Raw genomic sequence first — 72089 nt, 5'->3', positions numbered from 1 at the left:
TAGGTTTCTGGCGTGCCCAAGGGACGCAACTCTGCACAGCGAATCGCGGCGCCTTAGACGACTGGGCCACCCGTGCCCCCCCACCTGCAAAGGAAAGGATTGAGTCCCAGGTATTGTCAGATAGACACCAGAGCATTTACACCTCCTCTAGTGAACGTGATCGACACCAAGGAAAGAGTGCACAGCAATCCAGACAGAGCAACAGACCACCCCATGCATCTGTGAGGAGTGAGTGAGTGAGTTAATATTTAACGTCACATCGGCAATATTTCAGCCATACCGTGACGAGAGGTTATGCATTAAATATACATATATTTAGACTTTATAAAAAAACTGTCATCGAAGGACAGTATGATAACTAGAATATCACAGATAAGATTTAACACTAGTTGAGGAACATCTAAAAGCAACAAATATGAGTAAACAACACAATATAAAAATGGGCTAAAGATCGTCAGTAACTAAAGGGAGATCACCATACCAGGGACCATGGGGACTTACAGTACCTTTGCTTCCTGCATGGACCCTGGCAGGATTTATATCAACCCTTCAGTCACTGGCGATAGTTTACCAGTTAAGCCTTATATTAAAATGACAAAACTACTACGTTTTAAAATTCTGACATGCAGCATCTGGGAGGAGATCGAAGTGCGGCCAGGGCCTGGACGATTTTACGACGCATTACATCAATGGTCCCAAACAACACATGATAATGAGATAGGAAAAAAATAGGTTTTTTTTATTTTGAACAATTCAGGATTAACTTCAAAGATTGAGGACACGGAGACAAGGAACTACTAGAACACGTTTGATATGGTAGGCCTCACTGAAACATTGATTAAAGGCATACCAAAAGAACATGAATCTATGTTACATCATTTCTCTATACCAAATAAGGAGGCAGATAAGATAGCCCAAACTTTGAGATTTTCAGGTGGAATAACTGTTTTGTTAAGAATGGATCTTGCTAAATACATGAAATGGACTAAAAATACTAAGAGGTGCATCGTTGTTTCATTTGACAGGACACAATTTGGTCTTACATCAGTACTGTGTGTGTTATAGTCCACAGTGTATATTCACCCTGAGAATTCAACATGGTATAACTATACTGGAATAGAAAGTAAAAAATGTATTTCCCTTTTTCTAGAAGATATTCTTGATATACTGCTTGATATAGAAGGGGACGTCATACCGTATTCTTGATATACTGCTGGAAATAGAAGGTGACGTCATACCTTATTCTTGATATACTGCTTGATATAGAAGGGGACGTCATACCTTATTCTTGATATACTGCTGGAAATAGAAGGTGACGTCATACCTTATTCTTGATATACTGCTGGATATAGAAGGGGACGTCATACCTTATTTTTGATATACTGCTGGAAATAGAAGGTGACGTCATACCTTATTCTTGATATACTGCTGGAAATAGAAGGTGACGTCATACCTTATTCTTGATATACTGCTGGAAATAGAAGGTGACGTCATACCATTTTTCGGTCGAGATTTTAATGCCGGCACAGGCAATGACCCGGACTATTTTGAAGATGACATTATTGAACACATTCAGGGCTATGAACACAAGTTTATGGACTATTTGCTTGATCATTTTCGTATTCGACGATAATCATGTGACACTATTGTTAATAATTTCGGCAAATGTTTGCTGTATTTGTGCTCAGTACTTAACATTAACATTAACAATGAATGGGAGATGTGGCTCTGATTTGGATATTGGTTATTTTACGTACGTAGGTCATAATGGGACTAGTTTCATTGACTATGTTATATGTTCACCACAACATTTTCATTGCTGTACTGACTTTACTATTACATCAGGCGCTGAATCATCACATCTACCTGTCTCCGTCAGTCTACAATCAGCAGATGTCACATTTCCTAGACATTTAGGACACATAGTAATATAGGTGATTGTTTCAAGTTTGTGTGGGATAATGATGAGAACGATGGTTTGTTTGTTTGTTGTTTTACGTCGCACTCAGCAATATTCCAGCTAAATGACGGCGGTCTGTAAATAATCGAGTCTGGACCAGACAATCCAGTGATCGATATCATGATAAGAACGGGCAATTTCATGATACTGTACAAAAATTATTTCACAAATCAGTGGAAGTGGCATTAACTGATATTAATGAGAGTCTGCAATGTTTGGTTGAAGCATTGAGTAATGCTGGTATGTGTATGAGAAGGACAGTTGGTCGAAGTATTACACATAAGAAATGGTTTGACATTGAGTGTGAATTCCAAAAAAAGGAAAGATATAGGTGCTTAAATATATTTAGATTTGTTTGTTTGTTGTTTAACACCGAACTCAGCAATATTCCAGCTGAATGACGGAGGTCTGTAAATAATCGAGTATGGACAGACAATCCAGTGATTGACAACATGAGCATCGATCCACGCAATTGGGATCGATGACATGCATCAACCAAGTCAGCGAGCCTGACCACCCGATCCCGTTAGTCGCCTTTTACGGCAAGCATGGGTTGCTGAACACCTATTCTACCCCGGATCTTCACAGGCCAAATATATTTAGAAAAAGTGAAGATACAGTATCCTTATCAATTTACAACCAGGCTAGAAATAACTATAATAGTACATGCAGAAGTAAAAAAAAGGGAATACAAGGCTAGACAGCGAGAAGACTAGAAAGTAGCATAAATGATCCAAACAAGTTCTGGTCTTATCTCAAACACTTGGATGGTAAAAGACAGGTTTATAAAAATGACATAAACATAGATACCTGGTATAAACATTTTAGAGACTTATTTTCTTTTGACAATAACAGGAAGACATCGAAATATACTGTAAAGAGACTAGTTTAGTAGCTGATATATTAGATTTTCCTATTTCAAGAGAAGAAATCACTTCAAGTATACAAAGATTGAAAAAAGAAAAGTCTACTGGTATTGACAAAGTTATTCCTGAGTTTCTTTTCAGAATTCATCAGATATGATTGTACCATATTTAGAAGTCTTGTTTAATCTTGTCTATTTTTGAAAACACCAATTTTCTCAATGATTGGTCAGTGGGCATTATCGTTGCTCTTCGCAAACAAGGTAATTTAAATAATACCAATAACTACAAAGGCGTCTCATTATTTAGAAAACTGAGTAAAATATTTTTAGATATCATTCATAGAAGATAAGTATTTTGGGCTGAATGATTTAAGAACATAGATGAAACACAAGCTGGTCTTAGCGTTGTACTCAGCTATAGACAATATCCTTCCGTTACATTCCTAAACTCAACTTTATTTATCAAGTAAAGGAGGGAAACTTTATGCCTTTTTGTAGATTTTTCTGAAGCATTTGACTCAGTTAACCGTGATTAACTTTGGGCCTTGCTTAAATTACGAAGAGCAAGCAGTAAGATGTTGAAACTATGAACAAGTATCTATGAACAAGTAAAGGCTTGTGTAAGAAGTAATGGCAAATACTCAGAAGACTTTGAATGTAATGTAGGTGTTCGACAAGGATCTATATTAAGTCCTTTTCTCTTTACTTTCTTTATTAACTTGCTGGCAGAAGAAATACAAAATAATTACAATGTACAAAATTATTGAGTCACAAGCTGGATTCAGAGAAGGATATAGTACCGTGGACAAAATATTTATATTACATTGTTTAATACAAAGATACCTTAATAATAAGGGTGGAATGTTTTATGTAGTTTTTGTAGATTTTTCTAAAGCATTTGACTCTGTGCGAAGAAATAAACTTTGGAATCTTTTTAAGACTCATGGATTAAGTTCTAAAATGATTAAATTGTTATGTTGCATTTCTAAAAATATAAAAGTCTGTGTTAGAAATAACCAAGTTATTTCACCTACATTTTCAAGTCATTTAGGAGTACGACAGGGTTGTATCTTAAGCCCCTAGCTGTTTTCGTTTTTCATCAATGAATTTGCAATGCAAATATATAATAATTGTTCCTATGGAATTCAACTACACCCAGAAGAAATGCAATTGATTTTACTTTTGTTTGCAGACGATATTTCACTATTTTCAAGTACTATTAAAGGTCTACAGTCACAAATTAATGAGTTAGAAAAGTATTGTGATGAATGGAAATTGAATGTAAATAGAAATAAAACAAACATTGTTGTATTTAAAAACGGCAATAATTTATCAAAATATGAAAAATGGTTCTATAAAGGTAACCAATTGGAGATAACAAGTTTTTATAAATATTTAGGAGTGTTTTTTACTAACCTTCTTTCATGGACATATTATGTAAGCCAAGCATCCTTACAAGCTCAAAAGGTATTCATTGGTATACAACGAAATGCATGTGGTCTAAACTTTGATTAAAATACACTTTTCAACATAGACCTGCCAAAACGCAGAACCGTTAAAACAACACTCGTTATGGCTGGTTGCATCAGTAATTAGTACCCTGTACCCTTGATTAAGTAACATGGTATCACCCATGTAACAAGAAAGTAAGCTGGGTAGATTTCACAATTTTTTATTCAAATGTTATTTCATTGTCATTTATATTTATCAGTCATTTTCACTTGTTTATCATCAGTGGACCAACTGCATCCAGGTACTGAAGGGGTGTCTTTTCACGGCGATGAAGCTGTTCCTTGATTCGGACAAGGCGATGTTCTTTCTCTCTGTAGACAACCTTCCTGGGTGGCGGTGCTGCTCCAAGTTGCATCTGCGCTAGTTTCGCTCTCCGAAATTTCTACCTTTTGGATCAGTTCGATAAATCTGAAGATGTTTGGATGCTTGTGCTGGAGGGACTTGCCGATTCTGGAGTGGAAACCTTCTCGGTTGTTGTTAGTACGGGGCCCCTGTGTCACATGGGGATTCCACAGTCGAGGTGGGAGCCGGGCATCGTCATCCACCCATGTCGTAACGATGTAGTCGTTCATGGCATCAGATTGGCGCACGTCAGGGCACTGGTTCATGGCTTCAAGCCAGGCATCTTGGACCTCGAGAAGGGGCAGCAATGGCAGACCTGCAGCTCGTCGTATCCACTTGCGAACCTCAACATCTTCTTTGAATGCAACTGCAATTCCTAGTTCTTGTGTTTTGCGCCATATTGCCCGACAGAAATGGAATTGACAGCCTTTTACATCAGTCTGAGGAAATACAGTCTCGGCGGCTTGAATGGCAGCAAGTTCGAAGTCTGTTTGGATGACAGATGGAGCTAGGGGTCAGCTGAACCTTGGTCTCGAGGAGGTTGAAGAGTCTGGTGTATGTAGCTCTCTGGCGATCTGGAAGGAGTGTGTAGACCAGAGGGTACATGGTGGAACCTGACATCGCGTGAATAATGTATACTTGGTTCCACAGAGGAGGGCAGGTAGAGAATGTTCCATCCATGAAGATTTTATCTTCCGACTGCAGTGCTTCAAGAGCCTCGTCGGAGCAGAACGCCAGTATCTTGTCGTCCTCTCCGTCAGCAAACAACAGGAATCTTCTTCCATCTTGTGTCGCTGTCCACTGATCTGGAAGGTCCACCTCAGCTCTTGACCTCGACAATGGAGGGATGTTCTGTCGTCTGTGGCAATACATGGCACTACTCACACTTGGGAAGGACGGCAGATGCGGCACCAAGTCGTCCTCCTGTTGGCTGATGAGGTCGTTGTTGCATAGGTGTTGTCTCTTCCCTGGGCCTCTTCCTTATGGCGTTGATAAATCTCACTGCTCGGTCATCACTAGGTGGATGGTTGTGTTCTGACGTGCCGCGAACGTAGTGTCTGACTGTGGTGCACTTGCCACTGCAAGATCTGTTCACACACCTCCAGTACACATTTTCATTCTTCGTCCTGTTCTTAGCATACGTATAGCCGTCTAGGAGAACTTGTGGGGCATTTTTCTGGGACCAGACATACTCAACTTTCATAAGTCCGGCCATAGCTTAATTGGACGAGGTTGAAGCTCGTGTTCAAATATATTTATATGTTATACCATGCACAGGAGAAGGAAGTATTAGTGATTAAGAACTTTTGGTATATTCTTACACAAATCCCACAACTTGTTTAAAGGTAATGTTTGATTAAGATTTATGATGTACCGAGAGCAGATTAAAGAAAGGAGGAGTTTTTTTAAGACAATATTCTTGTTGTCCACTACTGCTCATTGTCTCAACATATTGATAATCCCTCATAGCAGTGGAGTGGACCAGTCCATTCATTAATTAGATGTGAGCAGCATGGCCCAAGTAATTAGTGAGCTAATTTTAACTGCTTTTTGGGAGGTCTACGTAATGGGAGGGACCCTTCAGCAACAAATGCTGCCGTAAAAGGCGATTAACGGGATCGGGTGGTCAGGCTTGCTGACTTGGTTGATGCATGTCATCGATCCCAATTGCGTGGATTGCTCATGATATTAATCACCGGATTTCAAGGGCAATGAAATCTGTCTCATACATGTCTCGGACACTAAAGGTCTCCCCCCCCCCACACACACTATTTGTTCAAAGCGGCATAAACCCAACTCACTCACTCTAATGATATGAATTATTAATCATCTAGATTTCAAACAAGTACGCATTATTGACTGGGTGACACTTGTTACCTCCATAAGAGTATACCCTATCGCATGGCGACACAATTGTTTGTTAGTTTGTTGTTTAACTTCCGTCTCAAAGTCAATCAAATTGTCTTTCCTTCCTTAAAGAGGTACATTACCGAGATCTCTTTAACTGCCAGGCCTTTGGCGGAGAAACATTATGAATACTCGTTCTCAGCGATGCCTGTTTTGTAGAAACTTCTGTTACTGGTTTTGCGACCTGTGAAGATCCACGCAATTGGGATCGCTGACATGCATCAACCAAGTCAGCGAGCCTGACCAACTGATCCCGTTAGTCGCCTCTCACGACAAGAACAGTCGCCTTTTACGGCGAGCATGTGTTGCTGTAGACCCATTCGACCTCGGATCTTCACGGGTCGTGAAAAGGATACATTGAAAATAATTGCACGCGCCTTATCTAATCAGAAGCAAGTTTATATACCAGCTCCATTGTTTTCAATCTTAAATTCAAATGTAAATAATGAATTTGAATGCCTCACACAAATTTGGAATTAATTCAGTGATTAAACAATGTTGTGAATTAAGTATGAAACTAATATTACCTTCACTTATTAATTCGTTTTGATCATTGCAGTTCTTTTCGATCAGCGTCATGTAGCGTAACACATTTAGAAAGTTTCTGCTTATTAACTCCTTTCATAGGGAAACTACATTAGCGCATAGCTGGGATAGTTAGGGCTTGGTTTGCCGCAAGGCTTGTCACATTTACATGGCATATTTTTTTCTTCCCCGCTCTGAAGAATTGTGTAGTATATCAATATACTGTATTGTCACGCCAGTCTGGTTTGGCATACAGAGCACAAAGAAAAGACAGGAAACAAAATATTCTTTTATACCCTTATGCCAATTGCAACGCGAGGGAAACCAGTGAAGATCCGGGATAGAATAGGTCTTCAGCAACCCTTATTTGTCGTAAAAGGCGACTAACAGGATCGGGTGGTCAGGCTCGCTGACTTGGTAGATGCATGTCCTTGTATCCAAGTTGCGTGGATCTATGTTCATGATCGATGTCAATAACTGAATAGTCTTGTCCAGACTCGATTATTTACAGACCGTCGTCATATAGTTGGAATATTGCTGAGTGCGGCGTTAAACAACCAACAAACAAACAACACTAAACTGATTTTTATGTGTACAACTTGTGTGTTTGCCTATACAGTAAACTACGTTTATAACGAACACGCTTATAACGAACTCACGGATATGACGAACTTACTTTTTTTTGTCCCGACCATTTGCTGTAGTTATACTGTATATATGCTTAAAACAAACTACGGTTATAACAAACTAAAATTAGTGGTCCCTTTGAGTTCGTTATAACCGTAGTTTACTGTATATATTTATCTAACAGGTGACCTACCAAATGCCATAGGTCTTCAGCAACCCATGCTTGCCGTAAAAGGCGACTATGCTTGTCGTAAAATGCGACTAACGGGATCGGTTGGTCAGGCTCGCTGACTTGGTTGATTCATATCATTGATCCCAATTGTGTGGACCGATGCTCATGATATCAATTACAGGATTGTCTGGTCCAGACCTGATTACTTACAGACCTCAGTCAGCTTGAATATGTCTGGGTGCGGGGTAAAACAACACCAGATCCCGTTAGTCGCCTCTTACGACTAGCATAGTCGCCTCTTATGACAAGCATAGTCGCCTCTTATGACAAGCATAGTCGCCTCTTATAAGCATAGTCACCTCTTACGACTAGCATAGTCACCTTTACAACAAGCATAGTCGCCTCTTACGACAAGCATAGTCGCCTCTTACAACAAACATAGTCACCTCTTACAACAAGCATAGTCACCTCTTACGACAAGCATAGTCACCTCTTACAACAAGCATAGTCGCCTCTTACAACAAGCATAGTCACCTCTTACAACAAGCATAGTCACCTCTTACAACAAGCATAGTCGCCTCTTACGACAAGCATAGTCGCCTCTTACGACAAGCATAGTCACCTCTTACAACAAGCATAGTCGCCTCTTACGACAAGCATAGTCGCCTCTTACGACAAGTGTAGTCGCCTCTTACGACAAGCATACTCACTTCTTACAACAAGCATAGTCTCCTCTTATGACAAGCAAATCCACCTCTTACGACAAGCATAGTCGCTTCTTACGACCAGCATAGTCACTACTTGCGACAAGCGTAGTCGCCTCTTACGATAAGACAAGCATAGTCACCTCTTACAAGCATAGTCACCTCTTACGACAAGCATAGTCGCATCTTACGACAAGCATAGTCACCTCTTACAACAAGCATAGTCGCCTCTTACGACTAGTATAGTCACCTCTTACGACAAGCAGAGTCACCTCTTACAACAAGCATAGTCGCCTCTTACCACAAGCATAGTCGCCTCTTACCACAAGCATAGTCGCCTCTTACCACAAGCATAGTCGCCTCTTACAAGCATAGTCGCCTCTTACGACAGGCATAGTCGCTTCTTACGACAAGCATAGTTGCCTCTTACGACAAGTATAGTCACCTCTCACAACAAGCATAGTCGCCTCTTACAAGCATAGTTACCTCTTACGACAAGCTAGTCGCTTTTTGCGGACCAACTGTTTGATTTTCTAGTGGTAACGGGGACCAGGGATTGTATGGAAAAACTATTTATTCCAGTAAAAGCTTGAAATAATAATTATGCTTCAGATTTTTGAAAACAGAAATAGTCAGGCACAAAAAATACTTTTTTGCTAGATCCCTGTTATAAAAAAAATATGTAGGCTCATAGTTTTTATTAAAACAACTATCTGGCTATATAGCTGTAGTTGAAACAAATATTTAGCCTCCATTAACAATATAAGCCCTAACTAAACCAACTTATCAAATGGTCTTTCTCTTACAACTATCATAGACTGCTGGGGACCTATTCCAACACGGAATCATCAAAAGGTTGGGGGAGAGGGAGGGTGGAGTGTGTAGAACTCGTATCATTGATGAAACTACAATATTCACGCATCTAACAGTGATTACAGGTTTCGAAAGCCTATCCCCAAACGCACTTGTGTACATATTTCCACCCTGCCGCTCCTGTCAGGGTGTGGGAATAATGCATTTTATTTAAACAGTATCGATCTGTTTAAGCTACATTTGTTCATTTAAGTGAGTGAGTTCAGGCGGTGCAGAATATGTTTAAAATGCAACATATTCATATTTCGACTAATGAATACTCATGTGTATCTGTGACTAATGTTTTATTGATGAATGCTCGTTACTGATGACATGTTCCCTTGTGTTTTAGGGTGCACAATTAACTAACTTTTTCACATGTTTGCGAGACCCGTGAAGATCCAGGGTAGAATAGGTCTTCAGCAACCCATGCTTGCCGTATAAGGCAACTGTGCTTGCCGAAAGAGCCCACTAACGGGATCGGGTGGTCGGGCTCGCTGACTTGATTGATGCATGTCATCGTATACCAGTTGCGTTGATCGATGCTCAGGATGTCAATCACTGGATTGTCTCGACCAGAATCGATTTATTAAAGACCGCCGTCATAAAGCTAGAATATTGCTGACTGCAGCGTTTAACAACAGGGAATAGTAACGCTAGTAAAAAGTAATAGGTGCTTATTGTAGCAACAAGGTGAATGTATTTCGAAATTTGAAAAACTGTTACATATGTCCATGAAACAGGTAAACCGAATCAAAGGATAATGGCAGGCAGTAGTCGATGTGTTCAACACATAAAAAGAAAGGTTTTGTCCATGTCCAATTTATCAATTTGTCACCTGCCATTCAAAGAACCAATTTTGTCCTGTTAACGTGACCCGTGAAGATCCGGGCGAGAATAGGTCTTCAGCAACCCATGCTTGCCGTAAAAGGTGACTATGCTTGTCGTAAAAGGCGACTAACGGGATCGGGTGGTCAGGCTGGCTGACTTGGTTAATTCATGTCATCATTCCCAATTGTGTGGATCGATGCTCATGGTTTCAATTCCTGGATTGTCTGGCCCACACCCGATTATTCACAGACCTCAGTCATATATCAGGAATATTGCCGAGTGCATCGTAAAACAACACACGATCCCGTCAGTCGCCTCTTACGACAAGCATAGTCACCTCTTACGACAGGGATAGTCACCTCTTACGACAGGGATAGTCACCTCCTACGACAAGAAGAGTCACCTCTTACGACAAGCAGAGTCGCCTCTTACGACAAGCATAGTGACCTCTTACGACGAGCATAGTCGCCTCTTACGACAGGGATAGTCACCTCCTACGACAAGAAGAGTCACCTCTTACGACAAGCAGAGTCGCCTCTTACGACAAGCATAGTGACCTCTTACGACAAGCATAGTCGCCTCTTATGACAAGCATAGTCGCCTCTTACGACAAGCATAGTGACCTCTTACGACAAGCATAGTCACCTCTTACGACAAGCATAGTCACCTCTTTGACAAGCATAGTCGCCTCTTACGACAGGGATAGTCACCTCTTACGACAAGAAGAGTCACCTCTTACGACAAGCAGAGTCGCCTCTTACGACAAGCATAGTGACCTCTTACGACAAGCATAGTCGCCTCTTATGACAAGCATAGTCGCCTCTTATGACAAGCATAGTTGCCTCTTACGACAAGCATAGTCGCCTCTTACGACAAGCTAATCGCCTCTTACGACAAGCTAATCGCCTTTTGCCGACCAACTATTTGATATTCTAGTTGGAACGGGGACCAGAGATTGTATGGAAAAACAATTTGTTCCCGTAAAAGTTTGAAATAATAATTATGCTTCAGATTGTTGAAAACAGAAATAGTCAGGCACAAAAAATACATTTTTTGCTAGATCCCTGTCATATATCTAGCCTCCATTCACAATACAAGCCCTAACTAACCCAACTTATCAAATGGTCTTTCTCTTACAACTATCATAGACTGCTGGGGACCTATTCCAACACGGAATCATCAAAAGGTTGGGGGAGAGGGAGGGTGGAGTGTGGAGTGTGTAGAACTCGTATCATTGATGAAACTACAATATTCACGCATCTAACAGTGATTACAGGTTTCGAAAGCCTATACGAAAACGCACTTGTGTACATATTTCCATCCTGCCGCTCCTGTCAGGGTGTGGGAATAATGCATTTCATTTAAACAGTATCGATCTGTTTAAGCTACATTTGTTCACTTAAATCAATCATTTAAATGAGTGAGTTCCGTCGATGCAGAATATGTTTAAAATGTAACATATTCATATTTCGACTAATGAATACTCATGTGTATCTGGGGGCAGTCGGGTGGCCTAGTGGTTAAAGCGTTCGCTCGTCACGCCGAAGACCCGGGTTCGATTCCTGACATGGGTACAATGTGTGAAGCCCATTTCTGGTGTCCCCCGCCGTGATATTGCTGGATTATTGCTAAAAGCGGCGTAAAACCATACTCACTCATTCACTCATGTGTATCCGTGACTAATGTTTTACTGATGACTGCTCGTTACTGATTACATGTTCCCTTGTGTTTTGGGTGCACAATTAACTTACTTTTTCACATGATTGCCAGACCCGTGAAGATCCGGGGTAGAATAGGTCTTCAAAACCCATGCTTGCTGTAAAAGGCGACTATGCTTGTCGTGAAAGGCAACTAACGGGATTGGGTGGTCAGGGTCGCTGACTTGGTTGAGGCATGTCATCGATCCCAATTGCGTTGATCGATGCTCATGATATAAATCACTGGATTGTCTGATCCAGACTCGATTTTATACTCGTGATATGGCTGGAATATTGTTGAGTGTGGCGTTGAACAGCAAAGACAGAAACAAACAAACCCAACTGCAGATGGAATCTACGCTTCAATCCATCGTGGATCGAATGACGATACTCAAAAACCTGAACCCCTCAATTGTTTTTATCAAATGTTTGATTTTCGAAATATAAGTTGACGATATTATTTCCAAAACATGATCTGTATTTGCTCTTAGTCTGCCTTCAGAGAATACTCTACATGGTTTTTTTTATTATTCAAACGTTTAAAGTAATACACAACTGCTGATGGGTATTTTATTTTTGAAAATCAATATAGGCACATATTCCCAACAATTTTCAAGTACATAAAAACTTAAACTCACTTTACTTTCTTTTCCCGATGTGAATAATACAATGATAAAATAAATAGAAAACATCCGTTTCCAAAATCAGAAAAAAACTGACGCTAAAAGCAGCGCCCATTCTCGATGCAAAATATATCACAAACTTGTGTTCATGAATCAATATCAAATACAAAATGAGTTGCACCGGTCGGAAACATGTTGGTTGGTTGGTTGGATATCACGAGGATCGAACGCCGCAATTGAGATTAATGACATGCATCAACCAAGTCAGCGAGCCTGACCACCCGAGCCTGACCACCCGATCCCGTGAGTCGCCTCTTACGACAAGCGTAGTCCCCTTTTACGGCAAGAATGGGTTGCTGAAGACCTATTATACCCCGGATCTTCACGGGTTTCTCTCGTAATGATAGCTTTGCAATTGGGATATGGGTAAAACAGAATATTTTGTTTCTTTTCTTTTTTTTGGGTGTGAATATTGCTCAGTGTGGGGTTAAACAACAAACAAACAAACCTCATTGGAACTAGATACGCACTAAAAACATGAATATTAAGTATCGTCAGATGCTAATGATGAATACTCTAGGCATCCAGACAGTAATGGGGCTTATCCATATTCAGTTTACCGTGACATTCTATATCATCCATATCATTTAGAGGATATCAAGTGGGTAGTCTCTCACAACAACTCAACTGATGTAGTAGACCTGCCTCTCTGTCTGTATTATTATTGAAATATCACGCCTTCAACGTTCTTTGGTCAACTATGGGAAATCTAACTTGGTCATGTCCTTACGTGGAGCATGTTTTGATGCTAGCCTTAATAGGTTTCACTGTAAGTATTCAAGATTAATTCTTATTTTATGTCAAGAGGTTTAAAGTCACCAGACAATGTGAACATGTTAAGTTTGATTGTCCGGTGAAATAGTTCTTCAGCAACCCATGCTTGCCTTAGAGGCGACTATGCTTGTCGTAAGAACCCACTAACGGGATCGGGTGGTCGGGCTCGCTGACTTGGTTGATGCATGTCATCGTATCCCAATTGCGTTGATCGATGCTCAGGATGTCAATCACTGGATTGTCTCGTTCAGATTCTAATGTACCCCATGGGAGGGGATAGTGACACTAGTAAGTAATAGGTGCTTATTGTAGCAACAAGGTTAATGTATTTGGAAATTTGAATTACTGTTACATATGTCCATGAAACAGGTAAACCGAATCTAAGTATAATGGCAGGCAGCATTCGATGTGTTCAACACATAAAAAGAAAGGTTTTGTCCATGTCCAATGTATCAATGTGTCACCTGCCATTCAAAGAACCATTTTTGTCCTGTAAATGTGACCCGTGAAGATCCGGGCAAAAATAGGTCTTCAGCAACCCATGCTTGCCGTAAAAAGCGACTTTGCTTGTCGTAAAAGGCGACTAACGGGATCGGGTGGTCAGGCTCGCTGACTTGGTTAATTCATGTCATCGATCCCAATAGTGTGGATCGATGCTCATGGTATCAATTCCTGGATTGTCTGGTCCAGACCCGATTATTCACAGACCTCCGTCATATAGCTAGAATATTGCTGAGTGCGTTGTAAAACAACACCCGATCCCGTTAGTCGCCCCTTACAACAAGCATAGTCGCCTCTTACAACAAGCATAGTCACCTCTTTCGACAAGCATAGTCGCCTGTTACGACAAGCATAGTCGACTTTTACGACAAGCATAGTCGTCTTATTTGATATTCTAGTGGTAACGGGGACCAGGGATTGTATGGAAAAACTATTTATTCCATTAAAAGCTTGAAATAATAATTATGCTTCAGATTGTTGAAAACAGAAATTGTCAGGCACAAAAAAACACATTTTTGCTAGATCCCTGTTATAAAAAAATATGTAGGCCCATATTTTTTATCAAAACAACTTTCTGGCTATATAGCTGTAGCTGAAACAAATATCTAGCCTCCATTAACAATACAAGCCCTAACTAACCCAACTTATCAAATGGTCTTTCTCTTACAACTATCATAGACTGCTGGGGACCTATTCCAACACGGAATCATCAAAAGGTTGGGGGAGAGGGAGGGTGGAGTGTGTAGAACTCGTATCATTGATGAAACTACAATATTCACGCATCTAACAGTGATTACAGGTTTCGAAAGCCTATCCCAAAACGCACTTGTGTACATATTTCCACCCTGCCGCTCCTGTCAGGGTGTGGGAATAATGCATTTTATCTAAACAGTATCGATCTGTTTAAGCTACATTTGTTCACTTGAATTAATCATTTAAGTGAGTGAGTTCAGAACTTATGGAAACTGTGTGGAAGAGTAATGGTATTTTTCTGTATTTGCAGTCAATCATGAAATGAGATGAAATGAGATGAAATGACATGAACTGACATGAAAAAACAATTGAAACATGAAATACTCATGAAACAGAATAAAATAGACACAAATCCAAAGATGGAATTGTTTTCATTTGAAAAGTATCAAAGTGTGATTTTTTGAAGTGAACAGTACACCTGCTTCCTGCATGATACCCCAGCAGGATTTACGTCATCACTTTAGCTGCTGGTGGAAGTGCACAATGCTAGCCAATATTAGTGAGTGAGTGAGTTATAATTTTAAGTCACATCGGCAATATTTCAGCCATATCGTGACTATCAATAGTTAAGCATAATCAATACAATTGAACTTATATATAAACCTGCCAACGAAGAACAGTAAAATAACTAGACTTATCACAGAAAAAGTTATAAAACTAGTACGAAAGCATTAAAAAGATAAGCACTATATACAACGATACAAGATAAAAGCGGGCTATAGTTCGCCATCAACTGAAGGTAGATCACCATACTAAGGACCATGGGGACTTACAGTACTTTTGCTTCCTGCATGATACCCCAGCAGGATTTACGTCATCACTTTAGCTGCTGGCCATTATTAAAAACATACTCGGAATTGAGTTGGCTTAAAACACTGGTTGATGATAGTGACATCAATTATGATAGGATTACGTGTCACACAGGGGGACTTTACGATACGTTAACCCTCTGGATAGAGTCTTCAATAAAGTCAGTTGATAAAAACATCACACGAAATTTAAAAAAAATTTTTTTAATTATTCACATACAATTATTCACATACCAATTTCTTTCAAATAGCTGATGAAAAGATGCCCGCTGACACGAGAGCATTCAGCTTTACGCTTTGATAATGTGAATCCCTTGCGATGGCAAAGTCCACACAGTCAAGCAATATATGCTTGACGGTGAACCTTTCATCACAAGGGATACACTTAGGAGGTTCGTCCTCATCTGTCCAATGCGGATATTCGTGTGTAAACCGACTGTGGCCAATACGACATCGTCGTAATGTCTTGACTGAAAACTCAAGTTGGTCTGACCGAATGTTCGTTTTAATTCGTGAAGTTTATTGCTTCCTTCTTGGATGTCCCACCTCTTTGGCATGAGAGTATAACATTTAATAGTTGGTTTGAAATCGCTGTACAGAATAAGTAGTGGAGGTAACGGTTTGTCAAGAGCTGCTTTAACTGCAGCATCAGCTTTTGGGTTACCGATAATACCTACATGACTTGGCAACCAGCAAAAGACGATGTCACATTGGCCAGTAGAAAGATCATTGAAAATGTCCAGAATAATAGGGTGATCTGATGATACAAGACAACGAATCAGAGAAGATGATGAAGTTTTTAGATTGGTTTTGATTTTTGATATAGGTCAAAGCTGTTAAGACAGTTTTGGCCTCAGCAGTAAAGATAAAACAAGAATCTTGGATTATTGAGGAGACAGTTCTGGATCCAATGACGATGGCACTAGCAACTTTGCCAACATTCTTAGACCCGTCTGTAAAAATGGACCTGTAAAAAATATATTTTGCTATTGGTTGTACGCTTGTCCACAAGACAGCCTTAGGCCCTGATGGTGTATTAAGTCTAATTTTTCTAAATTGCTTTTGTAGGCTCCACCTTAGATAATGGAACCAAAGTTTAGTTTGGAGCGTATTAACGATATGTACAAGTGAAGGAGGGTGATCTGATCCCCTCCCCACTCGGAATTTGAAATGACTCTGAACAAGTCGAGAGCCTTCAGGCACTTGGCCTTGAGATATTTGATGCCTGGTAAGAATGTGAGATGACGGTCAAATATGAGACCCAGGAAACTGGCCTCCTCTGCTACCTAGATAGGAGTACCATCTAAAAATAAATCTGGATCCTTGTGAGGCTTGTATTTACGAATAAAATGAATAGAGTTTGTTTTTGATTTAGAAAATTTAAAGACGTTTTCGTTCGCTCATTTTTGAAGAATTAAGACAGAGCTGTAGCTGTCTTTCTATTGTATTCATATTCTTACCATGACATGAAATGTTGAAATCATCCACAAAAATTGAACCATCAACGCTATTGTTTAATACTTTAGTGAGACTATTAATTTTGATGCTGAACAGTGTGACTGATAGTATGCAGCCTTGAGGGACGCCCACTCGTACTTGAATTTGTCTGTTGTTAAAACTTGAGTTATGAACTGAGGTCGTCTGCCCCTCAATCCAAATTCATGCAAATCTTTTAAAATACCATGTTTCCACGTTGTATCATATGCCTTCTCTAGATCGAAAAAGATTGATACAGTATATTGTTCGTTGATAATGGAATTTTAAATAAACGATTCTTAACGCCCCTAATGGTCAATGGTACTTCTGTGTTTTCGGAAACCACACTGGATGTCACTCAGGAGGTTATTGGTCTCCAGGTACCAGACTAATCGATTGTTGACTCCGTACTCCATGGATTTACAAACACAGCTTGTCAAATGATATTGGACGATAATTGGATGGATATGTATGATCTGCTTTGGAATAGGAATAATGCTAGCATTGTGACATGAAGGAGGAACATTTCTGGTGGTCCATATTTCATCAAATATATTCAGTAACTTTTCTAAACATGGATCGCGAAAGTGTTTCAGGAGCTGACAGTGGATGTAGTCGGCTCCTTCTGCAGTGTCATGAGTTTGCCCTACGGCAGTATACTATTCATGGAGTGAAAATGTTTCGTTATAGTCCTCACCCTTATCAGAGTTAAAAAATGTCGTTTCCTGCTGTTTTTAAAACCTCTGCAATTGATGATAAATTTTGATGAGGAGGAATGGTTTGCCAAAGTGTCACCAAGTTTGTTGGCAATTTCGGATTTAGCAGTTAAAAGTGTATTCTCCAGATTTGGATCCTTTGCCCTGAATCTCTTGAATCATGTTCCACATCTTGGACATGGGTGTGCGTGATTTCATTTTTGATTCATAGTTCCTCCAGGATTGACATTTATTCTGTTTAAAGGTGCGTCTCGCTTTAGCTCCAGTGATTTTGACGTGTTTCAAGTTGTGGACAGTTGGATGTTGTGGAAATATTCCTGAGCTTTCTTCCTATACTCACACGCAAAAGAAGCGCAAGCGCTTTTAAGCAAATAGGTCACAAACACGGAACCATAAATTGATACGAGTTTTAGCATGTAGTGAAGCCTGTTGGTGTTATCAATATTTTTGGTTGCATTTTGGAAGCCCCGAGTAAAAACGCAACATAAAAAACGAATCGCCAAAACGCACCAGTTCAATAAATATGAGGGTATCATGCACCAATTTCTCGCAAAATCGAAAATGGAGGAACTGTAGTGGGTATAAAGCTGTGGCCGATTCTTGGACCTACCACTCCTTGGTCAACAATGCCTCGTCTAACTCAAATTCAGAGAAACCAGGCTATAGGTTGTTCGGAAGCTGGAGAGTCTGTCCAAGATGTTTCCCGTCATTTCAACGTTAACATAACCACAATTTACCGTCTCCTGCATCGATACAATGCTACACAGACCACAGCATGACCTTCCTCGGAGCGGTCGTCCTAGGGTCACCACACCTCGACAAGATTGGTCAACACCAGCGACATCCGTTCCTAACTGCAAGTGAAAGTGCTCGACAGACCATAGGAACACATAATCAGGACACTGTGATCTGACGTCTCCGTTCCAACAACCTCAGATGTCGCCGACCAGCACGTCGTCCTGTTCTCCAACCACGGCATCGACAAGAACGGCTTCATTGGGCACAGGGTCATCGCAGTTGGCGTTATCGTGAGTGGAGGCGTGTCATCTTCTCTGATGAAAGTCGCTTTTGTGTCTCCCATGCAGACGGAAGAGTCAGAATTTGGCGGCGTTGAGGTGATCGTTTCGCTGACAGAAACGTTGTGGAAAGGGATCCATGGGGTGGGCCTAGCGTCATGGTATGGGCAGGGATTGGACTTAATGCGAGACTTGGACCCATGTGCTTTCTGAATGTTGGTGAAGGTCGGAGACACGGCGTCACTGCTCAGCGGTATATCGACCAAGTGATCAGACCCCACGTTGTTCCATTTTTTGCACAACATCAACAACACATTTTCCAGCAGGACAACATTCGTCCCCATGTTGCCAGAGCTACCATGGCCCTTCTCCAACAACACAACATCCGTGTTCCACCGTGGCCAGCCCTCAGCCCTGATCTGAACCCCATCGAACACTTGTGGGATGAGGTTCAAAGGCGTCTGCACAATGTGCGCCCAGTCCCTACAACTGCCAATGAGCTACGCACAGCTGCCCTGGATGTGTGCAGGAGGGTCCCTATGGCCTTCACAAATCGTCTGATCCACTCAATGTACAGATGTGTTGCAGTGATCAATGCTAATGGTGGTTACACCAGGTATTGACTGACATTTTGGGTATTGACCCGAAACTGTGTAAGCTCTTAACCTTTGAAAAATTCAATTATATCATCTGCCTTTAAATCCATTAAACTGTTTTCGGTCAAATTTTTGTCAATCTTTCCCTATTAGTATTTCTTGTCTTTACTGTTGAAAATACATAACATATATATGTATATTTTTTTTAACTTGTTTACAATTATTATCGAACCATGGTTTACGTATATGAGGTATTTTCAGAGCACTTAGGGATGCTTTCGTCTCCAATAGCATTTAATATATCTGAAAAGAGTCGTATAGGATCAGGAAACATTCCTCAAACGGGTTAATAGTTGTAAGTAGTGTTGGAAAATGGTCACTTCTACAAAGGTCATCATGGACCGACCATTCGAATTCATGTAAAATATTTGAATCTGTCAGTGAAAGATCGAGAGCCGAGTATGTGCCAGTGTGTTATAACCATCATTTCAGATGCTTAAATCATTATTTGAGATCAAATCGTCAAGAACATGTCCCTTATTATTTGTATCAATACTACCCCATAGGGGTTTATGACCATTTAAGTCGCCCATGATGATACAGGGCTTCGGCAGCTGATCGTACAAAGTTCAATGTTCAAAGTAACACGGACAGCAACAGTTTGTAGAGTAGTGTTGAGTGGAACAGGGCTATGGGTTATGCTCTGCTTCACCAGGAAGAGCCTCCTGAAGCTTTATCACCAGGATTGGAAAACGAGTGGTAAGAGCTGTACTGATGGATATCAAATAGATCTGTGTTTTTTAGGTAAAAAAGACAAAGAGACAAAAAGCTGATGATTTAGAACTTGAATTAAAAGTTGGATTTCATTAAGAGTCTTCTTAAGACCTCTGCATTTCCATCGTATAATGTGGTGGTGCTTCCGCAGGAGCAATGTCACACGAACGTGAGGAAGAATTTGTAATACTCTTATCGGTTTCATGTGGAGATGGAGTTACCTCCATGTCCAGAGGACCAAAGGAGTTATGGACCTCTAAAGGAGAGGTGGCCTTTTGTGTTTGCAGCTGTTCTTTCTGCGGCTTCTTTTTCAATAATCTCTTTTCCCTGTTAGAAAGTTTAACTGGTTCTGGTTCTGGTGTTGGTTCAGGAGTCTGAGACTCAACATTTTTTACAGTTTTGGGTTTGGGAGGAGTCACAGACGAAGGTGTCACAGTTGGTTTAACGAGTGAAGCAGTAGGATGTGGCTGGGGAGACTTGACCCATGTACGATCAGTCTGGCAGTCGATAGAGGCAATGGTGATAGAAGGACGAGACAGCATCAGAATAAGAAATGGCAGAGGTGGTTGCAGTAGCACCAGCAAATCTCTGAGATTGTGTTCGACTTTGACCTTCATTATTTGTGATTCGCTTTTCCACACAGGGTAGAATTTAGACGAGGCCATATGGTTCCCACCGCAGTTTGAACACTTCATATCCTTCATGCAGTCAATGGCCTCGTGCTTGTCACACCAGCAGTAACAAACAGCAGAGGCATGACAGGACTTGGATCCATGTCCAAACGCTTGGCAGGTGTAGCACCGGAGTGGATTGGGTATGTACACCTCCGATCCAATGCTACAGTAACTGGCTTTGATTGATTGTGGCATTTTAGAACGGGCGAAAGTGAAGAGATAGGTATTGGTCTCTACAACCACACCAATCTTTTTTACAGGAAATCGTTTGACAGCTTTGACAGATTGTTGGGGAAATTCTTTGACATTCTCAGTCATGCTGGACAGGCAGCAAGCCCTGTCACAATCCCTTGCATGCGTTCAGTGTCCTGTGTTCAGATACAGCAACCTTGATATTTACGAACTCTTTTAATTTCAGAAGATTGATTAATTGCTGTCTCCGTGCACATTCTACAAGGAGAGATCCGGATCGAGGCTTGGTGACATTTGTAACCTCTCTGCAGATACCAGCAATACCTTTGGAGATTGCGAAAGGATTCAGTTTTAGGGGTTCTTTGTCACAAGCTTCGATAATAGAAAAACGTGGCCAAAAGTCAGATCGGTTGGTGGTATTTTCGTCAGGTGAAGTGTCAGACTCAATGTATTTACGTTTTGAACCAGGTTGTTGGGAAGCCATGTCGAAAGGGAAGAAAATCAGCACCCCTTTTCCTCACCCACTATGGAGTGTCGACAAGGTCTGTCTTATGCTGCAGCGGATTTCAAAGCTGCAAAGAATGTAGATAAAGGGGTGTGATACTCCAGCAAATTAGATGCGAAAAGCTGTAACTATCTACCAAATTAAAGATCAGGCTGGTTCGGCCCTTGACAATCGATTGGAGACGTACAGAATTCGGAGGTCGGCCAGTCTTGGCAAAGTGAGGGTCCAAGTGGTGTGTTGGACTAAGGAACACTATTGCCAGCTCCGTCGCCCTCAACACAGGGTCGCAGCCCTCGGGAAACAGGCTGCCCAATTTGGTCGCTTTTTACGACCAGCCATGGGGTGCTGAGGACACATTCTTGATTATCTTCCCCCTGGTCCCCACGGGGAACTTCCGGAATAGCATGGATGGGTGTAAAAGGTTTAAAACACATTTGGAATACTCTGTTATGTTCCAGTGATACTGGTCTGGTACTGTGTAGAAAGTGCTGGAAGCTGGTTAGACTATATATGTGGAGCGGGCGCGTCCTGTCTCATCTCACATATCATCTGACATTACATCAAGACCAGATTGTGTTTGAAAATAACATTTTTACCCTGGATTCCTAGCCTTGGCCTATCTCGGAAGCTTAACCACTGTTGTGGCGAGGTGATTATTATTCTTGCCATTGACATTTCCACTGCTCTCACATTTTATACTGTCATTGGATATTGTACTACCACTATATTGTGTACTGCAATTGTAATTGCTGTGCATTAATTTTTATTGACTTGTAAACCTAGTTGATTTTGTAATACAATTGTTGATTGTACACCATTTATTGGTTGTTTGTTGGTTTCACACTACGTTCTTTTACGTACAGGTTTCTGGGTTAACATGTTGTTTCAATTTGGGAATCGACTCATAACAAGTTAAGTAGCCGTCTTTGTAAGGATTTTCAGCTTCTGATTGCAATGACACTAGTGGAGTGATCTTGTCATATGTCTTTCGAAACTTGAACTGATTCTTCAAACCAGGGTACATTCCCTATGTTAGGGGCTGCATTCTGTACAACCAGAAGAAGTATCATTTAACCGGATGCATAGGTACATGTCTTATTAATGTAACCACAGTATGCTACCTCTTTTTAAATGCCTTACATTAAAGTGACGTCACGAAACGCTGTTGTAACATGTTATTTAACTTTTAGCAGATATTTCTTTTAATTACAGAAAGGGTTTGGTCGATTTTATTTCAAGTACATCTTTTCCAGGGACTCATTGACAGCTGCTTTGGACCAAGTCTACAGGACCTCCAGTGCCTGTACTCCGTGAGTGTTCAGACCATCAGCACCCTGTTTCCTGTGTACGCTGGCTTCAAGGCAGCAGGCAGCGTGCTGTACGTGCCGGTACATGCAGTGTTCAATGTGTATACACTGATGATGGTGTGTGTCCTTGTCAGCAGTTGCCTCGTGTTGGTAATACCCCTCTGTTCCTCTTTCTGGGTGGCTGCAGCTGCAAGTTCCGGCTTAGGACTGACTGCAGGGGTGATAAATACTGGTGAGTAGCAATAGTATTGGAGTAGGACACACCTATATGTTGTAAATTCACGTTCGCATCAACGATTTATTGCGTTAATATTTTGATGTAATACTTTAAACGTCATGAAGACAGGGCTCAAAAGCGTGTATTATTTTCAAAGAGTATACTGTTCAAAGCGGCGTTAAACCCAACTCACTCACTCACTCTACGAGCACAGTACCCTCAGGAATTACACCACTCCTAGGTTTGTTTGTTGTTTAACGTCGCATTCAGCAGTATTCCAGCTACGAGGGACGTTCAATAAGTTTTGCAACTTCAATGTAAGACCAAGTCGCAGAATAGTTTTTGCACTTTTATTTTTCAGTATAATCTCCATTCACAGTAAAAACTTTTATATATTTTCAAAATAGTTTCACATACAAATCTTTGATATGTTAACTGGTAATTTGTTTGTTGTTTAACGCCGCACTCGGCAGTATTACAGCTATATGACGGCGGTCTATAAATAATCGAGTTTTGCCAGACAATCCGGTGATTGACATCATGAGCATCGATCCACGCAAATAGGACCAATGCCATGTATCAACCAAGTCAGCGAGCCTGACTACTCGATCCCGTTAGTCGCCTTTTACGGCAATCATTGGTTGCTGAAGACCTATTCTATCCCGGATTTTTACCGGGTCGGTAATTTTACTGAACTTTGTCTTGTAGTGATGAATGCACATGTTGCAGTTTTTCTTAAAACGTATTTGTATATCAGTATGTCTATAATATACTGTTCTTATCATTTCATATTATTTTTATTGCAGCTGTTGTTGCCACAGTCGGGAAGTTGAGTCAAAGTCCTATGCCAATCCATTTGATGGGACTGTTTTTATTTGCTGGATACACCCTTGGGCCATTGATTATCTCACCTTTTCTCAACAACAAGAACTGCACGACACATGGCTTGAATGAGACGGGAATCCATAGTGAAACGACAGACAGCAGCATCGTTTACGCATACCTCAGTTTTTCATTAACTGGAATAATACTTGCCATGTTTCTGCCTATAGCACGATGCCATCAAAACCACATCGTAGACAAGACTACGAAACCAATGAACAAATGTTCCTATGGGAAATTGGAATGCATTTTTATTGGCCTTCTTATGTCTTTAATGCTTATCGGGGGCGGCACAAATTTCGTATATGGGACCCTCCTGCTGCTCTTTGGAACGAACAGTTGTCTACACATTCCTGAGAATATCATGGCCCTAATGACGTCTTCAATGTACGCGGTCACATTGTTCGGGCGTGCTGGGGGCGTGGTTGTAAGCCTAGTTGTTCCTCAGTTAGGTTTAATCACAGGCTGCTTGGTAGGGGTGTCAGCTGGTTCTGTTCTCCTAGTTATTACTGCAGAAAGGAGTTTGGCGTATTTATGGGTCGGTTCTAATGTACTCGGATTATGCTACTCGCCATTTTTTGCTGCCGTGCTGGCATGGGGTGTTGAAAGTGTTGATGTGAACGAGAACACGTATGCCATGTTCTCTTTCTTTGACATAGCAGGGGCATCAGTGATAACCCTTATTATAGGACAATTGATGTCGCTCATCGATCCTCAGATGCTGCATTATTCTATGGCGGTTATATCTGTTATTCAAATACTGATAATGTTGGGTCTTTTCTACCTTCGGAAACTGTTAAAAAAACGCAAAAAAGAAGAATACACCGTACTGTCTGGAACTTAAAGTGGTCAGTTCCTTTTGGGGCGGTCGTGTAGCCTAGTGGTTAAAGCGTTCGCTCGTCACGCCGAAGACCCGGGTTCGGTTCCTGACATGGGTACAATGTGTGAAGCCCATTTCTGGTGTCCCCAGCTGTGATATTGCTGGAATATTGCTAAAAGCGGCGTAAAACCATACCCACTAACTATAAATCAAATAGTTATGATACCAGGTGATACCAGTGGCACCCATCACAAACACATGCAACGACAAGTCAGTTGTTCAAACCACACTCCTGCGCAGTGATGACTCGTCAATACGCCACTGCAACAAGCTACTTTGCATATCACTTGATCGAGCTGTTGCCTTGTTCGTAAACAAACAATATTTGAGGGTGACAAATAAACGCATGCTAACTATATAGCTTCTGGTAAGGAAGTTAGCGTTATTATTTAATGCTATTCGTCGACTGTCCCGAAATACCTGTAATTTTCCCAGTGTTTTGCAGTTCGGCTTTGGGAAGGAGCACGGTGCTGCCATGTCGCTATTTACCGTCATTGGATGTGTAGAAAGTTATGTTTTGTATCAACACAGCATTTCTAGATAACGAGAAAGTCTTTCATCGAATATGGTATGCGGGTCTCCTGGTAAAACTCTATCATCTTGGTATTAGAGGTAATTTTGGTCTCTGTTGCATCACTGTTATACGTCAATGTATGCGTGTGTTCATTATGAAGGCGGGCAATGTTATGTATTTGCTGTTAGACAAGGTAGAGGGCAGGGTAGTGTTATCTCAGCTTGGCTTTTTCTTGTGTTGGTTTGTTGTTTAACGCCGCACTCAGCAATATTCCAGCTACATGACGGCGGTCTGTAAATAATCGTGTCTGGACCAGACAATCCAGTGATTGACATTATGAACATCGATCAACGCAATTGGGATCGATGACATGCATCAACCAAGTCAGGGAGCCTGACCACCCGATCCCGTAAGTCACCTTTTATTGCAAGCAAGGGTTTCTGAAGACCTATTCTACCCCGGATCTTAACAGGTCACAAACATGACCTCATAACTGAGCTTCGGCAGTTAGATACTGGAATATGTACAGATTATGTTAGTTTGCCATGTGTGATACTTGCTGATGAAACTACATTTATCAGTTACAGTCCTAAACATCTACAAACAGCTTCAGATACAGTTGTTAATTACGGATCCAAATGGCGATTAACCTATAATGCTTCGAAAAGTAAAACTGTGAATATGTTTGTGTATTTGTTTGTTGTTAACGCCGCACTCAGCAATATTCCAGCTATATGACGGCGATCTGTAAATAATCGAGACTGGACCAGACAATCCAGTGATTGACATCGATCCTCGAATTGCATTCTTTTTAGTGCATATAACAATAACATTGATGTAATAACGTATCATTTTACTATTATAGAATTCTCTAAGTATTTATATAAAATAAAAAGTTTTCTTGCACAACGTATGGTAATATTACCAATATGTCTCACTGTTATAGCATGTATATATGCGGAACGAAGTTCCCACCTTCGTGTTTGTTGTTAAACGCCGCAGTCGGCAATATTCCAGCTACAAAACGACGGTTTGGAATTAATCGAGTCTGGGCCAGACACTCCAGTTATTAACATCATGAGATTCAATCTGCGCAATTGGGATACGATGACATGCATCAACCAAGTCAGCGAGCATGACCATCCGATCCCGTAAGTCGACTTTTACGACAAGCATAGTCGCCTTTTGCGGCAAGCATGGATTGCTGAAGACCTATTCTCGCCCGGATCTTCACGGGTCACGTTAACAGGACAAAATTGGTTCTTTGAATGGCAGGTGACAAATTGATAAATTGGACATGGACAAAACCTTTCTTTTTATGTGTTGAACACATCGAATACTGCCTGCCATTATCCTTTGAATCGGTTTACCTGACATGCATCAACCAAGTCAGCGAGCCTGTCTCGGGGTAATTTGGCTGTATTGCTTTAAACGACTTCTTCTCTGGAAGTAAGAGAAAGATATCCAACATATTTAGTTGGAAGCATTCTCAGGTAGTGAGGATTCACAGTTGTACAAATGGTGGGGCTGACCCCCAAGGGTCTGTTGGGCGAGGCCAAATCGGAACATAATTTGGCTATATTGCTTTAAACGACTTCTTCTCTGGAAGTAAGAGATATATATCAACCATATTTGGTTGGAAGCATTCTCAGGTAGTGAGGATTCACAGTTGTACAAATGGTGGGGCTGACCTCCAAAGGGACTGGGGGACGGGGCCAGATAGGGATAATTTGGCTATATTGCTTTAAACGACTTCTTCTCTGAAAGTAAGAGAAAGATATCCACCATATTTAGTTGGAAGCATTCTCCGGTGGTGAGGATTCAAAGTTTTACAAATGGTGGGGCTGACCCACCAAGGGGCTGAGGGGCGGGTCCAAATAGGGGTAATTTGGCTGTTTTGCTTTAAACGACTTCTTCTCTGGAACTCAGACTTGGATATCAACCATATCTGGTTGATCCCCACTGTATAACCATATACACATTTGCTTAGTATACTTAGAGGAAAGCACATACATGTATGCTACAAGGAATGTACCTTCTTTCCGGGACTACCAAAGGAGTTAGAAACTTACTAACATGCAAACCGATATTCTCCCCACCCTATGATAAACAGATACATTGTATACATGTGTTTGTTATGAAGAGAATAATACATTTACGCCAATAGGATTCGCCCTGTTGTCCAGGCTTGCCTCTGGAAACTTAGTTCCTGGATCATAACATGGAAACGGTTCAGATGTTTATGCTACATTTGTATCTAGAGAAGTACACGTTCATGCTGTCAGATTTGCCATCCACCCCTTCTAAATGCTGAAAGAGTCAACATTACGAGTGAGTGAGTGAGAGAGTATGGTTTTACGGCGCTTTTAGCAATATTCCAGCAATATTACGGCGGGGGGACACCACAAATTGGCTTCACACATTGTACCCATGTCGGAAATCGAACCCGGGTCTTCGGCGTGACGAGCGAACGCTTTAACTACTAGGCTACCCGACCGCCCTTCAACATTACGAAATATTTGCAGTATTATGTACATGTATAGTGCAAATGTATACTTTGTCATGATTGCGTAAATAGATAGGTGAGCGATACAGGCCCTCTTGTTTACCGCCGTCATATAGCTTGAATATTGCTGAGTGCGGCGTTAAACAAGAAACCAACCAAACCAACCATTGCATTGGCAACCTGTTTGCCATAGGCTGCGTCCCTGTGTCGGCAGTTGGAGGGAGTTGAAGGTTGTTCATGACGTAGGACCGGGCAATAGTCCAACTCACCGGTTTGACCATTACTTTACCTAGACGGGTGGTAGGATGGACCCGGTCATGCCAAGCAATGTACGTCATTATTGTCTTTCAGAATGTTAAAATAATTTTTTTGTCTTGGTTCATTCTTTTGTTCTGCTGGAATATACCACTCCTATGGTGCTATGGTGCTGGAATATCGTTTACATACGGCATCCCCCCTGTTGGCGCTCCGTGGCACCTAGTAAATACAACCATTGGTGAAAATAAATCCAACAACAACTAAACACAGGAACTATCAGAATCTGACAAGGTGGACACAATTTTATGGATAACAACTCCTTTAATACTGTAAAAAGCGACGTTTCGATATAGATCCTTATACCGTTGTCAAGCAAAACTGAATGAGGGCGGACTAACTGAGGTTGGGGATTTTACATGTGCTTCTCGACTGCATGCGTATGTCGCACAGATGAATGAGGGACTTACTTACTTATATTGGAGATTTTACGTGCGCTTTCCGACTGCAGCGTATTTCGCACACGGGCCCGGCCAAGCCATTTAATGTGTTTCCGAAAAGGGGGAAAAGTTGTTTGGCAATCCAGTAGGGGTGTTTTAGTGGTTGCTTATATAGAATTTTGGAAATTTTGAAATTTTGAAAAAATGCCAAGAGGGTTTGGGGGACGAACTAAGGGACCTGAGTATGGAAGTTTGTTAGTTTGATTTTGTGGTCTGGTTTTGGTAGTTTATTAGGGTTTTAAATGCGATTTATTAGTCCTGTTTTGATTAAGTATACGCCTAAGGCTTTGAATTTTTCTATTTTATTTCGTGGGTTTAGGATTGCTTCTAGAGTAACAGCCTTATTTTGATTTAGGGTGGTTTGTAGTGTAGTTCGGTGTGTTAGGTAGTGGGTGCAGTGTATGAGTGCGTGTTCTGTGGTTTCTTGTTGTTTGCAATGTGGGCAGGTTCCTGTTGCGTGTTTTCTTATTATTTTGAGGTGGTTATTTAGGTTGGTATGTCCTGTTTGGAGTTTAGTAATTACTCTGTCGATTTTTTTGGACGGATGTAGAATTTTTGGTTTGGTTAGGGGGAGAACCTCTTTGATTTGGCTATTTGTGTTTTGATATAGGCTATGCCATTTTTTGGTGATTTTTTGTTTGTTAACACTTTTAATTTCTGATTTGGAGATGGGTAGGTTTAAGCTTATTTCTGGGATTTTAAGGGATAGTTTAGCTGCTTTATCGGCGTTTTCATTGCCGTGAATGAGGGACTGACTGACTGATATAGAAGATTTAACGTGCGCTTTCCGACTACAGCGTATTTCGCACACGGGCCTGGCCGGACCATTTAGTGTATTCCGAGAAGGATGAAAGTGGTGTGTGCAACCCAAGAGGGGGCTTTTAGGGGTTGCTTATATTGATTTTTTAAAATTTTTAAATTTGGAATAAATGCCGAGGTGGGTGGAGGAGGGAACTAAGGGAGCCGGGTGAGGTGGGTGTTTGTATGTTTATTGGATTTTGGATTGGTAGATTAATTATTTTTTAGATGCGCTTAATTAGGTCTGTTTTGATTAGGAATACGTCTAGGGCCTTGAAGTTTTCTAGTTTATTTTGAGGGTTTAGTATTTCATCTAGAGTAGGAACCTTATTTAGATTGAGGGTGGTTTGTAGTGTGGTTCTGTGTGTTTGATAGTGGGTGCAGTGAATGAGTGCGTGTTCTGTGGTTTCGGGTTGTTTGCAGTGGGGGCAGTTGCCTGTGGTGTGTCTTTTAAGTTGTTTTAGGTGGTTATTTAGGTTAGTGTGTCCTGTTTGGAGTTTTGTAATTAATCTGTCAATTTTTTTAGAGGGGTGTAGGATTTTAGGTTTGGCTAGTGGTTTTCTGAGCACTTTTTTGATTTGGCTATTTGAGTTTTGATATTGATTATGCCATTTTTTGGTTATTTTTTGTTTGTTTACACTTTTAATTTCTGATTTTGATATGGGTAGGTTTAGGCTTATTTCTGGTATTTTGAGAGATAATTTAGCTGCTTTATCGGCGCTATTGTTGCCGTAAATTCCTACGTGGGCGGGGATCCACAAGAAGGTTATTTGTTTGCCTGCTTTTGTTAGGTCGTTGGAGCTTTTAAGTATTTGGTTTATTAATTTAGGTCGTTTTTTGGTATTTTTGTTTTGGAGGGCTTGTAGTCCGCTAAGGGAGTCAGTGAGAATTAGGATTTTTTTGTTGTTTTTAGATTGTTGGTTATGCAGGGCTGAGGCCATGCCCATAAGTTCGGCCGTGAATATAGATTGGTTGTTAGGGAGTCGGTAAGATTGTGTGGATATAACTGGTTGTGTGGTATGGACTCCGAAGCCTGTGTGGTTGGAGATCGGGTCTGAAGATCCGTCAGTGGATATGTGACACCAATTTGGCCAATTTTCGTGTATGTATGCAAGTGTGGTGGTTTTAGCTATGTTTGGGTCGGTTTGTTTATTTATTTGGTTAGCTAGCGTTGTGTCTATTTGGGGTATTTTGAGTTTAGGGGTGAAGATATTAGTAGATATTTATTAATAACTAGAGCACCACCTAGGTGGTGCTCTGACGTCATCAAGGTCACATGACTGGCAGTGTCTCATTAATATGCAGAATAACTCATTAATATTCAAATGTATGCATGACGTCACAGGTCAATTAGGTTAATAAAGGGTTAACTGACCAGATGCAATCATGCAATTAATGACTTGACCATTCATTAATCGCAGAAAACGGGATAGTAATGAATGTCCCTATATGGACATGTTACTACGACCGGGGTTGGGTTGGGTCTTGACTCACGCAGAATGGAATGTCATTGTGAGACCATTTTGGCGCGAGAACATGTGGTGAACATTTGAACCTTTTGCATTGAAGACATTTCTCTGTGGGCATTCGGTGGCGGGCTATGTGTGGTAATATTAAAAAGCCCAGGAACAAGTTTACATAGAAAGATCTCCCGATATTCAATTACGTTAATTAAGGGTCAACTGATTGGATGCAGTCATGCACTTGACCATTCGTTAAACGTAGAACAACATGTGTCTAAAAACAAGATGGCCGACGTTGCCATGAACGCTCACGGGTGTCACGTGTCCTCGGTTTGAATCTCGCGCCTGACCTACAAGTTAGTTCTATGGGGCCCCCGTTCCACAAAGCGATATGAGACTAAGTTGATCCGCAAGTGCATTAACTCATTTATAGTCAAATATAATCATGACGTCACAGGTCAGAAAGGGTAATGAGAGGTCTGTTGTTCCAATGCACGAATGCAGTGTGTTAATGAGTCCTTCATTAAGTGAGAACAAAGCATAGTAATGAGTGTCCCTATATGGAAGTGGCTACTACGAGGTTCAAATGTTATTCACGGGGAAAGGAATGTCATTGTTAGACATATTCCATTGATGCATGGATTTCGGTAGTAATGACTGTCACATGTGGCAAAGAGGGGTGTGAATTTCCATAGAAACCACATGTCCAGTTCTGAACTCTTCTCGTGTTACCCATTATAAGTTCCTTTTAACAAACAGTTGCCATGACAACTATAAAAAAAAATAAGGGTTAACAGTCTTGACTCCTAGCTAGAGGTTAGCTCTGAGAAATATAGAGTCGGTATCGCGAAACCCGTGTGTTGAAGACTGTAATGTATGCCAGTCTGGTATATGACGTTTTAATACTGTAAAATTCTATTCTTTTTTCTCAAAGATGTTTGAGTTCAAAATGTCGGTTCAGTTTCCTATTTCAATGGAAAAAATACTCGTTTAACCCATACCCAGAATCATTTTCATGAGAAAAAAATAGAGTGAAATAACGTAGTTTAGTAGATAACTTCTAAGAGATAAGATTACTTGAGCATTCATTAACAAAGAACAATGGATAATAATGAATATCCTTATATGGAAACTTAGGTCACCAATCCCTCATTAATATGCAAGATAACTCATTAATATGTAAATGTATAAGTGATGTATCAGGTGAATTAGATGAATACAGGGTCAACTGACCAGATGCAATTTACTTACATTAACAAAGAACAATGGATAGTAATGAATATCCTCATATGGAAACTTGACATCGCACGCGAAATGGAATGTTATTGCGACTGAATTTTGCCGCCTTTTTGCCCCCTCTCTACATGCTCATTCGGGGGGGCTGCGTCTGCTGAGATTATCAGCCCAGGAATAAGAGTGTGATTTATGTCAATATGTGTTATAAAACTCAACAGTAGTGTTGAGTGACTGACATTTTCACTCTAACCTTGCTGACAGTATTGAAGACGGAATGAATGAGGAGAATGGAGGTCACGTGCTACTGTGTCAGAGTCGTCTTAGGTGAGTAATAATTTTAATCTAAATATTTTTACAAATTATTTACTGATATGTAATTAGTTACATTAAAAAAATTTTTTCTTTCTTTCTCATCTGTCTACCTCTAATGCATATTTGTGTAAAGTATTTTTGTAATGTTATGTATGCATTTGTACACCATGCTTTTGATAAAATAATTCATATTATTTAACAGTTAAACTTAAAACAGATTCTTATTTTACCAATCCATTTGTAGAGTTTAATACCCAACAGAAATTAGATATAATTCTTCTTTTTTGTTGTTGTTGTTGTTGATAAAACATCACTCGTTAAACATTTTACAAAGCAAGAAATAGAACACTCATAGTGATTTTATGAAAATTTACTTTTTATGAAATGTAACAAAGTGATTTCTGATACAGACTATACTTTGGTGTGCGAGCGGCGCACAACTTTTGGGTACATGCTATGGCATTGCGATTCCTGGCTGTAGATGTTATAGTCTGTTTCTGCATGATGTATGATGTGTATGAAAAAAAACCTTGATTGAGTTTATTATGTTATCATGAGTCCAACGAATTCTCATTTAGGAAAAAAAAAGTACATGTTCAAATTCAATGTTCCCTTTGTTCAAGGATGTGTGCACCACAAATGGCGTCCCATTGAAGAACCATCATAATTAACAGACATAGTGATGTAGTTACCTTTACCTATGTGCTCTTTAATATAGTCAGACATGATCGATCAATGTATTCTTATATTGTCTTTTTTTTATCTCTTTTTACAAAACAGTTATGATTAATCTTAAGGTTTTAAAAAGGTGATCTTAGCATAGTGTTAGTTAACCATTGTCATGATACATTTCTATGACTCGAGATAAAGTTAGAATATTCTGAATTTAGCATGATTAGTTTTTTAAAACCTTAAGATTAATCGTTTGGTGTATTGTGTCCTCTGTCAGTGGTCAGGAAGATAACCCGATGATCAATTCAACGCAAGCTTCACCAAGTACATATTCGCTGGGGAGTCACGTGATCACCTTCTTTACAGCGCTCAATGGGCATAGTAATATTTCCATATTTAGTTAGTGTACTATGTACACAGTTGTCGACGCATCTAACAGTAGATCACATTGCTTATATTGTTACAAGTGAGGTTTATTTTACAACACTCCGAATGAGTTCGTATATGCTATACACATAACACCTTGTTTTGTCCGTGTTCTATGAGGCACCATTCCACATCTCAGGCTACGTTGATCCATAAGTGCAATAACTCATTCATTGTGAAATATAATCATGACGTCACAGGTCAGAAAGAGTAATGAGAGGTCTGTTGTTCCAATGCAAGAAGGAAATGTGTTAATGAGTCCTTCATTAAGTGAGAACAAAGCATAGTAATGAGTGTAGCTATATGGAAGTGGCTACTACGAGGTTCAAATGTGATTCACGGGGAAAGGAATGTCATTGTTAGACATATTCCATTGATGCATGTATTTCGTGTAGTTATGACTGTCACATGTGGCAAAGAGGGGTGTGAGTTGAATTTCCATAGAAACCACATGTCCAGTTCTTAACTCTTCTAGTGTTACCTCTTATAAGTTCCTTTTAACATTCAGTTGTCATGACAACTAAATAAAAAAATAAGGGTTAACAGTCTTGACTCTAAGAGGTCAGCTCTGAGAAATATAGAGTCGGTATCGCGAAACCCGTGTGTTGAAAACTGCAAAGTATGCCAGTCTGGTCTGAGACGTTTTAATACTGTAAAATTACATTCTTTTTCTAAAAGATGTTTGGAGTTCAAAATGTCGATTCAGTTTCCTTTTTTCAATGGAAAAATACTCGTTTAACCCATACCCAGAATCATTTTTATGAGAAAAAATAGAGTGAAATGACGTAGTTTAGTGGATAACTTCTAAGAGATAAGATTACTTGAGCATTCATTAACAAAGAACAATGGATAGTAATGAATATCCTTATATGGAAACTTAGGTCACCAATCCCTCATTAATATGCAAGATAACTCATTAATGTGTAAATGTATAAGTGATGTATCAGGTGAATTAGATGAATACAGGGTCAACTGACCAGATGCAATTTACTTACATTAACAAAGAACAATGGATAGTAATGAATATCCTCATATGGAAACTTGACATCGCACGCGAAATGGAATGTTATTGCGACTGAATTTTGCCGCCTTTTTGCACCTTTTCTCCATGCTCATTCGGGGGGGGCTGCGTCTGCTTAGATTATCAGCCCAGGAATAAGAGTGTGATCTATGTCAATATGTGTTATAAAACTCAACGGTAGTGTTGAGTGACTGACATTTTCACTCTAACCTTGCTGACAGATAAGACGTCCGTTTTCAAAATGAAGAGAGTTTCAGAGGATATATTTGGACCTACAGTCATTTTCACAAAGCATAGCAAGACCAAGTCGAGAAAAACATGTCGCAGAAAATCAATGGCATCAAAGGGGTCGCCGAAGAGACTGGTTGCATCTAAGAAGAAAAAGATGACAACCAAGAAAGCGAAAATGACTATACTGAAAATGCAACCCCTGACGAAAGTAAAGGCTGCATAAACACCCTCCTCCTCCTCCTCTTCCTCCTCTAGATAAACACCCTCCTCCTCCTCCTCCTCCTCCTCCTCTGGATAAACACCCTCCTCCTCCTCCTCCTCCTCCTCTGGATAAACACCCTCCTCTTCCTCCTCCTCCTCTGAATAAACACCCTCCTCCTCCTCCTCCTCCTCCTCTGGATAAACACCCTCCTCCTCCTCCTCCTCTGGATAAACACCCTCCTCCTCCTCTGGATAAACACCCTCCTCCTCCTCCTCCTCTGGATAAACACCCTCCTCCTCCTCCTCTGGATAAACACCCTCCTCCTCCTCCTCTGGATAAACACCCTCCTCCTCCTCCTCCTCTGGATAAACACCCTCCTCCTCCTCCTCCTCCTCCTCTGGATAAACACCCTCCTCCTCCTCCTCCTCCTCTGGATAAACACCCTCCTCCTCCTCCTCCTCCTCTGGATAAACACCCTCCTCCTCCTCCTCTGGATAAACACCCTCCTCCTCCTCCTTTGGATAAACACCCTCCTCCTCCTCCTCCTCCTCTGGATAAACACCCTCCTCCTCCTCCTCCTCCTCCTCTGGATAAACACCCTCCTCCTCCTCCTCTGGATAAACACCCTCCTCCTCCTCCTCCTCCTCTGGATAAACACCCTCCTCCTCCTCCTCCTCCTCCTCCTCTGGATAAACACCCTCCTCCTCCTCCTCCTCCTCCTCCTCTGGATAAACACCCTCCTCCTCCTCTGGATAAACACCCTCCTCCTCTTCCTCTGGATAAACACCCTCCTCCTCCTCCTCCTCTGGATAAACACCCTCCTCCTCCTCCTCCTCCTCCTCTGGATAAACACCCTCCTCCTCCTCCTCCTCCTCCTCCTCTGGATAAACACCCTCCTCCTCCTCCTCCTCCTCCTCTGGATAAACACCCTCCTCCTCCTCCTCCTCCTCCTCCTCTGGTGTTTATCCAGAGGAGGAGGAGGAGGAGGGTGTTTATCCAGAGGAGGAGGAGGAGGAGGAGGGTGTTTATCCAGAGGAGGAGGAGGAGGAGGAGGAGGGTGTTTATCCAGAGGAGGAGGAGGAGGAGGAGGAGGAGGGTGTTTATCCAGAGGAGGAGGAGGAGGAGGAGGAGGAGGAGGAGGGTGTTTATCCAGAGGAGGAGGAGGAGGAGGGTGTTTATCCAGAGGAAGAGGAGGAGGGTGTTTATCCAGAGGAGGAGGAGGGTGTTTATCCAGAGGAGGAGGAGGAGGAGGAGGAGGAGGGTGTTTATCCAGAGGAGGAGGAGGAAGAGGAGGGTGTTTATCCAGAGGAGGAGGAGGAGGAGGAGGGTGTTTATCCAGAGGAGGAGGAGGAGGGTGTTTATCCAGAGGAGGAGGAGGAGGAGGAGGAGGGTGTTTATCCAGAGGAGGAGGAGGAGGAGGAGGGTGTTTATCCAAAGGAGGAGGAGGAGGGTGTTTATCCAGAGGAGGAGGAGGAGGAGGGTGTTTATCCAGAGGAGGAGGAGGAGGAGGAGGGTGTTTATCCAGAGGAGGAGGAGGAGGAGGAGGGTGTTTATCCAGAGGAGGAGGAGGAGGAGGGTGTTTATCCAGAGGAGGAGGAGGAGGGTGTTTATCCAGAGGAGGAGGAGGAGGGTGTTTATCCAGAGGAGGAGGAGGAGGAGGGTGTTTATCCAGAGGAGGAGGAGGGTGTTTATCCAGAGGAGGAGGAGGAGGAGGGTGTTTATCCAGAGGAGGAGGAGGAGGAGGAGGAGGGTGTTTATTCAGAGGAGGAGGAGGAAGAGGAGGGTGTTTATCCAGAGGAGGAGGAGGAGGAGGAGGAGGGTGTTTATCCAGAGGAGGAGGAGGAGGAGGAGGAGGAGGGTGTTTATCTAGAGGAGGAAGAGGAGGAGGAGGAGGGTGTTTATGCAGCCTTTACTTTCGTCAGGGGTTGCATTTTCAGTATAGTCATTTTCGCTTTCTTGGTTGTCATCTTTTTCTTCTTAGATGCAACCAGTCTCTTCGGCGACCCCTTTGATGCCATTGATTTTCTGCGACATGTTTTTCTCGACTTGGTCTTGCTATGCTTTGTGAAAATGACTGTAGGTCCAAATATATCCTCTGAAACTCTCTTCATTTTGAAAACGGACGTCTTATCTGTCAGCAAGGTTAGAGTGAAAATGTCAGTCACTCAACACTACCGTTGAGTTTTATAACACATATTGACATAGATCACACTCTTATTCCTGGGCTGATAATCTAAGCAGACGCAGCCCCCCCCCCGAATGAGCATGGAGAAAAGGTGCAAAAAGGCGGCAAAATTCAGTCGCAATAACATTCCATTTCGCGTGGGATGTCAAGTTTCCATATGAGGATATTCATTACTATCCATTGTTCTTTGTTAATGTAAGTAAATTGCATCTGGTCAGTTGACCCTGTATTCATCTAATTCACCTGATACATCACTTATACATTTACACATTAATGAGTTATCTTGCATATTAATGAGGGATTGGTGACCTAAGTTTCCATATAAGGATATTCATTACTATCCATTGTTCTTTGTTAATGAATGCTCAAGTAATCTTATCTCTTAGAAGTTATCCACTAAACTACGTCATTTCACTCTATTTTTTCTCATAAAAATGATTCTGGGTATGGGTTAAACGAGTATTTTTCCATTGAAAAAAGGAAACTGAATCGACATTTTGAACTCCAAACATCTTTTAGAAAAAGAATGTAATTTTACAGTATTAAAACGTCTCAGACCAGACTGGCATACTTTGCAGTTTTCAACACACGGGTTTCGCGATACCGACTCTATATTTCTCAGAGCTGACCTCTTAGAGTCAAGACTGTTAACCCTTATTTTTTTATTTAGTTGTCATGACAACTGAATGTTAAAAGGAACTTATAAGAGGTAACACTAGAAGAGTTAAGAACTGGACATGTGGTTTCTATGGAAATTCAACTCACACCCCTCTTTGCCACATGTGACAGTCATAACTACACGAAATACATGCATCAATGGAATATGTCTAACAATGACATTCCTTTCCCCGTGAATCACATTTGAACCTCGTAGTAGCCACTTCCATATAGCTACACTCATTACTATGCTTTGTTCTCACTTAATGAAGGACTCATTAACACATTTCCTTCTTGCATTGGAACAACAGACCTCTCATTACTCTTTCTGACCTGTGACGTCATGATTATATTTCACAATGAATGAGTTATTGCACTTATGGATCAACGTAGCCTGAGATGTGGAATGGTGCCTCATAGAACACGGACAAAACAAGGTGTTATGTGTATAGCATATACGAACTCATTCGGAGTGTTGTAAAATAAACCTCACTTGTAACAATATAAGCAATGTGATCTACTGTTAGATGCGTCGACAACTGTGTACATAGTACACTAACTAAATATGGAAATATTACTATGCCCATTGAGCGCTGTAAAGAAGGTGATCACGTGACTCCCCAGCGAATATGTACTTGGTGAAGCTTGCGTTGAATTGATCATCGGGTTATCTTCCTGACCACTGACAGAGGACACAATACACCAAACGATTAATCTTAAGGTTTTAAAAAACTAATCATGCTAAATTCAGAATATTCTAACTTTATCTCGAGTCATAGAAATGTATCATGACAATGGTTAACTAACACTATGCTAAGATCACCTTTTTAAAACCTTAAGATTAATCATAACTGTTTTGTAAAAAGAGATAAAAAAAAGACAATATAAGAATACATTGATCGATCATGTCTGACTATATTAAAGAGCACATAGGTAAAGGTAACTACATCACTATGTCTCTTAATTATGATGGTTCTTCAATGGGACGCCATTTGTGGTGCACACATCCTTGAACAAAGGGAACATTGAATTTGAACATGTACTTTTTTTTTCCTAAATGAGAATTCGTTGGACTCATGATAACATAATAAACTCAATCAAGGTTTTTTTTCATACACATCATACATCATGCAGAAACAGACTATAACATCTACAGCCAGGAATCGCAATGCCATAGCATGTACCCAAAAGTTGTGCGCCGCTCGCACACCAAAGTATAGTCTGTATCAGAAATCACTTTGTTACATTTCATAAAAAGTAAATTTTCATAAAATCACTATGAGTGTTCTATTTCTTGCTTTGTAAAATGTTTAACGAGTGATGTTTTATCAACAACAAAAAAAAAAAAAAGAAGAATTATATCTAATTTCTGTTGGGTATTAAACTCTACAAATGGATTGGTAAAATAAGAATCTGTTTTAAGTTTAACTGTTAAATAATATGAATTATTTTATCAAAAGCATGGTGTACAAATGCATACATAACATTACAAAAATACTTTACACAAATATGCATTAGAGGTAGACAGATGAGAAAGAAAGAAAAAATTTTTTTAATGTAACTAATTACATATCAGTAAATAATTTGTAAAAATATTTAGATTAAAATTATTACTCACCTAAGACGACTCTGACACAGTAGCACGTGACCTCCATTCTCCTCATTCATTCCGTCTTCAATACTGTCAGCAAGGTTAGAGTGAAAATGTCAGTCACTCAACACTACCGTTGAGTTTTATAACACATATTGACATAAATCACACTCTTATTCCTGGGCTGATAATCTAAGCAGACGCAGCCCCCCCGAATGAGCATGTAGAGAGGGGGCAAAAAGGCGGCAAAATTCAGTCGCAATAACATTCCATTTCGCGTGCGATGTCAAGTTTCCATATGAGGATATTCATTACTATCCATTGTTCTTTGTTAATGTAAGTAAATTGCATCTGGTCAGTTGACCCTGTATTCATCTAATTCACCTGATACATCACTTATACATTTACATATTAATGAGTTATCTTGCATATTAATGAGGGATTGGTGACCTAAGTTTCCATATAAGGATATTCATTATTATCCATTGTTCTTTGTTAATGAATGCTCAAGTAATCTTATCTCTTAGAAGTTATCTACTAAACTACGTTATTTCACTCTATTTTTTTCTCATGAAAATGATTCTGGGTATGGGTTAAACGAGTATTTTTTCCATTGAAATAGGAAACTGAACCGACATTTTGAACTCAAACATCTTTGAGAAAAAAGAATAGAATTTTACAGTATTAAAACGTCATATACCAGACTGGCATACATTACAGTCTTCAACACACGGGTTTCGCGATACCGACTCTATATTTCTCCGAGCTAACCTCTAGCTAGGAGTCAAGACTGTTAACCCTTATTTTTTTTTATAGTTGTCATGGCAAACTGTTTGTTAAAAGGAACTTATAATGGGTAACACGAGAAGAGTTCAGAACTGGACATGTGGTTTTCTATGGAAAATTCACACCCCTCTTTGCCACATGTGACAGTCATTACTACCGAAATCCATGCATCAATGGAATATGTCTAACAATGACATTCCTTTCCCCGTGAATAACATTTGAACCTCGTAGTAGCCACTTCCATATAGGGACACTCATTACTATGCTTTGTTCTCACTTAATGAAGGACTCATTAACACACTGCATTCGTGCATTGGAACAACAGACCTCTCATTACCCTTTCTGACCTGTGACGTCATGATTATATTTGACTATAAATGAGTTAATGCACTTGCGGATCAACTTAGTCTCATATCGCTTTGTGGAACGGGGGCCCCATAGAACTAACTTGTAGGTCAGGCGCGAGATTCAAACCGAGGACACGTGACACCCGTGAGCGTTCATGGCAACGTCGGCCATCTTGTTTTTAGACACATGTTGTTCTACGTTTAACGAATGGTCAAGTGCATGACTGCATCCAATCAGTTGACCCTTAATTAACGTAATTGAATATCGGGAGATCTTTCTATGTAAACTTGTTCCTGGGCTTTTTAATATTACCACACATAGCCCGCCACCGAATGCCCACAGAGAAATGTCTTCAATGCAAAAGGTTCAAATGTTCACCACATGTTCTCGCGCCAAAATGGTCTCACAATGACATTCCATTCTGCGTGAGTCAAGACCCAACCCAACCCCGGTCGTAGTAACATGTCCATATAGGGACATTCATTACTATCCCGTGTTCTGCGATTAATGAATGGTCAAGTCATTAATTGCATGATTGCATCTGGTCAGTTAACCCTTTATTAACCTAATTGACCTGTGACGTCATGCATACATTTGAATATTAATGAGTTATTCTGCATATTAATGAGACACTGACAGTCATGTGACCTTGATGACGTCAGAGCACCACCTAGGTGGTGCTCTAGTTATTAATAAATATCTACTGATATTTGATTTTTTGCAGTTTTGTTTAAGATTTTGAGTTTGGTGTTCATTGAGGTAGTTAGTTATTCTTTGGGATATTGGGGTGAGTAAGGGGTGTTTGCGAGCTAGAGCTTGGTTTCTTGGGCTAATGTTTTGGTTAATTAGGTTTTGGATGAGAGGGTTTGTTTGGGACGCGGCCCAGAAATTAAGGCTTAGATGTTCCCTGCGTAGATTTAGTGGCATTTCTCCTGTAAGGGCCTGAAGTGAGGTGTAGGAGGTGCCATGTTGGGTGCATGTAATTAGTTTGAGAGCCTGATATTGTATTGAGTCAAGTTTTTTAGAAAGAGAGTTGTTTAGGGTATTGTATATGGCACAGCCGTAGTCTAGTTTTGATCTAATTAGTGTTGTATATAGTGAGAGGAGGGTATCTTTGGAGGCTCCCCAGTTAGAGCCGGTGAGACATCTTAATGTGTTAAGGTCTTTGCTGCATCTAGTTTTTAGGTTTTGGACGTGAGCCTCCCAGGTGAGGTGTTGATCGAAAATAAGTCCTAAGAATTTTGTTTGTTTTTGGAATTTGATTGTTTGGTTGTTTAGCTGGAGGATTGGGTAGGCAGTTTTCATGTTTTTATGTTTGAATACTACTCCTGTTGTTTTATCTGAGTTAAGGGAGAAGCCCCATTTGTCTGCCCATTGTTGTATTTTATTTAGAGATTTTTGGATTAAGTTTTCTGCCATTTTAATGATTTTAGTCCATAGGGCTCCGTCATCCGCGAATTTTGAAGTGTTTAGTTTAGGGGATAAGCCCTCGAATAGATCATTTATCATTATATTGAAGAGGGTTGGGCTGAGGATGCTGCCCTGGGGAGTGCCATTTTCTAGGGGACACTGGTCCGATAGTGTATGGTCTATACCCACGGTAATTTTGCGATTGTTTCGGAAATCTTGGATGAAGTTTATTATTTGACCTTTTAGTCCTATCTTTTTTAGTTTTTGTATTAGCCCGTGGTGCCATACCATATCGAAAGCTTTAGAGAAGTCGAGGAATATGCCTATGGTGTATTGCTTGTTTAGCTGTCCTGTTTTTATATCCTGTTCTAGTCGGGCAAGGTTATCGAGAGTTGATCGGCCAGGAGTGAAGCCGCTTTGGTCAGGATTTATGATGTTGTTTTGGTCTAGGTAGTGCTGTAGCCTATTTTTAGTCATAAGTTCCATTATTTTGCAGAGATTTGAGGTTAGGGAGATGGGCCTATAGGAGTTTGCCTGATCTGCTGGTTTATTTGGTTTAGGTATTGGGATTACTAGAGCTTCCTTCCATGAGGATGGGACCTGTCCGTTTAGGTAGACTAGGTTGTATAGTTTAAGTAAAGTTTGGAGTAGTTTGGTAGGTAAGTGTTTGATTATTTGGTAAGAGGTGAGGTCTAGGCAAGGGGCTGTTCCTTTTTTTCTGTTGTTTAGTACGTGATTTAGTTCTTCTATGGTGTAAGGTTGATTTATTTCTAGGTTGTCTTGTCTGTTTTCTTTGGAGAATTTGGTTTCTTTATTTAGTTTATCTTGGAATTTCTTGCTGAAGTTACTGTTGCTGCTAACTTTAGAGAAGTGTTTGGCTAGGTTGTTGGCCTTTTGGGTGGGGTTAGTTGAGTTGTTTATATTGGGGCTTTTTTTGTGCCGTTTGATGCCTCGGATGGCGTGAATTTTGCGCCACACCTTCCTAGCGTCGGTGTGGTGGATTAGCTCCTCACAGAATTTTTTCCAGTTTTTGGTTTTAGCAGTTTTAACCAAGTATTGCACTTGGTGGTTAAGTTCATGAGCTGCTTTGAGATGAGAGGGGTCTCGTTTAGCGCTGTTGAAAGCTGATTTGCGTTTTAGTCTAGTTAGCTCTATTTCCTCATTCCACCAAGGCACAGTGGGTCTTCCTGGGTTGGATGATTTGAAGGGGATTGCGGATTTGGCTGTGTTGATTATGAAGTTAGTTAGGTTTTGACAGAATGTGTCGGGGTCTGTTGTTTCTAAATCGTTTAGATTAGCTTCGTTGCATAATTCTTGGAATTGGTCCCAGTTGGCGTTTTTGTACTGAAATTTAGGTTCCTGTTTAGGGGTTTGATTTGGTATTTTTATATTTCCTAGGGTTATATTTATGGGAAAGTGGTCGCTGCCTAGAGGTACTGGGTGGACGTCCCACATCAGACTTTGTGCTAAGTCTGGCGTACATATTGTTAAGTCGATAGCCGACATGGTGTGGTGGGTTTTGTCGTATCTAGCTGGTTGGTTATTGTTTAATAGTATTAGGTCATTTTTTTCGATCCTCTCTGATATTAGTTGTCCATGGTTGTCTAGTTTATCTGCAATGCCCCAGGTAGGATGATGGGCATTGAAGTCTCCTAGGAAGATGGTTGATTTATTTCCTAATTGGTAAAGGATATCTAGGTCTGTATCTTTAATTGGTTTTAGTGTTGAGTGATAGATGTTAATAATTTTTATTTTTTGGTTATTGAAGGTGACTTGGATTCCATTGGCTTCTAGATTAGGAGTGTTTACTTTAACTTCCTCGTAGTTAATATCCTCTTTAACGTAGATGATTAGACCTCCTCCTGTTCTGCCTGGCATGGTTTTGGACCTGTCGGTTCTCACTGCGTTATAATTTGGTAGGTTGAATTTAGCTTTGAGTTCAGAACCATGGCCGGCGAGGCCATTCCATTGAAAAATGTTTAGGCCTTCCATTGGGAAACTGGGTGGATTTATGTTTGGTTTAGGCTTGGTTTCGGTATTTCCTTTAGTAGGTTATTAAGGTTGCTGCTGAAACGGTCGAAAGAGGTGGTGACGAGTTTTAGTTTATGTGCTACACCAAAGAAGGCTTTGGAGCTGGCTTCTGGATCAGCCTGCTTTAACACGAAAGCTAGTAGGAGGACTAAGTTGTTTAGATTTTTGCTTGCTACGTTTTGGGTGAGTTTTTTTCTATAGCTTTAGGTTTTTGGGGCTGACAAGGTAAGATCGTTTATTTCCTCTAAGGATGTGTACTCGTCCTCTTCGGTTAAGTTGTCTTTAGTTTGGTCAATCTGTTCGGTGGTGGGTTGCATGCTGGGTTTGGGTGCGAGGGTCTGAGTGGTTTCTGTAGTTTCCCTGTTGACTGGGTGTTCGGGGGCTGCCTGTAGGTTTGGGAGTGTTGTTGCCCTTGTGGCTGTGATGGCTTGTGTTGGTGCTGGTTGAGTGGTGGTCGTTGTGCGTTGGGTTTTGCTTGCATGTGTAGATGTGGTAATTGTAGGGTGAGAGGCGGGGAGGGTGAGAGTGTGAGTTTGTGGGATGTGTGGGGTGTTTGTTTCATTTGCGATGTATGCGTCTCGCTGATTTTGGTCCCATACGGAGACTGGGTATACTGTTTTGCGTGCGTGAGTGTTGTTGTTTGGGGGTGGTGTTGGTAGTAGTGGTTTGTATGCTTGCGGTGTGGGTTTTTTGGTTTGGATTTTGGCCGTGTTTATGTCTATATGTCTGTTGGCCTGTTGGGTGAGTGATAGTCTGTGGGGGCATTGGTTCGAGAGTGATGAGTGTTTTATGGATTTGCAGTGGATGCACCAGGGTGTGCATATGCCTGGGCAGTCCGTTTGAGCACAGTTTTTGCATTTAGTTTTTTTTGAAAGTACATTGGTTAGCGGTGTGATTATATTGTAGGCAATTAGAACATTGCTTTACATGCTTGATGTATGGTTTGGCCACTAAGTTATGGTTAGCGCCGAAAGTGATATGTTTGGGGGCTTCAGGGTGTTAAGCTGGGTTTTTTTAAGTTTATTATTACAATAGGTGTGGGGGTGGTTTTCCCGTTTCTGTTTGATTTAATCCTGCGGAGGCTAGTTATTTGTGGTTGGGTTTGGATAGTGTTAGCTTCTTTGGCGTATATGTCGAGGTCCTCGTCGGTTTCCTTTGGCTGCACTCGAATAACTCCCCTAGTGTATATTTGCCAGTTAGGTTTAGAGCTATTTACGGTGAATTGGAATATTTGTTTAATTTTAGTTGCTGCTATGTAGGATTCTTGATTTGGGAAGATTATCTGATATCCTTTGAAACTACGTTTGATGTTTAGGTAATTGATTTTTTGTTGCCCTAGCCACATGCCTATTTTATTTATGGCCAGTGTTGGAGCTAGTTGTACTGAGGGGGTGGCCGAAAAAAAGTAGAGGGCCAAGTGAATGAGGGACATTGTACAGAATATATATAGTAGGTGGAGGATTAACAGTAACAACAATTGCTTAGATAAGTGGGATAACATGAGAAAGGGATGACAACAGAAGGATAATACTGTCACAACACGATGGACAGAGAACACATAGGTAGTGCCAATGGGACATGAAGCCAATTAAACAGGATACGTGATTATTGCTTAATGAGTTCATAGATGATGGGATGAAATCGCCTTGATCTCTGTTGATTGATGGCTTGCGGCGGCTAATGTGGACCGCTTCTCTTAGTTTTCTTTTAGTGAAATCTCGAGGTTGTTGGAGAGGATGTAGACGTTGTCCCAGTTGTGATTAGGACAGTTGCTGATGCGAGATGGCTGATTTACTGTCTGATTTGATGCAACACTACAGCTGTGGACAATCTTACGTAGGTTAAACATCCCGCCCCATCAACACCAGAATCAAAGAGCACACAACCTCAATCATCAAATCAGACTGTTAATCGCAGCAAAGACCTAATCGGTGACCATGATCGCAGTCTAGCTTATGAAACCATTCATTTTATTGCATGAGTAAACCTCGCAGTCAATGTGTGATTGAAGCCAAACGATTCACATGTCTCACAGATAGACGTGCGCTTCCATCCAACACATACCTTTTGACTTTTGACACAACGGCTCTACCAATTTCTATTAAAGTTAGTTGTTTCTCTATGCCACGACCTATTTGCTGTTTCAAGTGTCAGAAACTTGTTCACGTGCAGAATTCACGTACAGGTAAAGCTTCAGAGGTGGTAAAATTGATCATGATTTTGTTTTTTTACGCCACACTCAGCAATAGTTCAGTATGTTTGTATGCTGGTGTATGTCGAATTGTGTGAACAGAACAAACCAGGAAACTACTATGTATTTCCCACATTACATAAATACAATGTCTTAAGGTCAAGTGATAAAAGTAATATCATAAGAAATTTGGCTATACATATTTATAAGTCAATGGACACAACTGCTGATGTAAATTTCAATTACAATAATGGCTGCTGTTCAACTGCTGTGACATGGGCCGATGGCCTACGTAACCTTGCTGAAACACATAATAATAATAATAATAATAATAATAATAATAATAATAATAATAATAATGAATGAATGAAAGAGGCGACTAAAGAGGTCGGGTGGTCAGGTTCGCTGACTTGGTTGATGCATGTCATCGATGCTCATGTTGTCAATCACTGGAAATGATATTATACGTTATTATTTATTATTTTAAATTCATATTTACAAATCTATTTTCACAGATGAATACAGGGATGGTGGCACAGTTGCACAGCAGAAGCAAATGCCATTCAAACAGCCCTAAAGTATATCAACAACCAATCTATATATTAACAGTTCGTAATTCTTTTCAGATTCTTTTTCGTGCCTTCAGGCTATTAAAAATGCAATGTACACATCCACTCTTAGCCGAAATTGTTGAATTATTTTATGATATTTCAACTGGCCATCATGACATCGTCATTTCTTGGTTACCCTGCCATGTTGGAATTATTAATAACATAATGGGCGATGCTGCTACAAAAGCAGCACTCAACAAATCTGTGACAACACTTCGAATCCTATACAGTGATATTAAAGCTGCAGTTAGATGTTTTATCAGAGAGCTTATGCAAAATAAGTTGGTTGGTTGGTTTGTTGTTTAACGCCCAAGTGGGTATCAATAAATAACATACAATAATGGGACACCCAGGTGGGTATCAATAAATAACATACAATAATGGGACACCCAAGTGGGTGAAAATAAATAACATACAATAATGGGACACCCAAGTGGGTATAAATAAATAACATACAATAATGGGACACCAAAATGGGTATAAATAAATACCATACAATAAAACCAACCAGAGGTTACACATGCTTGAATTGTCAGTCCAGATTTGAAGAGGTCATTCGAAGAAGATGCAGTATTGGCCATTCCGGATACGCTGAATGAGTGTTTGTTGAAAGTTGAGGATCCTCCATTTTGTATCCTCTGTGATGGAAGAATCACAATCGAGCATGTCCTTGAATGTATTTCAGTGAAATATTTCAGTGTAAAAACAGTCAAGGATCTTTTGAACAATATCCGCTCTCATTTATTTCTTGGATTTTAAAAAGAAATGACCATTGTGCTATTTTACGGTAGTGCTAATTAGTAATGTAGATCGTTAGTGGCTGTACCCAACAAGGGGTTCGAAATAACGTCAAATATGTGTTCCCCTAAGGGGGCATGTCAGTCACACATTATTCGAGGTGTGTTGATGCATGCCAGACTTTTTGAACGTAGTATATTCTTCATTTTAGTTTTTGGTTAAACTTTTTAACTATTGCCAGTGACTGAAATTATTCGATTATTTACAGACCGCCGTCATATAGCTTGAATATTACTGAGTGTGTCTTGAGTCTTGAAGCTGTATTAAACCTATCGCAGCTAAGACAGGGATGTCTCTTCTGTCGGAGATAGGATGAGTCGGCTGTTCTCCCATTGCGTCATTCGGGTTTTCCCTTGACCTACACTGACGGGCAGACGATACCTGTCATCTTTCATTGCTGTTGAAGGTATTACAGTAGGAGTGATCTGCCACAACTTGTCATTATTATTCAACTACATCACGGTTCGGACCCATTCTCACTGTGATTTACAACATGTGAGAAGAGTGAAAAAAATACATAGTTAATAGAAAATGTAGCTTTTATTGTCTGAAAACATTTTCAACTCCTCTCGCAACCTAATTATTCAAATATCATTTTTTGTGAGTTCACTCAGTTTATGAACATGTGATTGGGTGAGAAAAAAACAAATATTTTCCAAAATCATTCACATATATATTGTGTACTTTGATTATGGAAAAACCCATTCATTACCTTAATTCATGTTTAAATTTGATTTGGATGTACTGAAATATAGTACTCATATTTTTAGAACACCATGAGGTGTACTGAGAATAGCTTGACGAGAAAGAGCTGTTCTAAACTTATGTAAATTTACACTTAATAGATAAGGTTCTCGTATTATAGTAGTCTTAAATGTAATGTAGTAATTTGCTTTTCTAGAACTGAACAAAGAACCATACCATTTTTGGATGTACATATCTTTTAAGGTCTGTGTCAAACGGGAGAAGAAATGCTGTGGCATATCTACATGTTGCTGTAACCAAATATAACCATGTTTTTAACTTTTGATGCCCAATTTTGTTTCCCATGGCTGTCGCAGAGAAGCATCATATTATAACATTTTCTAGGGTATCACGAAGATGGCATATTTAATAGCTTGACCCAGTACCCAGTACCTTTAAATAACTATTGCTATACATGGGAAACTGTCCGCACTCAACATATACCCTTGCGATTTCTGTGCTACATTTTACACCCAAGAACTTTTTACATGCATATAAATGTAGTTTCTCAATAACATCCAAATGTTCTAGGCCCCAAATTTCTAATCCATACAAAAGAATCGGACTTATTTTTGTATCAAATATTTTAAAATAAACATCTTATGTTATATTGTCCTGAACTCTAAGACTTTTTAATATGCCTATAAAAACAAAGTCTTGGCTTGCAATGAAATGTTATGTGCATTCCTTGACCAAATTAATCTACTTGTAAGACACACGCCTAAGTATTTATAAAATGGAACAACTTCTACTGGCTCCCCTCTGTAGAGTCATTTTTCTTTTCTGGATATGTTACCACAATTTTTAAAAACTACAACTTTGGTTTTATCCATATTTACTGTAAGTTTTGACCCGTCACAATAACTCTCTAATACATGTATTTGCTTTTGCAAGCCAGGTATTGTGCTCGAGAACATGACTTTATCATAAGCGAAAAGAAGCAGAAAAAAATTAATAGTTTTGGGTTGTAGTTGTATTCCATCGGTGTAATTATTTTGGATTTGATATGTTAATTCATTTATGAAGAAGAAAAATAAGAAGGGACTTAACAAACACCTTTGTCGGACACCCATGCTACTTACAAAAATATCCGATATAGCGCCATTGTTCCGGACACACACCTTCACATTTTTATATAGAGAGCACAATAGCTTTCCAATTTTGCTACTCAGCCTATGTCTTTGAAAGAGTGACCACAAGTTAACCCTTTTCACAGAGTCAAAAGCTTTTGAAAAAATCTACGAATACAGCATACAGCTTCCCTCGCTTCACTGATAGATATCTCTGTATTATAGAACATAGGATAAAAGCATTGGCAGTGGTGGAGTAGCCCTTTCTAAAACCTGCTTGTGACTCACTTATTTTATCATAACAATCATTGCACCCTGTTAATGAAGAGGAACAATGATGCCAACTGTCCAATTCTCTGGAAAATATGATCTCTCTAAAAGTTAAGTTCCAAATATGGTATTAAAATATCTGAGGTATGTTTAAAAAACTCTGCTATGACATTATTATTTCCAGCTGCCTTATTATCTTTAAGGTTTGATATGCTGTCAATAATTTCCTCTTTAGATATTGGACATTCAAGAATATCAGCTGTTACACTGTCAACTCTATCTTCGTTGAATTCCATGACAAATTGATTGCTATCGTCATGGCTTAATGCGACTGAAAACAGTTCCTGGAAATGCTCAAACCAGGCTTAAATATCAATGTCATTTTTCCAATATCTATTTTGTTTAATGGCTTTTAGCGATACCCAAAATGTTTTAGAATTATCTATGCTTGATTCCAACAGTTTCTGTTTTTGTTGTAAATATTCTTTTTTTTTCTTACAAACATCGTTATACTGATTTCTTACTCTATTATAGTTATCCTCTGTCCTTATTCTTTCTAAAGTTATTAAAACGTCTACTTCGTTCCTTTCTGAATAGCTAGCATTCGCTATCAAACCATTGTTGCTCATATTTACAGCCCTTATTCATTTTCTTCATATCAGATGCAGCAATAATAACAGCTTCAGTAAAATACCCAATACTTTCTTCACCGTTAACAAATGCTACATCTACAGCCTTCTCCAGTAAATCATCCGCAGTCCCAGAAATAAGGTTTATTCTAAACTGTTCAGCCTTCTCTTCAACACACACCCATTTGAAGGAAGCATTGTTAAGTGTATTGCGTGGCGTAGGGTCACTTACTAGAAGCGTACGTAAACTAGTCGTGACAGGAATGTGTGATGACTCGGCTCGAGACGGTATGTCAAAGCTATGGCACATATCAAACAACTCGGACGAAGCAATAACATAATCAACCACACTCGCACCCTGGTTTCCTATAAAAGTAAAATCTCCCACCCCGGCGTCTGACCCGCACCTTCCATTGATAATATGTATATTCAGTATACTGTATAAATCTAGTAAGCTCTTACCAAAGTTATTCAAAGATAAATCCACAGAAATCTTTTTTAAGCTGAATTTGTCTAACAGAAATCCCCATACACCGTTATCATGTCCCTCGAGATATTCAAGGATATCATCTTCTACAAAATCAGATTCAGTGTCTCCCCCAATCATCAAATAAACATCATCACAATGTGCTAGTTTATCAAGTAAGTCATTCTGTAATATATGTATGCCATTTTTGCATTGACTCAAAGGGTTTGTGTACCAAGTAGAACATTCAGGGTGGACATAAACACATGAATATAGCAAATGTTTTTTTAAATCAAAATACGGTTTTATCTAACTGCAAGAAAATGCCACTGTCGTAAACTTTAGACCATTTTAAATATTTATCAAGTTGTTGTCTAACTAATATGGCAATACCAACAGAAAGTCTATCAAAGTTGGAAATCTTTTCAGCTTCTTTGATCCATAGCTTCCACTTCCTGGAAATAACAAACATGTCTATATCTTTCGTCCTTGTTTCTGTTATGCCGATGAAGTCAAATGAGTTTAAGTAATCGGTAAAGTCCTGATCAGTTAATTTAGAATTAAGTCCTGATAATTCCAGAAAACAAATGTTCTATTCTCAAATTTACAATCATTGACATCATCTATCGTATCTACATGAGGCGTCCTACAATCATGCTCGGTCTCGTCGCACCCCTAGTGGTTTGCTGACCTGTCCCAGGCCCTAGAGCGAGAACTCAGAAGTCGTGGTCCTGTGTGTGAACCTCCCCGTCTATGTCCTTGTGGGGGGTGATGTTGATGTTCTGATGTTCTGGCTATCCCTTCTCTCCGGTCTGTGTGCTGTAGTTCTCTCTGGTGTCTCTTGGCTATCTCTCATCTTACTATCCTTCTTCACATCCTCCACAAGTTTCCCTCCTTTATAAAAAACCCTCTTATCTGAGTTTTCACGATGTAACCTGCCTAGCTCTTGTCGCTGGAAATATGTTAGGTCATTAGCCACAACATATCCCATTTCTCTCAGGGTATCCCTAAATACAAGTGTTTTCACTATACGAGGGCGGGGATTATTTGTTGTTTTGCGGGGTATCCTGTGTGCACGTTCTATGTTTCTATCAGCAAGTTCCTCATATGTAGGATTCTTATTTCTGGCTCTATTAAAAATGTCTAGTATCCTTTCCTTGCACACTTTAAAAGATTCTTCTATTCCCTCTGGTACCCCATATACAATCAAATTATTTCGTCTGCTCTGTCTTTCCTGGTGTTCTACTCTAGACTCTAGGTCACTAATACTGTCAGACCAGTAATAAAGTTCATCTACTTTGTTGGATACTTCGTCAACATCTAGTCTGAGAATAGCCCGTTCTTCTCTATTCACACTGACTTCTGTTCTCAGTTCACATACCTCTGCCTTGATCGAGTGAACTTCTTCTCTCAAAGATCGTATGTCTCTTGATAATCTGTCTTCAGATTCCTTAATCTGATTTATAATGGCTGATTCCAATCCTGTGAGGTCCCCACCAGTAGGTCCCGGGTTCGATACTATGTCATCGGCAGCCAATAGCAGTGAAACGAACGGGTGTCTCCTAACTTCGTGGATACTGTCCAGTTTTGGGTCTGTAAACAAGGTTGCCTTGTCCTGTACATTCATACATATCTCACCTTTGAAACACGCACAAAATCAAATGTAGACATCGCATGTTCGCAACAAAATCCCACCCAATGTCCAGTCTGACACAGGGGTGTAGGGGAAAATCTTTACTTGCATGTGACCTCTAGGGTGCACAAACATGTGCCGGCCCGAGCTCTCCATGCTTGTACATATATTCCCAGGGTGCTGAATGTTCTTCTTGATGTATATCTACACCACAAAGTTGTTGTTTTTTCAAATTAGTCTCCTCTCTGAATTTGAAACACACCCGTATGTCAAGGGGTGCAAGTCAGACTCCCCAAACTATCAAAAGGCACCAGTTTACCACTGGACCTATTTATGTGCCAAGTTTGGTGAAGAAATGTTGCATGGTATTCATGATCTGTGCCAAGTTTGGTTAGTTTCAGTGTGAGTCAAAGTCGTTGCCAGGGAAACTCGAAAAATACATTTTATAAAAATATATATAAAATAAATTTAGTAGGATTTCAATATCTGCTCTGGAAACGAGGACTACCGCCATTTTCAGTCTAAGTCAAAGTCGTTGCCGGGGAAACTCGAATTTTTTTATTTTTTTAAATCCAAAAATACCAAAAAGGCACCGTTTTTCCACTAAACCTATCTATGTACCAAGTTTGGTTAAGATATCTCTCATGGTATTTAAGTTCTGCTCCGGAAACAAAACATGACGAGCGGGAGAACGGGAGGATGGGTGGCACCCATTCCTATATCCCCATCCACTTCGTGGAAAATGTCATTTTCAGCACATTAACGAAATCTTCAAGTTTCAGTTTTATTTCATCTTACCACCATGCACTGAAGTATGCTGGTTCGGATGCCACTTGTAAATTGTGTTTTCACAATAATTCACCATATACCTTGTCCAAGTTCCTTTGTCAAATGGTATACATCTCAATTAGGTAATTATGCTAACGGATCTCGGATAACACTGCGTATATGTTTTTGTAGAATATGTAAAGGTTTCCGAGTGAAGCGCTTGCTAAGGAAACATTTGTAAAAACTCCAAAACTATCAAAAGGCACCAGTTTAGCACTAGACCTATTTATGTGCCAAGTTCGGTGAAGAAATATTGTACGTTTTACAAGATCTACTCCTGAAACGAGCATAACCGCCATTTTTAGTCTAAGTCAAAGTCGTTGCCATGGAAACTCGACAAATAATTTTTTTTAATCTCAAAGTATCGAAAGGCACCAGTTTTCCACTACTCCTATCTATGTGCCAAGTTTGGCGAAGAAATGTTGTACGGTTTTCAAGATCTGCTCCGGAAACGAGGACTACCGCCTTTTTCAGTCTAAGCCAAAGTCGTGGCCATGGAAACTCGAAAAGTATTTATTTTTTAAATCCCAAACGACCAAAAGGCACCAGTTCACCACTAGACCTATCTATATGCCAAGTTTGGTTAAGATATCTCTCATGGCTTTTGTGTTCTGCTCCGAAAACGAAATGTGACGAACAGACGGACGGACGGAAGGACGGAAAGACGGCATCCATTCCTATTTCCCCCTTCCACTTCGTGGCGGGGGAAAATAATGAAAACTGTTACTGAAACAAGTAGAAAAAAATGTTTTCTCCTCTTATATCACTTCATCATCAGTTTTGTTGTCATGTTTAGATATGTAGCTCACACTTGCATCTGTCTGTTTTAGGAGAAACATTTCAGTACATGTCAGAAAATATTTCATTGTTTCACATGTTCAGTATTGTTCACTGTCTTGAGAAAAAATGGCGGATTACACCACGCCTAGTTTGAAACCCATCACAAATACGTCCATGATATACAGTGTCATCACTGGCAACTTCATAAGCCTGAGTAGGTGGCAGTGGTACGTTCATGTCAAGGCACATGATGTGCAGCTAGGCTGCAACATTCACTACTTGGTGGCACCTTTGCTGGTGAACATCAGGCCGACCTGGCCGACAGGAATAACTTTGCTGGTTTGTTTGTTATTTAACGCCACACTCAGCAATATTCCAGCTATGTGACGGCGGTCTGTAAATAATCGAGTCTGGACCAGACAAGCCCTTGATTGCCATGAGCATCGATCCACGCAATTGGAATACGGTGACACGCACAACAAACATACCAAACCTAACAGAGTGAGAAAAAGCATACCTACGACCGCATCTGTAGCACGTATTCTGTCCTGGTGTGAAGATTCCGGGGTAGAATAGGTCTTCAGCAACCCAAGCTTGCCGTAAAAGGTGACTATGCTTGTCGTAAGAGGCGACTAACGGGATCGGGTGGTCAGGCTCGCTGACTTGGTTGATGCATGTCATCGATCCCAATTGCGTGGATCGATGCTCATGATATTAATCACTGGATTGTCTGGTCCAGACTCGCCGTCATATAGCTGTAATATAAACAAACAAACAAACAATGATGTATGATTCTGACTACTAGTCTATCATAAGCAGGTATTTATGAATCACTATCAATTAGTGATGATACCAGGTTTTCGCTAAGAGGGCAACGATCACAAGAACACACAAAGACAGTGTCCATAGAACAAACAAACACGTAAACACATAGTACATAAAAAAAAGGAATTGCATCGGAAACCATTTCGGTCATCGATGTTCAGATTTGGAAATGTCACCTGGATGTCTTCCATGAAACCTTTTGAAAGCTTTTGAATGTTGTACTCCTAATCAAACAATGAGTTATGAGTGAAAGAGTTATAATTTTAAGTCACACTGGTAATATTTCAGCCATATCGTGACTATCAATAGTTCAGCATAATCAATACAATTGGACTTATATAAAAAAAACCTGCCAACGAAGGAGAATAAAATTACTAGACTTATCACAGAAAAAGTTATAAAACTAGTCCGGAATCATTCAAAAGAAAAGCACTATATATAACGATACAAGATAAAAACAGGCTATAGATCGCCAGCAATTGAAGGTAGATCACCATACTAGGGACCATGGGGACTTACAGTACTTTGGCTTCCTGCATAGACCCCAGCAGGATTTACATTTTCTAGTGTTGGCGATTATTGGCAGAGTTAGCCTATTCTACGATTAAAAACGTGGTAGTTCTAAATTTACTTTGAAAGCTGTGGAACTTACGTATCCTCTCAGGGGGACAATAATTTTACAGTACCTTAACCCCCTTCGAGGATACAGCCACTAACAATCGCAGTTGTAAATTTAATCAACCAAATTTCAAAACAACTTTTGAGCAAGAGTCGTATGACTCTGTGAAGTCTTACAAAGTGCAAGCTCAATTTCTCGAACGTTGACTATTGGAAAGTCATCCCTCTTGTCATACAGTCATGTGGTGAGTGTTTTGTCACTCTGAATCTTTATGCATAGATCTAAATATTAAACAAACGAAGCGGTCTCACTGATCTCCTCTATTTCTAATTGGGTAAATCAATGGAAGAGAATTGGCTATTTGGTGGTTATTGAACGATGTCAGATCATCGATATACCTGAAGCTTAAGTAAAACTTCTAGGCCAAATGACATACGACTCAGATCAGCAAGAAAGGGAGCGCAATTGGTATTCTTGTCATGAAGTAGATATATTATTGTCACTTTCATTCTTAATTAATAGGGGGCACGGGTGGCCCAGTCGTCTGTGCAGAGTGCCGTCCCTTGGGCACGCCAGAAACCTATGATTGTAGGTTCGAATCCCGGTTCGCCCCGATTATGTTTCTAGGTTTGTCAGCACCATACCCGTGCTCGTGGGTTTCACAGAAGTGATAAACGTCTGAGACCTGCATCACTTTGGGTTTTCCTCCCACATTAAGCTGACACGCCGCGATACAACTGGAATACTGTTAAAAGCGACGTTAAACCCAACTCACTCACTCACTCACTCTTAATTAATGGATAAAAATATTAAACAAATGAGGCGGTTTCCTTGGATTAATTTATTCCCAGTTCAAAGGAGGGAAATTTGTTATTTGACAGTTATTGAAAGATATCAGATCATGATAAGACTAAAGCACAAGTTAAACCTCTTGCCAAAATGAAAGTTAAAGTTGCACTATCTGGTATGAAACGACCACAATCAGGGCTGCTACAAAATATCTAAGCGAAAATTTCGATTCAAAGCATGAAAAAAAGATCTGCGAAGAGCGCTGTGACTGTATAATGCATTTTAAGGAAGAAAGGAAAGGAAAGTTAAAAGAAAGGAAAACCACCTTTTCATTATTGAGCGGTATATTTATCAGAGGGTAACAAGGATTGATTTAATATCTTCTTCAAAAGGAGATAGTATTCAACAATCTTTGTAAATGGCCATTGTCCTTAGTGTATCACAACCATCACACTCCAATAAAAGAATATTTCAGTCTCCAATTTTACCTCAGCTGACAGTCCAATATAACAAAACAATCAATAACAGTTGCAGTATTGACGTAGCAACCATAATGTAGTTTAATATTTGTACACATACAAAAGCCATCAGTTGTCCAGTCAGAATACCCAACCATATCAGCTATAGATGATATGCCATACAAAATATGCCTGTGCCTATTTGCATCAAGTGCCCACGTTTCAACTGCCGAGAACACAGGGGCACAGAATACTGCTAAAACACTTGTCACTATCCATAAACATGTTGTATGTATTTCTGAAACGAAAATGAGTACGACAGATGCCACTATGCCCCCAGCGGTGCAGACATTAATGAGAACAGTTCGTGTAATAACTAGGCTACTTAACACACCTAGCAACTGGCCAACTATGGTGCAGGCGTAAAATGATAATGATATGTTTGTAACCTCTATCGTGCTGGCATTTAATCTGCAATAAATTCCAAAAGTTGGCAGAAACTGACCGTATACAAAGATCATTGGTGCACAGACTGTAGTATATATCATCATCGTGATTAACATTATTACATCAAATTTACTAAAGGGATGAATTATTTGTTTGTATTCTTGTGGGTCGTCATTAACGCGAAGTCCGTCTTGAAGCATCTGTTGTGAGAATACATAACCTACAAAAACGATCATTCCCAAACTTGCGATGGCAAAGAATCCAAACATTACATTGGATCTGAAGTTGTGACACACTTCATCTTTGTTTTTCTGTGAAGAAAATGTCTCATTGTCACTGAGAGACATGGGCGCGGTAGTGTAGTTGTCTTCACGATGGTAGTCATTGTCACTTAAAAATAAATAATCATTGTGGCTCAGAAAAAAAGAGATAATCAATGGTCCTGTAAATTCTCCAACATAGATAGCGAGGTTGATGATATGAATGGAAACCAGATGTCGTTTACTCATCTCGCCAGACAAGACCATCATAGCTGCAAAAGAAAATTTTGTTATAATGTTTCCTCACCAGAATACGTACCCTGAATATATGACTTATTCACGATAACAGAGTCTACATTCATTACATACAAATATAAGTATCACTATCACGGTCCTCCTTCTAACCATTACCTGACGAATTTCCTTGAAATATTTTTTAATACTTTTCCAGAATGAATATCCACAGTGTTCATAAGGAACAAACCCGAAGGATTTCTTGGTTAGAATTGTCCTAAAGTAACCAATAACCTAGTAGGCTACAGTGGATCAGGTATAGAGGCTAGTCGATTTTGCTGGCTGTGTTTCATTGTTACACATGTAGACACGACACTCCATCACTAGAGACCCCTGCTGGCCAAAAAATCCAATATGGCCGTCAAGGGACTGATGGATAGATAAAGAAGGTCTCTGGTGACATATTTGAGCGGGGAAAACAGACAATTGGTTTCATGGAGATTACTTAATCATTTGCATAAATTCAAAAATCAATATTTATCTCTGAAATGGCATGTTTTGGCGAGTCAATAATGATTGTTATTGTCTGTATCTACTTATGTCCGTGACAATAAACACTATGCCAAGTTTTGTTCCACTCACATTTGTTGGTAAAAAGTATGACCACATGAGATCATCTCAGAACTAATCCAAACCAGTGATTTCACAAGAAGTCGATGAGTATCCAATATAAAATCCAATATAACTACCAAATTCAAATATTTGAATATAAACATGAAGTTTTGATCCACTGCTCATTCAGTTACATGATTATCTGATCCATGAACGCAATTACTTGAAGAACAGTGGAAAAGTCAGGATAAATGCTGTAGCTAGACGTTGCCGGGTCATTATACCTCGAAGGTCTCAACAGGTTTGTCATCATCGTCTGAGAAGTCTGGAAGCTGTGCATTGGTACAACTTGGTATTTCTGGCAAGTGCATCTTCGTGAGTTTCGGTCATTTTGCAAATAGAGTTGATGATGTCCAAGGGTGCTGAGGGTTCATTTGTTTTCATGTGTTATCCCTAATCCAGTGGAGTCATATTGAACCCTTTTTTACTCCATTATCTGGCGGGGGCACGGGTGGCCCAGTCGTCTGAGGCGGCGCGATTCGCTGTGCAGTGTTGCATTCCTTGGGCACACCAGAAACCTATGATTGTGGGTTCGAATCCCGGTTCGCCCCGATTATGTTTCTAGGTTTGTCAGCACCATACCCGTGCTCGTGGGTTTCACCGAAGTGGTAAACGTCTGAGACCTGCATCACTTCGGGCTTTCCTCCCACAATCATAGGTTTCTTGCGTGTCGAGGGGACGCAACTCTGCACAGCGAATCGCAGCGCCTTAGACGACTGGGCCACCCATGTCCCCTTATTGTAAGTAATAATATGGGTGAGATGGGTGCATCCATCCAAGCCGACCTGTCCTTGTTTTATCCACTTAATGCTGAGCAATTAATCCCCTTAATGTTGAGCATCGAACCACCCACATTCGGTTCGTCAGTCAATGGATTATGACATTAGTCTTACCATGCACTGCAATCCCAATAAGCAATCCAACCAGACCAGACACAACCAGAGCCATCCACAAAGAGGGCACAACAGGCACCAAGGCCAAGAGACAGCATGCTGTGGTCATAGTTGTTGCTGTGACGCCATAGAGATCGAAGTGACTACGGATTCTCAAGAACAGCAGGGACCCTATCACCCTACCTGCTGCAATGACTGGAGGGAATAGACTGACTTGCTGTAATGTGACTTTATAGATACATTGTAGATCTCGAAGTGCTGGTCCAAATCCACTGTCAAGTATGCCCTGTGGATAAAGGGGCACAGTTAATATTAGTGGTTTGATTCAAATCGTAATTTAAAACATCGAAAATTAACTTAGCGTGTACCATGGTGATATGAGTAATCAAATTCAAACATTAGTTTGTGTGTTGTTAAATTGTCCAGGTACATAACGACGGATGGTAATCAACCAAGTCACCGAACCTGACCAGGTTTGTACCATGGTGATCGAAATAATCAAATTATATTGACTGTTTGTGTGCTCGTTGTTTAACGACACAATCTTCAACATTCCTGTTATATGACGACGGCCGGTAAATTATCGAGTCCGGTCCTGACCATCCAGGGATTGTAAGGAATGGTCAACACGGTCGGAAAACGGTGACAAGCTATCAACCATGTCACTGAGCTCGACCACCCAACACAAGGCAAACCGCTAAACTAATTTATTTCTCAACATGATTTATCAAATAACGGTAGTTTTAGTTATTTTGAAGTTGAAAAGTTCAAGAACGGTCATTTCCCTTCCACTGATTTATCCATCCATCCTCTAGATATAGATGATACCAGAGAGACTAACGGGATCGGGTGGTCAGGCTCGTTGGCTCTGTTTTTAAGTCAAAGTACATACGGCATGTACTTACCGCAACCACCCGTAAAGATTCGGGAAAGAATACGTCTTCAGCAACCAATGCTTGCCGCAAAAGGCGACTATGCTTGTCGTAAAAGGCGACATACGGGATCGGGTGGTCAGGCTCGCTGACTCTGTTGATGCATGTCATCGATCCCAATTGCGTGGATCGATGCTCATGTTGTTAATCACTGGATTGTCTGGTCCAGACAGGATTGTTTACAGACCGCCGTCATATAGCTGGACTATTTCTGAGTGCGGCGTTAAACAACAAACAAACAAACAAGCTTCAACGTTTCAAAAGTCAGCTTGTCCTCTTTATCAAGCAGTATTGCCGAAGTTCGGCAATATTCCAGCTATATGACGGTGGTACGATGGCATTCTAACAACAAAGTGACCGAGTCTGACCATCCGGTCCACAAGGACGCCTCAAGCGATCAGCATTAGAACCAATCCTAACCCGGAATGCCACGGGTTCCCACGGGTTAAGTCGCCACGTACGACGGGGTGTTGGAAACAATATTTTACCGCGGGTCCCCACTGGGACAATTCTATTAATCACTTACCATTTCATTAGGGTGATTGTTAACAGGTGACCGTCAAATGTAACCAATACATTTACACATGGTTGCGGGTGAGAGACATTGTCTTGAATTACACATATTTACAGTGAGAGAAATACAATCTGATAGATCATTATATGCATGTACTTACATCCAACAGCGCTATCAAACATAAGAACCCTAACTGTATGTGCAACTCGTTAGGCCTTATCATCCTGGCTGAGGCTATTACAATGTGGAATTATGATACGTGCATTATATTTCGTAATGATCTGACTCATGGCCCGAGGAGGTTGATTATTTTAATTGCAAATGTGGCACGTGATCAGATCAATAATACAAACCCATTACGAACCAGCCTCGTGAATCTATAACTCATCGTTCATGGGCATATCGAAATACAGTAAACTACGGTACAGTAAACTGTATGGTGCTGACAAACCTAGAAACCATTGAAGATCCGGGGTAGAATAGGTCTTCAGCAACCCATGTTTGCCGTAAACAGCAACTATGCTTGTCGTGATCAGGACTAACGCGGTCGGGTGGTCAGGCTCGCTGACTTGGCTGATGCATGTCATCGTGTCCCAATTGCGTAGATCGATGCTCTTGATGTCAATCACTGGACTGTCTGGTCCAGACTCCAGATTAGTTACAGACCGCAGTCATATAGCTGGAGTATTGCTGAGTGCGGCGTTAAACCCCAAACGAACTAACAAAGAAACAAGAAACACAACCCTGAACAGGAATTGCAGCGCCACATAAAAGGGAAACCAGATGGCCATTTGACCCAACCAAGTAAACAACAACAACAAAAACAACAAAACAACAACAACAACAACAACAACAAAAACAACCCTCCCGTGCCATGTAGCTTTGGTTATCTTGACATCTTTTTCAGGTATGTCTCAAATTTATTGTTTCCAGTTACATGTACATTCAGGTCCTTGAGTAAGGGATGTCTTGATGTTTCTAAAGACAAAACGCTCTCAGGGTGGACCCATACATCAGTGTTATGAGTCACCCTCACATGGATGTGATTGCAATGAGAATGCAAACCTTGCATTGCCGTTATTTGTGCTGTGCTGTATCATCGAAAAATATTATTAGTGTACGACTTTCACAGACTGTTGCACAATTAGTGTCAAAACATTTTTATCATCCAAAACTGGCTCCCACAGGAGATATCGCTTGGATGAGATCAAGCGATATCTACACTGTAGATATCGCTGCAATGAAATTACATCACAATGCTTTGCAGACCATTGTGACGTCACTGGTTACCATGACGTCACAATCAAATGACATCACTAATGGCTCTGCTACTGAAGCTGTTAGCAGTACTTTTTTCACTAAAGACACTGCTAATTACTGTCTACAAATTGAAAAAGTTGGAAGAATGATGTTGGATGATAAATAAAATCTCACCCTCGTGTCTTTTGATATCAAATATATCAACACTCGTTGATAAAAGTGGCAAAAATCCTCGGCAAGCCTCGGAATTTTTCCACTTTTATCAACTCGTGTTGATATATTTGATATCAAAAGACACTTGGGTGAGATTCTCTATGTATTCTTCAAAACAAATGGGGGAGTCATTTGAGCCTGGGGAGGTAATTGAGCCTACGACGGGGGAGTCGTTTGGGCCTAAGGGGAGTCATCTGAACCTAGGCTCAAATGAGTCTAGAGTCGTCTGAGCATGAGGAGTCATTTAAGCCTCGTACACCGGGCGCCAGGCAAGGTAATAACTATCATCATGTAGTTCCTGGTAGCTCCCAGCCAGGGAGAAAACTACTCCATTTCCGCTCTGTGGACAGACACTCTATCCAGTACACCATGTAGGCGGTCCCAGCTACAGGAAATCTGCTTGACACCAGATCTACGTGAAATGGGTAAGCTCTACCAGCGTTCTGCTCTTATGATAGCATCCAGGGCACAGGTGGTTTATCTTTGTTCCCCAGGGCATAAGAGGATATCTATGGCTCGAGTGGACAGGGGTATCTATTTCCTCCAGTGCACAGGGGCTATCTGTACACCCCCAGGTCGTAGGGGGTATCTGTGTCCTCCAGTGTCTAGGGGGCTATCTGTACACCCCCAGGTCGTAGGGGGTATCTATTTCCTCCAGTGCACAGGGGGCTATCTGTACACCCCCAGGTCGTAGGGGGTATCTGTGTCCTCCAGTGTCTAGGGGGCTATCTGTACACCCCCAGGTCGTAGGGGGTATCTGTGTCCTCCAGTGTCTAGGGGGCTATCTGTACACCCCCAGGTCGTAGGGGGTATCTGTGTCCTCCAGTGTCTAGGGGGTATGTATGTCCTCCAGTGCATAGGAGGGATGTCTGTCTCCTCAGGGCATAGGAGGGTATATCTATCTTCCAGTGCGTAGAGGTACTTGTTTTTAACTTTGGTGTGATGCTATTATTAACAGACATTATTGAAGGCTCTGTCCAGGAGGTTAACGTACCGTAAATAATATTGCTTCCCCCCTCCCTTGCGTGACACGTAATCCATCATAATCAATGTAACCATCATCAACCAGTGATGAGTATTTTTTAATATTGGCTAGCATTGTGCACAACCACCAGTGGCTAAAGTGATGACGTAAATCCTGCTGGGGTATCATGCAAGAAGCAGAGGTACTGTCAGTCCCCATGATCCCCAGCGAGGTAGCCTATCTGGGTTACTGGTGGCCTATAGCCCGTGTTTTAAAACTGTATATATAACATTGCTATGCTCAAACATGTTTCATGAATTGTTTCTAAATGTAGTATGCTCAAATATGTTTTACAACTTATTTTCAAACAAAACTTTGCATTAATGACTAAATTGTAAAAATATTAACTTGGTCTCGTCGCCATATGGCATGTGTTATGAATCACAATGAATTAGTGATAATGTCAGCTGTTTGCGAAAGGGTGTGCGTATCCTGCCCTGTCAGTGGCATCCATCACAAATGCTTGCAAAGACAAGTCAATTTCGCCTGAACAAATACATATGGAACACATGGTAGGTCAAAATAGGGAATTTCATCGACGTAACTTGGTAAGCAATGTGTCCTATTTCAAAATGTCCCCCACATTTCAGCCTTACAAGGTTTTGAGTGAGTGAGTGGAGTTAACCTTAAGATCAGATCGGGAATAGTTCAGCCATGTCATGACGACAAAAGGTTTTGAAAGCATAACTAAGGCCTTAAATGTTGTAACCCTAATCAAATAGCTTTTGACCAAGAGTCGTATGATTCTTTGAAGTCTGCGTAGAAAGATCAAGCGCGATTGTACCTCAGAAGTACATAAATGTAGACACAAAAGGCTAGACCGCAATATAACTGGCGTTAAACCCAACTCTCTCACTCACCAAAGGCTCGAGCTCCTGGAATAAAGCTTATTTGTTTTAGAAAAAACTGACTGTAGGAAAGTTGTAGTTAACAGTGTTGTGATATTGTAGATGCTCTATTGTCACTCTGAATCTTTATGCATAGATCTAACTATGAAACAAATGAAAGGGTTCCGCCAGACTCTTTTATGTATTGTTCAATGGAAGGGAATTGGCTACTTGACAATTATTGAACGATATCAGATCATTCGAATGCCTTAAGCTTTAGTAACACTTCTAAGAGTAGGCCCAAGGGTAGGTGAAAGTCGCACTCTGTGGTATTAGGAGTGCTGACAATTATCGGAGCAGAAATTCCGATTCACATCCGTAATAACATATTAGAAAGGAGTTCTGTGACGTGTATAATGCTTTTTGATATAGAATAGAAAAAACACACCTCGTCTTTATGAAGCAGTATATTTATCAATGTGTAACAAGTATTAATTTTAAAAGTTCTGCAACAGAAGATATTAAACCACATTTAATACATGGCACTTTTTATGTACATCATCTTCTTATATTGTTTGTAATGACGTTCCAGGGCTTGCCCTTCATGAGGCGATTAATGAGTAAGCATATTGCGTTTATATATATATATATATATATATATATATATATATATATATATATATATACGGACGATATACTGTAAATCTTGAAATTAACGCGAGCGTTAATGTAAGGTTGGATTAAGGTGAGGATTATCCTGTAAACCTCACAGAGGACATTTTCATTCATATTGAGTTGCTAGGGGCCGGAGGTCGCAATATTTTGGAGACGCATTAATTTCACGATTTACAGTAATAACACATGTTAGGATTAATGTGCAAAGATAACAATATTATGACGAAGCCAACAAGGAGATTAACGGGACAGAAGCCAATGAAGTGCTATGCAGGTGTAGTGATGGAGCTGTGTGTAATAACAAGATGTCAAGGTGTCCATATGCGGGTTATAACAGCATTAAACCACAGTGGAGCACACAGAGGGTAGCTGTGTGTAATAACAAGATGTCAAGGTGTCAATATGCGGGTGATAACAGCATTATACCACAGTGGAGCACACAGAGGGTAGCTGTGTGTAATAACAAGATGTCAAGGTGTCCATATGCGGGTGATAACAGCATTAAACCACAGTGGAGCACACAGAGGGTAACTGTGTGTAACAGCAAGATGTCAATGTGTCCATATGCGGGTGATAACAGCATTAAACCACAGTGGAGCACACAGAGGGTAACTGTGTGTAACAGCAAGATGTCAATGTGTCCATATGCGGGTGATAACAGCATTATACCACAGTGGAGTACACAGAGGGTAGCTGTGTGTAATAACAAGATGTCAAGGTGTCCATATGCGGGTGATAACAGCATTAAACCACAGTGGAGCACACATAGGGTAACTGTGTGTAACAGCAAGATGTCAATGTGTCCATATGCGGGTGATAACAGCATTAAACCACAGTGGAGCACACAGAAGGTAACTGTGTGTAACAGCAAGATGTCAATGTGTCCATATGCGGGTGATAACAGCATTATACCACAGTGGAGTACACAGAGGGTAGCTGTGTGTAATAACAAGATGTCAATGTGTCCATATGCGGGTGATAACAACATTAAACCACAGTGGGGCACACAGACGGTAGCTGTGTGTAATGACAAGATGTCAATGTGTCCATATGCGGGTGATAACAGCATTAAACCACAGTGGGGCACACAGAGGGTAACTGTGTGTAATAGCAAGATGTCAATGTGTCCATATGCGGGTTATAACAGCATTAAACCACAGTGGGGCACACAGAGGGTAACTGTGTGTAATAGCAAGATGTCAATGTGTCCATATGCGGGTGATAACAGCATTAAACCACAGTGGGGCACACAGAGGGTAACTGTGTGTAATAACAAGATGTCAAGGTGTCCATATGCGGGTGATAACAGCATTCAACCACAGTGGGGCACACAGAGGGTAGGTAATTGCCCTGGTCTCTGTTAATGGTTGGTTTCTTTCTTTGGATTTCAATAGTTTCTTGAAGTTTCCTCTCAACTGGACTGATGTTGATATTGAGAATCTTGGTTTGTTGCCAGGAAACATGGTGGTGAGGATTTTGATGAGATGTTCCGAAAGGGCAGATTTCATGTCAGATTTATCAACAGAGGTCTTGTGTTCCATTATTCTGGTAGCTAGGGGGCGTGAAGTCTCTCCAATACATATGTCTCCGCAGTTCGATGAGATCAGTCGCATGGCTATGGATGTGAACCCACAGTTGTTGAATTGGCCATTGTCAAAGTCTATCACAGTCATCACACATCTATCCCAATGCAGCCTCTTTACCTAATTTGGCAGCCATATATAACAACACGATCAGTACAAGTTGCAGTAGTGACACAGCAACCATAATGTAGTTTAACATTTGTACATATACAAGAGCCATCAGTTGACCAGTCAGAAGTGACATGGCGGAATACCCAACCATATCAGCTATAGATGATATGCCATACAAAATATGCCTGTGCTTATTTGCATCAAGTGCCCACGTTTCAACTGCCGAGAACACAGGGGCACAGAGTACTGCTAAAACACTTGTACCTATCCATAAACATGTTGTATTTATTTCTGATACGTAACTGAGTACGACAGATGCCACTATGCCCCCAGCGGTGCAGACATTAATGAGAACAGTTTGTGTAATAACTAGGCTACTTAACACACCTAGCAACTGGCCAACTATGGTGCAGGCGTAAAACGATAATGATATGTTTGTAACCTGTCTGGTGCTTGAATATAAACTGCAATAAATTCCAAAAGTTGGTAAAAACTGTCCATATACAAAGATCATTGGTGCACAGACTGTAGTGTACATCATCATTACACTTAACACTATTACATCAAACTTGTTGTAGGGGAGAACATTGTTGTGGTTGTGATGTAGTTGATTGTAGTTAATGCCGTCTTCAAACATCTGATGTGAGAATACATAACATGCAAAAACGATCATTCCTACACTTGCGATGACAAAGAAACCGTATATCACATTGGATCTGAAATTGTGGCACACTTCGTCTTTGCTATTCTGTGAAGCAACTGTCTCATTGTTATTGTGAGACATGGACGCAGTGATGTAGCTATCTTCACGATGGTAGTCATTGTCACTTAAGAATAAAGAGATAATCAATGGTCCTGTAAATTCACCTACAGAAATAGCAAGGCTGATGATATGTATGGAAGCTGGATGCCTTTTACTCATCTCGCCGGACAAGACCATCATTGCTGCAAAAGAAAGTATGTTATGATGTTTCTTCACCAGAATACGTTCTTTGAATATATGACTTATTAACGAAAACAGAGTATACATTCATTTCATACAAATAGACGTATCAGTATCACTGTGTTCCTTCTGACAATTACCGAAATGTTTTTTTCTTTAAAAACAATTTAATATATTTTGGGGTTTCGGTTTGGTTTGTTGTTTAACGACGCACTCAGGAATATTACAGCTATATGACAGCGGTCTGTAAATAATCGAGTCAGGACCAGACAACCCAGTGATTAATATCATGAGCATCGACCGACGCAATTGGGATCGATGACATGCATCAACAGAGTCAGCGAGCCTGGCCACCCGATCCCGTTAGTCGACTTTCACGACAAGCATAGTTGCCTTTTACGGCAAGCATGGGTCCTGAAGACCTATTCTACCCCGGAATCATCACGGGTCTAATATATTTTGAGAATGTATATCCACAGTATTGATATTGAACAAACCCGAAGAAATTCTTCGTTAAAACTGACCCAAAGTAACCTATGGTTGTGGTGAGAGGAGGCCAGAGTCGATCGGATGGGAAGGCACGTCGATTTGGCTGGTTGTGTTTCATTGTAGTAGTAGTAGTAATTTAGTAAGTATCTGGTAGTACCTACATATGAGTGGCCATTCCAGGCCCCCATGTAAGGGGAACAGTAGCGAGGTAATTTTGGAACAGTAAAACAGCAATGTTACTTTCGTCTGATCTGCGAGTATAGATTGAATTCCTGTCTGAATACGTCGAATTCCTGCCAGCCTCTAATATCTTCAAAACAGAGAGCCTGTTCCAAGACAATCAACAGGGGAAACCTCTCGAGTGAACTGACATATTATTGCATGGCTATGGATGTGAACCCACAGTTGTTGAATAGGCCATTGTCAAAGACTATCACAGTCATCACACATCTAATTTAGCAGTCATATATAATAACACGATCAATACAAGTTGCAGCAGTGATACAGCAACCATAATGTAGTTTAACATTTGTACATATATTAGAGCCATCAGTTGTCCAGTCAGAAGTGACATGGCAGAATACCCAACCATATCAGCTATAGATGATATGCCATACAAAATAAGCCTATGCTTATTTGCATCAAGTGACCACGTTTCAACTGCTGAGAATACAGGGGCACAGAGTACCTTTTTTTTTTCTTTAAAAACAATTTAATATATTTTGAGAATGTGTATCCACAGTATTGATATTGAACAAACCCGACATATTATTATAGGGCCTGTGATGTATCGCTGTTGTCACATACTTTGCCCAATAGTTTTGCCTTTTTGTGATTGTCAACTGAAAGATTCGTTGTTGGAATGATTGTGTTGAAAATTGAAAACATCAACTACAGATGAATAATCAGTCTCGATTACAAACCCAAACAGATGCCATTGAGCGTAAAAGGCCAAAATTTTATGAATGGAGAAGAAGCAACTGTTTTCTCTTACATGGGGATCTGGAGGTCAATAGTTCCATACCCCTTGGTCGTTTGTGGTGGTAAACTTTTATGTGAACTATTATAAGAGAAATATTTTTTAGGGCATTACCATTTTGCAGCTGTCTGAGTTTTGCAATTAACTTCCCGACGAAGCAGGGTCATCGAGTACAAACGAGAACTAACACCATTTGAGAAAGAATCAGCTTTCCGAACACTGATCTTCATGGCAGAACTAAATACTCGCATGAGGTCCTTGAAGATCCGGGGTAGAATAGGTCTTCAGCAACCCATGCTTCCCGTAAAAGGCGACTACGCTTGTCGTAAGAGGCGATCGGGTGGTCAGGCTCGCTGACATGGTTGATGCATGTGATCGTATCCCAATTGCGTGGATCGATACTCGTGTTGTCAGTCACTGGATTGTCTGGTCCAGACTTAATTATTCACAGACCGCCGTCATAAAGCTGGAATATTGCTGAGTGCGGCGTTAAACAACAAACAAACAAACAAACAATCAAACAAAAATACTCTCATGATGACAACCTAAGTCTTACCATGCACTGCAACTCCAGTGACCAATCCAACCCCACTAGACACAACCAGAGCCATCCACAAAGAGGGCACAACAGGCACCAAGGCCAAGAGACAGCATGCTGTGGTCATAGTTGTTGCTGTGACGCCATAGAGGTCGAAGTGACCACGGATTCTCAAGAACAGCAGGGACCCAATCACCCTACCTGCTGCAATGACTGGAGGGAATAGACTGACTTGCTGTAATGTAACTTTATAGATACATTGTAGATCTCGAAGTGCTGGCCCAAATCCACTGTCAAGTATACCCTGTGGATAAACACAAAGGGCATAATTAATATTAGTGGTTTGATTCAATTTGTAATTTTAAAACATCGAAGATTTAACTTAGCGTGTACCATGGTGATATGAGTAATCAAATTCAATCAATAGTTTACCCGTAAGGATCCGGGGTAGAATAGGTCTTCAGCAACCCATGCTTGCCGTAAAAGGCGACTTTGCTTGTCGTAAAAGGCGACTAACGGGATCGGGTGGTCAGGTTCGCTGACTTGGTTGATGCAAATGATCGTATTGCAATGGCGTGGATCGATGCTCATGATGTCAATCACTGGATTGTTTGGTCCAGACTCGATTATTTAAAGGCTGCCGTCATATAGCTGGAAAATTGCACCGTTAAACACCAATCAACAACGATCAATAGTTTGTATGTTGATTTCGTCGGAAATAAATTGTCCAGGTAAAAAACGACGGACGGTGACACGTCATCAACCAAGTCACCGAACCTGACCACCCAGTCCACCTCTTACGACCAGTATAAGTTGATAGGGTCCAATTCTATCTCGGAATGTTCGATTCCCCACATGGGAACAATGTGTGAAGCCAATTTCTGGTGTCCCCCGCCGTGAGATTGCTTGACTAGTGCTAAAGGCGGGATGAAACCAACTCACTCTTTTGGAATTTCTTACGACAAGCAATGTGGTCTTCTACCACCATTAATCCCTTTTGACACAAATGTGATTGACAAGATTCAGTAAAAAACATGGCAACTATGCGGACTTCGCTTTCGAAATGTCGCGCTTGCATCCCAAGTACCAAGTTGTTCTAGGTGCCTTAGGTTTGGTACCTCCCTATCTGTTGACTGACATTTGGAGAGTACCAAGGCTTGCTACCAGGAATACACCCATCTGACAATCTGGTTAATGCAGTAGGCTGCAGTGGTGGGGAGTCTTCACGTTCTCCGAAAGGTTCTGGGTGGTTTGACTAGGCAGCGCTTCCTGGGAGAAGTCCCATTCGCTGTCTGGGCTGCGTGTAGAGGGGGCAAGGGTTTGTTTGTTTGTTTGTTTGTTGTTTAACGCCGCACTCAGCAATATTCCAGCTATATGACGGCGGTCTGTAAATGATCAAGTATGGACCAGACAATCCAGTGATTGACATCATGAGCATTGATCCACGCAATTCGGATCAATGACATGCATCAACCAAGTCAGCGAGCCTGACCACTCGATCCCGTTAGTCGCCTTTTACGACAAGCATAGTCACCTTTTACGGCAAGCATAGTCACATTTTACAGCAAGCAGGGGTTGCTGAAGACCTATTCTACCCCGGAATCTTCACGGGTTCCTGAGCTGATAATGAGCCTAACCAGCCTGGCTGTGCCAGGATCACCCAAACCCTCTTTGCTGCATATTTTATTTTAATCTGTAAATAATAATATGTTTAAATACAATATGTTTTTTTATATATGGAGCAACAATTTACAAAATACATTTGCCCTGTGCGTCTTATGCAACTGCAAGACCATTGGAAACGTGATAGTGGGAGCACATTTCGGGTTGTTAGCCGATTGATCCACAGAGACGCTGAAGCGTTGGAATTTTTACCCTAAGTTAATTAAGGGGATTTTCAACACGTGTCAGTCAAAATACAGTTGAAGCAAATTTGCAGGTTGATATACAACGTCATGGACTATAGCATACTTACATCCAACAGCGCTATCAAACACAGGAACCCTAACTGTGTGTACAGCTCCGTAGATGTTGCCATGCTGCTTGGGGCTGGCTTAAATATGGAAATAGGAAGCGCGTATTGTATTCATCATTGATCTGACTCATCGACTGTTGGGGTCATACCAACATTGCATGAATGTCTGATTATAATATTCAGTCTGCAGTTTGATGCGTGCATGTATTGAAAATCAATATTACATACTAAATATTCCTATTATAGACCAGTCAGGTGAAACTATGACTAATATTCCATCGGAACATTGAAATTCGTTTCTGTTTCTGCATGTCTTGACAAGGCTGATAATGCTGTATTTAGCATGGCTATTACTCACGTTTCTTTGAGTAATAAATAATATTCCACGGTCTGCTATCTTAATGTACGCGTTTGTTTTACACTGGCCCGTCAGCTGTTTTTGATAAGGTTATGGGGATAACGTGTTGAAGTAATGTGGCTTCTATTCATTTGTTTGTTTGTTGTTTTACGCCGCAATATTCCAGCATTATGTCGGCAGTTTGTAAATAATCGATTCTGAACCCGACAATCCAGTGATTGACATCATGAGCATCGATCCACACAATTGAGATAGATTACATGCATCACCCAAGTCAGCGAGCCTGACCACCAAGATCCCGTTAGTCGCCTCTCACGACAAGCATAGTCGCCTTTTACGGCAATATGGAAATATGGAGATAATGAAACTTGAGTGAAGAATGTGAGATGAGGTTAAGTCAGTGAGTGAGTTGGGTTTAACGCCGCTTTTAACAGTATTCCAGTTATAACGCGGCGTGTCAGCTTGTAGGAGGAAAGCCAGAAGTGATGCAGGGTCTTAGACGTTTACCACTTCGGTGAAACCCACGAGCACGGGTATGGTGCTGACAAACCTAGAAA

At 40.6% G+C, this 72089-nt stretch overlaps 1 pseudogene; it reads left to right on the top strand.

Moving 5' to 3' along the window:
• The first annotated feature begins 13378 nt into the window (after positions 1–13378).
• LOC139460353 (sodium-dependent glucose transporter 1-like) lies at positions 13379–69348 on the top strand (annotated as a pseudogene).
• Positions 69349–72089: the final 2741 nt, after the last annotated feature.

The sequence above is a fragment of the Haliotis cracherodii genome, unplaced genomic scaffold (assembly GCF_022045235.1).
Source record: "Haliotis cracherodii isolate W230 unplaced genomic scaffold, xgHalCrac1.p SCAF_14, whole genome shotgun sequence".
Taxonomy (NCBI): Eukaryota; Metazoa; Mollusca; class Gastropoda; order Lepetellida; family Haliotidae; genus Haliotis; species Haliotis cracherodii.
Note: the sequence above shows the minus strand (reverse complement) of the source record. Positions and strands in the feature narration are given on the sequence as shown.